Genomic DNA, 72,089 nt, shown 5'->3' with positions numbered 1-72,089 from the left:
CCTCTCAAAACCATTCCCAGACATCGCTGTCTGCTGCCTCTGCTTGCCCTCTCCAAAATCCTCCACAAAAGGCCCTCTTTTCTTCTAAAGCTTGGCTCCTACTGATATCTTCCAAGATAACTTCGGGTCTTACTCTCATGCCTCCATGCATATCATACACTGGAAGGAAGGAAACCTAAAGATTGCGCAAAGCCCCTAAGCAGCTAGTCATACAAATCCAATTCACCGGAAAGGTACTTATGGACCACTGGACATGTCTACATGTGCATTTACACTGGCTTAAATTTACTGCGCAGTAAATTACTGTGCAGTAAGTGGGAATATGCCAGCATCTATATGTGCAGGCATTAAAGCACATTAGCGCTGTGGATGGACTGACTTGAGACTAAAGTTAGTGCTAAATCAGTCCACACACAGTGTTACTGCACAGTAAAGTGTCTACACATGCATTACTGCACAGTAACTAAATGGGTGTAAATTTGATACCTGAATGATGCAAGTATCAAAGTTACACTCAAGTCATCATAAGTCACCCTATTTACTGCACAGTATGGGTGTAGACATGCACCTGTATTATGCCGTAATTTTGGTTACTGCGCAGCAAATGTGCAGTGTAGACATGCCCACTGAGGAACATCAGTACATAATCCTAAAATAGTAGATCTCCCATCACAGTATGTGGGATTGTAGTCCACTTTACAGAGAGCTGTCCAATAAAAAAGACAGCAGTAACTTATCCATACCAGTGAACGTTGTTCTACATACCTTGAGGTCTAGTTTTGTCTCCCTTGTTTGCCAAGGACCACCCTGATTCTGGCCCCATCTAGCACATGAAACCATCCAGTAGCTGAATAAATATTCTGCGAGGTGACATCATCACAGTCGTGTCATTAGTTACTCCAGGAAAAACACAAAACCAAGAATACGCGTCATGTTGGATACCGGCCTCCCCGGTTTGGTCTGAAGAATTCCCACACGCTGACAAATTCTGGTCTCTGTGAAGCAGAAGGTAACACAGCCATTGGGTGCAATGGGACCCAAATTTACCAAAAACAGTTGCCAATCAGATAAGAGTCCTCCGGTTCTTTGTGGCTCAAATCACGGCCTTACAATGAAATTGCTAATAGACTACCTTGTCCACCACTGGAAGCAATCAGACTTAGTGCCCGCCGCCTCCTCCCATTGAAGTCCCTGGCAAATCTCTCACGGGTTTCAGGAGGAGGGTGCAAGCTTTTAATAGCTGCAAAATGGTGATTTGCACATGTTGTTTTCAAATCCTTTTGCTCCAAAACACAACATTTGCCCAGTGGACTTACAGGATCAATACCTGTGGGCTTATGACACACCTGAGCAGCAATAATTGTATCCAGTAAGGGCAGAAGAACATGAGCAGATCTGCACACATGCATGTCCATGCACACACACACACACACACACACACACACACACACACACACACACACATAGATTGGCTTTACTGATAGTGAAGTCATTATTCACCATAGCATTTATGTCAGTGTCTAATCAACCAGACAGGGACCCATGGTGCTTGGCCAGCACAGTATAAATAATATTGGTCCTTTCCCCACAAGGACAGCTAAGAGTTTGCTATATAACCAGTGCTAAGCATACTTATTAGCATAGTGGACTTGTACAATCTCCTATTATCTGTGTTAAAATAGTGCCTGGAAGCCTCAGTTGAAATCACGCACATCCTGAGACTCCGAAATGCTATTTTAACCATGTGCCCATGGCTCCTCCCCGATCTTCACCCTCTGCAATTTTACAATCAAGGAAGTCCATAGCAATAGGGCCTCTCACAGCTTTTATTTCCTAAATGGCCAATGATCAGGAAGCCTGTTTTCTCCAGTCGGGGGCCCTCCGAGGCCCCACACAAGCTGTGCTGCGAATGTCAGAAGTGTGGGGAGGGAGGGAGGAGGGGGACTGATGAAAGTCGTACTCCTTCAAATGTATGACAGACGGAGGGGAAGACATGTAGCAATTATGCCAGATATGAAAATGACAGAGGCGGTGGTAATAATGCCTTCCTAATCCTGCACTTCATGATGAGTGTCTAAGCTTTCTGGAGGTCTCTGGAAGCTAGGCCCTGGGGTTGCTGGAGTGTACACACCTCTTGCATTTGCTAATCCCTCCAGAGGCTGAAATAGGAAACCCAAAGGCACAGGAATTTGGTTCAGAAAACTCCATGGTGAGAAACACAAGGCAAAAGAGTACGGGAGAAAACACGCTTTGCTCACTCGCATAGAAATCTGAATGCCCACGGTCCTTTTCATTGAGGTATCCCCAAAAGCTGGACATGGTCATCCGCTGGGGTCAAAGGAAATTAAATGATTGCTAAGACCCTGAAGCAGGTCCATGACACACCTGGGACCAGAAGCAGGTCCTTTATGTAGCTCACCACACTGCAAGCAACTAACTCATCAAGACCCAACTTGTGCCCGGTCCATTGTATCCAGCAGCACACGCTCGCTGAGCTCTGCTTATCAAGCTTTTAAAACGCTGACTAGGTTCAATCATAGTCAGTGAGGTGGGTTCAAGAAGACACACCATACTTTCTCATGCACAAGACCCAAAATAAAATATGCATCTTGTTTTTGGAAGGCAGAACAAAGTAAAAAAGATCTTTCCTGATAGTAACTGAATAGCAGCAGCGATGTTCACTGGGCACATCTACATGAGACACTTAAAAGTGCATTAGCCTGAATTTAAGGTGCATTAGGGTGCACTTCTATATGCACCCACCCTTAATGTGCTTTAAAAATGGTGATTTGAATTGTACCTAAATTCGAAACCTTCATTTGCAGGTATCAGATTTAGGCGCGAATAGTTAAAGTGCATTAACGTACGTGCAGATGCATTAAAGCACATTAACGCTGTGCGTGGGGACTGATTTGGGACTAACTTTAGTCCAAGTCAGTCCATACACAGTGTTAATGTGCTTTAATGCCTGCACGTGTAGATGCCTGCCTAAACCTGCTTAATGTGCATTAAGCTAATGCACATTAAATTCAGGTGCACTTAAAAGCACTTACATGCACATGTAGCCTGCTGTTCTGCTCCCTGTGAGTTGGGTGCAGATTTTATTTTTACTTTTGCCTGATAACCAACAGAAACTGCTATTACCGCATTCCTCGCATGAAATGCACACACAAATTTGCTGAACACACAAATCTGCTGCAAATGGTTCACCCATCTTTGTGATTCACCAAACTAAAACCAGATGTTGGGGTCTGGTCTTGTACCTCTTGACATATCTTCACAATGATGCCAGTGATGGAGTGAAGCAGAATTATCTTCTTCTTCCAGATGAGGAGCAAAGAAGCTAAGCAAATGTCTCTGCCGCTGCTTTGGGACGAGCTGAAGGCCCATGCACTTTACCTTGTTGGGACACCGGGTGGGAAGCACAGGAGGAGAGACAGGCAAAATGGGCAGACTAATTTCTAGGAGAAAGTTTCCTGTGTGAGCCAGGAGCCCTTCTAGCAATCCTGCTGCTACTTGTTGCTTTTGGGGGGGGGGGGGGGTCTAATTATGGGCAGTCGAGACAGGAAGGCTGGTGAGAGACTTCTTGTGATACACCATACTGCTTTCAGGTGGGTTGTGAGTCTGCTGGGGTGGATGGGAGTGAGCAAGGGGCAGGTTTATCCTTGGGCTTTGATGCTCAGGAGAGCTTCTTGGGGCAGGCTGGACTGCTGCAAGTCTCATTTCCCTACTAAAATTAATAGGATCTTTCTCTTGCTCTGTCCATGCTTGGCATGAGGAGATACAACTCTGACCACATTACTGGCCCAGGTAGCAGGCTGCAAATGATTGGACTCACCAAGCATGATCCACTGAATCCAGCTGTTCTTGTTTAATTCATTCCAGGCATGTATCGAGCACCTACAACATGCTGTCAAGGATCCTCAAGACAAAATGTGCCATTCCTGCCTAGAAGAGCATTGCTCTCTCCCATCCTCCCTGCAAAAACCACTGGCCACCTCTGAGTTGTCATGAAAGCAGTGCAAACGCATGGGCATCTCGCCTCTGGGCTGAAAGAGGAGCTCTGCAAAGCTGGGCCAGTGCAGGAAAGCAAACCCCAAAGGAGCCTGAGCCCAGAGTTATGGGTTTGATGGATGACAGGGCTCAGAGCTGTTTCTACCTGCTACAAATCATTCATGAGACCAGTTCATCCATCCTCCAACGGGGGAACATCCCTGGCTTAGATGGCTGGGCTGGTGCAACAAAGGAGCGGCGTGCAGAAGACAGCCTTTGTGTGCAGCACGATGCTCCCCCTCCCTGATCCTGCATCCCAGCGGCTATGTAAGCCTTCCTATAACAGGGTGGCCTGGCCCTGCAAGCAGACAGTCCTATGGTAGAAGCTCAGCTACAGGTGATTAGTTTGCAGTTAAAAACCCAGGGGAAAGAGCAGGGAAGCTCAAGGTCGTGGGAAGAAGCAGGTGACAAGCAGAAGGAGTGAAGCCCAGATAAACTTGATACCAGGAAGGGGCCGTATAGCCAGAGGGCCTCGCCTACTGGCAGGAGAGGGGCTACTTGAGGTCCCTGCCCAGGCTCCCAGCTCACATCCCACCAGGCAGACTTCAGAGACACCTGAGCTATCTCTGCCCGCACTTGTGCTGGGATGGAAAGAGTGCAGCCACGTTGGCATGGCACGGAAACTGGGCTAATTAGCCCAAAGGCTCAGCGCAGCTAATTAGCTTGCCCACAGCCCCATGCTAATGCAGGTCTGTTGCCTCCCGTAGCACAGCTACCATACACGGAGAACCTGGCCCTGGAAATGTTGAATGGGGGAGGCAGGTTAACCTCTCCTTTATCTGCCCCTTCGTGCCACCCACACTGATGATGATCAGTAATCTGACAGGAGCACTTGCACCAGATGTAGGGTAAGTCTCTCTTCCTTTCCCAGGTATGTCATTAGTAAATAGCAGCATCCATCCAGCCCCTCAGCAGGAGCTTGCGGCCAGTTGCTCCGTTGACGTGTGATGGATTGAGTCCATCACAGAATATGCAAGCAGTAGGAGCTCAGCCACACAAAAGGCACCATTTGGCAAGAGGTAACGGCGTAGGGAAATGCATGGCTGCGGGAATAGGTGGGAGAAGCAAGGCTGCAGCGTCAAATGCAGGTGGAATCACTTCTGGAGGCAGAGATGTGCTGGCGTTTTGCCCCTCTGTTTCAAGACTTTCCACCACCTCTAGGATTGCCAGCCACATTGTGATCCCTGCTGCCCTGTGATTGCTGTGCTCCAGGAACAGACTTGAGAGTGGACGTGGGTGCCTAGAGCGAGGGAGCTGGAAAGGGCTTTCGAATACCTCAGCCTTCTCCGACCCCTTTCACCTGCCCATCTTTGCAGCCAAGAGGCAGGTCAGTGGTAGCATCTCCGTTTTGCAAGCAGGCTGGATCACAGCAAGATGGCGTGACTTACCCAAGGTCAGAGAGTGAGTCAGTGGCAGGGTAGGCTGCACCTGATTTCATCTCCAAAGCCTCAGATACAAAAGATTCAAATCCCGCAGTCAAATTCCTTCCTCTCCATGCACCCGAGTGGTTTGAATTTCAGTGACAGGAGTACTGAGGATCCCCTGCATTTGGTAACAGCAGTATAGGACATGCAACACATTGCTCAGTGCTATGGCATCAGTGCAGCGGTACCCTGCTATCTCATCTGCAGACGCTCAGTCCCTCATACTTTCTCTCAATCCACTTCCTCTGCTTCAAACACTTTCACAGCACCTCCACAGCCACCCTCCGACCCACTAAACTGCCATAACTTTAATCCCCAGTGAAACAGGTTTAAAGTCATAATGGTTTTGCTTCACTTGCCCCACCCATGCAGATGTAAGCATTACATCAGACCGTCTCACTTTTACATCTATCCCTTCCCTTGTGGTTTGTTTTTTAAATTTAATTAAGAAAAAAACAAAACATTGGAACATTGTATAGTCATTGTGTAGCCCTGGAGCTGTAAGAGGAAGCACCAAAGATTATAAGATTTATAGTAAAATCATGAGACTGGACAACATTATTTTATTGATCAAGAAGGCAAGAGGCAGATGGGACTATATTATATATCACAGAGCAAAGGGAATATTGTAACCTAAATATATCTGTGCCTGATGATGCTGCTGATGATGATGGCAATGATGATGAAAGCACACATCGGCCTCATGGCCCTTTGAGCTAAAGTGGCAAAGGTGCACCAGTTTCTGTAGCCAGGGGCACAAGGAGCGACAGGTGGATACGCATCCAAACCAAAGACACAAGCCATGTACTGGGTGAAACAGGGGTCCACGAACCTTTCCATGAACAACGCCACATGGAGAATAAATCCTTAAGGACCTGTGTGCAAATAACTGCTTAACAAAATAGAAGGGCTGAGATTTGGCGGATCACTCTCTGCCGAGAGCCATGCCCGGCTCTCTCAATGGGCTTTTATAGCCCGTTCCAGGAAATTTCCCCACCATACTTGCCATCATGTATTATGCTCACCCAGGGGCAGTTCCTACATGTTCAGCCCCAACAGGACAGGTTGCCTGAGTCAGGACGACTCCGGTTAGTGTTGCATTTGAAGGGGCTGATCAGACGGAGGACTGCAGACAGGGGCCTTTCCTGCTGGACTTGCCACTTAAGGGACTTGCTCACCAGTAGCAACTGATGCCAATGTGGTTAGCAAACAAGACCATGAAAATGGACCTTTCCCATTTACCTTGTCTTGGCATTTCATCCAGTTCCCAAGCTTAGGTTGCCCCCTTCCCCTCCAGTATCTAATCCAACTAAATAGCCGTGCTTACAGCGTACCGTCCTCAGTATCACTATGGCATCCACGCCAGTCACCGCCAGGGCTGTAAGACTATCCCATGGCAATGCAGAGTCCCAAACAGCAAAAGGGAGGCAGGCTTGGGGGTGTCATCGAAAGCAGGAGAGGTCATGGAAGATGACAAGCTCTGAAAGTTTCCTTCTCTCAATGACCCTCCTTTCACTCTTGCCAGGGTTCAGTTCTCCTCAAGGCTGATCTCGCATAGGCAGTGAGAGGATGCAGGGTGACCCAGGGTATGCTGCAAAGGGGTCCCGCGGGGGGAGTATGGATGGATGCACGCCCCTTCCCTATGAACAGGAACCGTTCACACCTGGGGCAACAAGGCTGATCCCTGTGCTTTGTCTTGAAACTTGGATGAGAAGGATCCAGGATATAAGAAGGGGTGGATCCAAAGGGGGTGCAGTGGCCCAGATGCTCAGTTGTGTTTTCGTGTTTCCTTTAGCAAGCACTAAATGACTGCACGGTAACAACTGCGCGGTTGGGGGCACGTGTAGATGTGCCCTGTGAACGTGATCTTGCGCAGACACTGTCCTGTAGGGAGTCAAAACTTGCTTCGTGTTTGGGGTCTTTGGATCATCAGAGGAGCCTTTGACTGCTTCTTTGGGGTCCAATGCAGTGATATTTTCATTGCCTCAGCATGGAAATCAAATATTGAACCACATGATGGAGACAGACATTTTGCCTGGGCCTTCATAGGGAATCCAGACCGAGGAGGCTTGGGGCACTGAGAGTAGGGATTGTCCAACCGCCTGCCCATATTGCCCTTTTCTCTCGAGGAGAAAGAGCCGGTCACTTGGTCTATCAAAACAGGCACAAAAGCCCAGGCAGCATTAAAAAAACACCTAAATCAGACATATCCCTCCTCCTAGCTGGCCTGGACACCCCCATCCTGCGCCCCCCGGTCTGAATCGTTCCAACCTTTCTGATTGAACTGGGCTGGGGCCTAAAAACACCAGTAAGCTTCCCCTGTACAAAAGCCAAGTGGAAAAGCCAGCTTGGATGGGACCCCCCATTTGTGACAAGGAAAATGTCTGGTTCAGGTCTCAGGGGTGTAGGTTGTACACCTCTGGTCCAGGTCTCTGCATTAAGCAGCGTGCTGCTGGTTGGGCAATAAAGGCAGGAGATCTGTTGGTAACACCAGGCACACCGTCCTTGCAGCCAAAAAGCCCCGGGGGCTGACGGGGACCCACCCCACTCACTAACATGACCCAGTTATGTTGTCATGAGGTTTGAGCAAAGCAAGTTTAAGCGAGGGGTGGGTGGGATATCCTGTTGAGGGGGCTCTTGCAATGGTATGGTGAGTCTCCACACACCCTCCTTCCTACCATAGTGGCTAACACTTTATTATACTGCAAGGCAGGTCTTCATCTGGTTCAAATCAACACAAGCTCCACTGAGGATTTACACTAGACACAGACCCAGCCTTGTGTCACACGACCTCTGGGGCTGGCCTGTAAAAAGGGTGCCAAAGACCGGTAGATATGAAGAGCATTGGTGTTGAATGTTTTCTTCCCCGTCCATGCGAATGCCGTCACAAAAGAGCCGTGGTCGTGGGTCATTATCCTTCTGCAAGAAGCAGGGAAGCGGCCAAGACCTCCGTGCCCTGTTGCTTTCCAGCCTGGGGTTCTGCACCTGGACCCCAAAAAAGAGCTTGTATTCTTGGGGTGTCGGGATCAAGGTACACGGGATAGACAACGTGGATGCCCTCAAAGCATTAACCAACCATTCATATCAGTGTAAGAAAGACAGAGTTGGCCAACAAGACTCATCGCTCGTGACTTGAAAGTCTATGTCTCTAGGAAAGAAAGGGGGAAAGGGCTGAAACGGTTCCTTTCTTTCCTTTCCTCCCCCTTAGATAGGTGTATAGCAGTAGAAACGTATGCTTTGGTCATAATATATTATTCTTCTTATGATACAAGCCCTGCATGTTACGCAGAATGATCAGCCGGATTTCAGAAGAATTAGACGCTTCTATCAAATGGTTATTAACCCTTTCTTAATGTAGACACAACACCCCAGCGGCAAGCGGGGCTGTGCTTCTCCCCTGCTTTTCTGGCGGCCCTCGCTGGTAAGGGATTCAATTGCTGCCTTTGCATCCCAACTGAAAAGAAGGGTTTTACTGATAACAGATGCCCCTCTGGCCAACTGGCGAGAGAAAGGCGAATGTCTTGGGGTATATAAATCTGTTTGGGAGGATGGCCAAAAAAATGGGAGAGAGAGGAGGAAGGGGGGGGGAGGGGAGAAAGAAGAAGAAGAAGAAGAAAAAAAAAAACCTTAAAGGATTAGAAATTAAAAAGGAGGTATTTTGTGCTAAGCTAAATATTATTTTGTTTCTATTGAAAGGGTTAAGAAAACAAAGACCGGGTTGACAATTTCTCCCTACTGGAAGCTGGGAATGGCCCACAGTGGCACAATGCTATCATTCTTGCATGGGTCCATTCTCACTGGATTTTCCACAAAATCTTTAATAATTTGATTCTTTTCAGCCTCAGCAGCCAGCTGAGCTCTTTAAGAAACAGTAACAAAACCCAGAGAAAAACCCACTACTGAGAGGGGAGCTTTGGCTCAGAGTGGAGCTGAAGCAGATTAGGGTTGGCCTGAATAGGCTCTGCAAGGTCCTAGAGTTCTTGCTCAGCCTGAAGTCCTCTGTTTCATTCATCCCAGTACAATATCACCACCAGAGTCCAGGCCTAGACACTAAATTACACTATTATAGAACTAGATTGATACACAACTTTCCCTCCCAGGCGGAGTGGGGACTTTTAAACAATGTTTTTTGGCGCTCTGTCTCTATTCAGGCCATTTTGAAGTATCCCATTCATATTAAGCATATCAATTCTTAATTGTGCCACACACACAACTTACAAACATGGGGACACAATCAACTGAATTCCTCTGGGAGTGGGGGGGAAGGGTTGTAAGAGTTCGTTAGAAACTTGTACGGTTTTGGGGAAGTTATTTCCCAGAAGCCTCAGCAGGGCGAAGCTCTTTCATAAACTCGCCGCGTCTCGGCTTGTCCTCCGATGATGCCTTTCGGAGCAACGGCGGGTTTCATGTATTAAGTGTGATACACGGACATTTGACCCTCCTCTGAGGTTTCTGCCAGGCACCCCACATTGTCTCATCTCTGAATAAGACCCTCCATTTCTTTCTTCCACGTGAAAGGCACAGACCGACTTGCAACCTTATTTTTCTGTGAAAGTGTTAAAAAAAACCCAACTAAAAGGTTGCCAAAGATTTCAATTGCTGAAGAAACTTGTCTTTAGAGCTTTGCTTTTCAAGGCTTTTTTTAAATTATTTTTTTATGAATGATCATTCTCTTCGTTCCCCCCCCCCAAAAAAGCCTACTCCCTTTCAAAAGGATCGGCTCCTGAGATAAGCACTGCAAACCTGGTTTCAAACCATACCAGGGCAGGGGGGTTGTGTGTCTTCTAAAAACTTCCCAAGATATCACAGAGAAACTAGCTCTGTTTGGTCATTCAGCACATACCCTTGCCCAGACAGGATTATTTCCTGCTGCATAGGAAACAGCACGACACACGGGGGGGTGTATTTGTGCATGTGTGTACATGTATATTTGACTTGTGTGGATGAGGATATGTGCAAGGTATAGGTTGTGTGTCTTTGTATGTGCTATAAACCCGAATATCTGTGTCTATGTCTGGACAGTCATCTGCCTTTTTTGTTGTGCCCAGTTTAACTCTTCTCCTTAAAGCAGGCTGGCGGATAAAAGAAGAGAGAAAGGCGATTCACGCATTTTGCTGTAGAGAAATATAGTCAAAAACCAACCCCTTCCCTGACAGCGCTCACAATCATATCATTTGCATCTTCATCCACTTCATCCCTTTACAATAGGCAACATTCATCAGGAAAACAGCCTTTTCCCATTGCAGCCCAGCCCCCAAATTCCTCCAAACCATCAGAAAATACCCAGCACGGCACAAAGCATCTACATATACAACATGCCAATGCCAGAGTCAATCAGGCCCCCACGAAAGGGCAATTAAAAAGGCAGGGAAGTAGCTTGTCTTTATCTGAACATGAGAAAGCAAGAAAGGTTTCACACTAAATTAGAAACCTGAGCTGTTTTCAGTATGTTTTAGGAATGGATGTGAGTTTGCAAATTATTGCACGGGTTAATGCTTTTATTGGGAAATTTCTCCAGGGACTGGAAGTTCTTTATTAAATGGTTTATTTCATAGGGATGCCATTGAGTAATTTCTGCTTAATGTATTTTTAATTTTTCTGCTTGATTGTAAACCTCTTCCATAACCTAACAAGCCTCATGCTGATGCTTAGGGGTCAAATCCCATCCTTCCTTGCTCCCCATTTGCCCCAGTGCAATGCCTTTAATGACAATGGGACATCTCCAGATCGACACAAGTCAACCGAGCTTTGGCCTCGAGCGACTGTGAGCCCACCTTAAATGGGTGTAGCACGGGGATATAGATGTCAGTGGGCTTTGCCAACCTGCGTGCACAACCTTTGGTGCGGACGTGTACGTGGCGTTTGTGCGTGCGCAGCCCGGATGCAGTATTGCATTAAGCAGAGCTGAAGAAATCATTCGTGCTTCAGCGCATGGAGAGGTGACCCCGAGACATCTGAAAGCCAGGATTGCTTGCAGAGAAAAACAAAAGCACCGGGAGGAGAAGAAAGCAGCAATTAGAAAGGAGAGAATGAGCTCCGCTGTTGAGTCACAGATCTGTAAGCATGCACAACCGGCTCTGATGCTGGTTTCCTTTAAGAGATGGTGATTCAAGGAAAAGCCAAATTACGATTCTATTATCTTTACTTAATGAGGGCCTGATCCTGATTCACATTGTTTCCTGTGTAGGTTCACCGAGGCCAATGGAGTGAACTCCTCATTTCCATCAGATTCGAGCCCAATAGCTCATCAGCTGTAGTTACGCATAGCTTCATATTTTTTAACACATCACAGTGGCAGAATGCCTCTTTTAAAGCAAAATGAAAATGTCCTGATTGATAGTGGAATCAATTATGGGTAAAAATGCATTAATAGAAAAACAAATGATTGGAAAGCAGCTCCTTTGGGGTTTGGTGGAGCCAGCAGCCGCGTCCAAATGAGCAGAGGCATGTGGTTTGTGGGGCCACGAACCACACGCATGGCACAAACAGAAGGTGAGGGCAAAAACTTCTGCCAGGATAAAAAGCAGCTGTGTGCACCAGAACAAACAGGGGCTTGGTCCTCCGGTAAGACGCTCTGGCTGCCGGCCAGAGCATCTCTGTGCTCCATTCGTGCCCTGGCTGCTCCAGCATGCTGGAGTCCAGGAGGAGATGGGCAAGGGCAGTTTGCCCACAGTGGGACAATGTGTCCCCCAACAAAGTGCACATGCCAGGGCACGTGCTGCAGCACCGAGTTGTGGCGCAGATTTGTGCCGCTACTATTTGAATCTCTGCAAGCACATGTCCCTGCTCATCTGGACGTGGCCAGAAAGTAAAAAAGGAAGGAGAGGTTAATTAACCTTAATTAGTGCAAAAAGCAACGTCACTTGTTATATGGGAATGAACACGGAGGTCAAAAGAAGTGCATGGGCTCTATGCTCCATTTGTGCCCCGGCTGCTCCAGCGTGCTGGGAGCCGGGAGGAGATGGGAAACATATAGTAACACATATATTTCAAATAGACAATCTTTACTGAATATCTTACATGGCAATAGCATAGAGCCCCAAGCAGTCCATGGATCCAAATAAAGATCTACCGTGATCTTCTGAGAGCCCCAAAACAGGATTTACATCTGGTGGGGGTTATTTTTCATGAGCATCCTGACTCTGAGGGCGGGAATGAGAGATGCCTCGGCACAGCAAGGAAACACGTTCTTTTTGGCATCCCCTAGCACACAAGAAAATGCAGGAAATCTCACCAAAAACCCAATCTTGTGCAATCTCCAGACCAGAGAAGATCTTATCAGCTTCCTACTTGTTACGGACACACATCACACTCAGACTGGTTTAAATGCGATGGTTGTAACCCAGTTCTCAAGCAGCGACGTTTTGGAAGGGCTGAGTTGTTGTGTGTGCCCATACCCATCGTGAAAGCAGAGAAATCCTCCCCCCACCTGCACAGACAGTGGAAACAGATGTCACCTTTCATTGCTTTGTGCCTCCATCAACATTTTTATGGAGTCACAAGGGCCAGGCAAATAGACATCCGTGCCCCTTGTTGTGCCACTAATGCCCAACGTGCATGGCTGCGATGAAGGTGGTGTCAGTTTTGCTGCTATATAATGGGGGATGTCTGCTTACTTTATGGTGGGAGAGTGCAGGCCGGCCAGCCTGGAGCTGCTCGTGCTCTCCAGCTGCGCCAGGCAGGTGCTTTTGGGGGCTTGAGAGGACAAATCCTGCACCCTCCAGAAATACTTACATAGGACCAGGCCCTTCAAGCCCTGGATAACACATCGCCCGTTGTGATCAACATGCAGGACAACATGTGTTTTGCCCAATGAACTGGACAGGACACACTCCCAGCACAATTGATCCACTTGGTTGGGTGACATCTATTGCTAGCCAGGCACGTCCATCAAAATGCGGACCAGCAGGCTCTTCAAATGTGAGTGCTCGGGTGGACTTTCACAGGAAGAGCCTGATCTAATGTGCAGTGATGAGTTGTAGGGTCCCAGCAGGGATGTGGAGAGATAGGAGGAAGATACGGCAGAAGACAACCATAACGTTAATGGTTGGACTCTCAGAAGACAGAGAGACAGTACTGCCGGTCCTTTTACAGGCCTCGCAGCATCTCGGTAGGATCCAGCTTGAGCACAGAGGCCGGCAAAAATGGTACATCCACAACTGGCTCAGCGCCTTCTTTTCTTTCAGAAGCTCATCCGAGCGATTCAGGTTCCCTGCAGTTTCCAAGTACCCAGGTTGTAACCATATCAGTTTAGAGGCAAAAATAATCAGGATTCATGGCAGGGGTGACATCTTTTATTAGACCAAGTAGATTGTTGCAGATTCCAGAAATTCTTCATGGAGGGGAAGGATGGCCCTTCGCGGTAAGGCTGCTTTTGAGGGAGGGAGGCAGGTTCATTCCCCCACCTGGACGTGGACTCCCTCTCTGACTTTTGGTAATGCACTGAGTCATCTATGCCTCAGTTCCCAGTCTGGAAAACAAGGACAATGACCTCTTTGGGGCGTGTTATGAGGTTAATATATTCAAACTGCCTAGATGTTCAGGGATTAAAGCAATGGGGGACTTTGGACAGCAGCAGATAGCTTCCTGACTGCAAAAACCAGTCATAGGAGGATGAGCAAGGCTGGAATTTCCTCCCTGACTCCTGGCTAGGGATCACCTAATACTCTTCACCATGAGGATTCATATGTGGTTTTGCTCTTCACATACCCACAGATGCAAATCATAGCCATATCAATGTCTAATCTTTTTTTCAAGTCCAGTTCAGCTATTCAACTCAATGAGACACTGCAGCAACAAGTTCCACAGATTAATTGTATGTTGTATTCAAATATACTGTGGGCATGCTATGCAGATTCCTTGACTTTTAATGTTAGCATTCTTCCACTCTTGTATTTAGAAAAGGGTTATTATAAGCCCAGCAGATTAATTATTACTCAGCATGCAGTATCAAACCCCTCTTTCTGGTGCAAAAAAGAGGTTGTAACCTCTCCTTTTATGGTACTCCAGCACAGTTAGTGACTGAGAGATTTGTGAACTGGGTGATGGAATTGAGTGTATGTGTGCTATGTTGGCAGTGACACCACGCTGGGTGGCGTTGCATGTACATTAGGGGACAGGGCTGGGATTCAGAATGACCTTAACAATATTGAAAAACCAGTCTGAAGTAAAGACAGTGAGATTCAACCAGGATAACTGCAAGGTAGGACATTTGGTGAGATGCAACCAGGACAAATGCAAGGTAGGACATTTATTGAGATGAAACCAGGATAAATGCAAGGTAGTCCATTTGGTGAGATTCGACCAGAATAACTGCAAGGTAGGACATTTGGTGAGATGCAACCAGGACAAATGCAAGGTAGGACATTTGGTGAGATGCAACCAGGATAACCGCAAGGTAGGACATTTGGTGAGATGCAACCAGGATGAATGTAGGAGATTTAGAAAGGAACAGTGGCATGCACAAATGCAAAATGGGGAACAAGTGGCTAGGAAGCAGCACAGCAGAAAAAGCCCTAAAATGTCTGAAAGTCACAAATACAACAGGAGACAAGTGTGATATGGCAAAAAAAAATAGCCAAAAGCATATTGAAAAGTATGAAGAAGAGTATTGTATACAAGTCACGTGGAGTGGTATTTCCCCTCTCTTCAGCACTGCTGAGACCTCACCTTGGGTACGGCGTCCAGTTTTGGGTGCCCCACCTCAGGAAAGATGTGAACAACTTGGAGAAAATCCAGAGAGCACCAGACAGGTCTAGAAAAGATGATGTGTGCAGGAAGGTTGGAAGAACTGGGATCATTTAGCTCAGAGAAGGGAAGACTGAAAGGAAAGATTTGCTCATCATATGTTACTTTTAAGGATGCATTCGCTGCATTTAAAATGCGAGCGTCCAAGCATTCAAGCAGTAAAACCCATGCAAAGTGCCAGCGTAGCGTAGCAGAGTTGAGACATTTCTGGCAAGTACTATCTCCAGATCATATTATCTGATATGTGCTGAGCTAACATCCGCCTGCTCCATGGAGGTAATATGAGAGGCTGGGACCCACAAACGGCACACAGAAGCACACCAGCGTCTTTATTGGCTCGAGTGTTAGCACCTGGTTTATCTAGATTGATGGAAGCATTACTTCTCACTACTCAGAAAACTTTCCAACTTATAGTAATGCTGCCTACGATCAAAATCAGGGGTGCCAAACCGATCCAATCCATGGCACCGTTTCATCTGAAGTGCCAGCAGGCTGGTGGGTCACCAGAACTTGGGGGGCATTGCTTGCCACCGAATTTGGGCTCCCTGGACTCCACTAGATATGGCCATCATTGGCAGCCCACTGGCTCCATGCTTCCACATGCCCCAAAACCTGTGCTGCCACACAAAAGTGGCGCTGTTGCAGCCCCTATGCTGCCGCCTGGCCAGAGCTCCATGCCACCGCTCCCCCAAAAAGGATCCCTGTGCTGCGGCAGCCTGCATAACACAGCCCTACGCTGCCGTGTGGCCTCACCTTCATGTTGCCCCTCAGCCCGAGCTCTGCACTGCTGCCCAAATGCAGCTCCACGCTGCTAGCCAGGCCAAGCCACTGTCCGCCCCTGGCCCCATGCTACCACCTAGCCCTGCACTGCCATCCAAGGGCAGCCCCAATCCAGGTGCTGCTGGCCCTGCGGAGGAGCTGCTGTGATCCAAATCCAGCCCAAGGGCCCAGGGTGAGTTTGACATCCTGATCTAAATGAAATGCATCTAAAGTATGCCCTTGTTGCCAAGAAGGCTAATAGTATCCTGGGCTGTATTGGTAGGGTCACTGTCAGCAGGTTGAGGAAAGTGATTCTTCCCCTCTATTCAGCACTGGAGAGGCCACATCTGGAGTCCTGTGTCCAGTTTTGGGACCCTACTACAGAAAGGATGTGGACAAGTTGGAGAGTCCAGTGGAGAGTAATGGAAATGGGTGGGGGACTCGGGGACATGACTTGTGAGGACAGGCTGAGGAAACTGGGCTCATTCAGTCTGGAGAAGAGAAGACCGAGGGGGATTGAATAGCAGCCTTCAGCTCCCTGCAGGGGGTTGCAAAGAGGATGGAGCTGGGCTGGTCTCAGTGGGGGCAGATAACAGGACAAGGAGCAATGGGCTCCAATTGCAGCAAGGGAAGTTGAGGTTAGATATTGGGAAAAAACTTTCTTACAAGGAAGGTAGTAAAGCACTGGAACAGGCTCCCCAGAGAGGTGGTGCAATCTCCATCCTTGGAGGTGTTGAAGACCCGGCTCAACAAAGCCTTGTCTGGGATGATGTAGTTGGGGCTGGTCCTGCTTGGAGCATGGGGTTGGACTAGATGTGAGGTCCCTTCCACCCTCCTTGTCTGTGATTCCCAGTGTGACATGAGACGAGGCCCAGTGTCCAAACACAGAAAGGGTGCTGTAAAGAGGAGGGTGAGCAATTGCTCTGTGTCCACAGGAGACAGGAGAAAAAGGAACGGCTCGAAGTGCAACAAGGAAGATATTAGGAAGGACACACTGACTCGGAGGGTACTTACGGACTGGGCCAGGCTATGTAGGGAGGCCGTGGAGTCTCCACTGGGCAAACATTTGTCTAAATAGAGATGAGGCAGGTGCTGGGCTAGGTGGCTTCTCAAGGTCCTTATTTTTGGATCATTTTAACAGCAGGCCAAATCCTGCCTGGAGTTGCACCCAGAAGCAGAAATAAGCAGCTTTGCACCCTGGGTTGGTGGTGCCCAGGCTAGCAGCATGGTAGCTACTATGCTTGCAAACCCCCACAACCAGGAGCTGAGATGGGTGCCCTGCTCACCCCCCACCCCCTTAGTTATGGCACCGGTAATACCCTATGCAACTCCGCATGGCTCAGCGGGGTTGCGGGACTCTTACACAGGACAGAATAGGGCCCCACGTTGGCCACCCATCCAGCCGGAGCCCAGTTTAGAAACGCCTCCTGCATACTCCAAGCCAGCTTGTCCAGGGCTGGGTCCCCATGCAGGTACCAGACTGTCTCTGTCCTGGTTGGGTTTTTTTTAATTGCTTTTTCGCTGCATTTTTCTGACATTTCTTAACGTGTTTTTTCTTGCGTTACATTTCTGGAGGAAGGCTGCCTGATGAGCAGCAAATCATTATTAATTCCTCTGGCATTCGTTCTAATAGCATTAACCCCATGCGTGCCACACCCCAGACCCCGCCTCCTTTAAAACAAAGGCACTTCCCTTACCCCCCCCACCACTACCCCGATAATGACTGCAGCGAGGAGGCAGCGTGTGTACCTCCAAAGAGCCGGTGGAGGCTGGAGGGAAATCCTGCTGTGATTTGTAAGGGCTGACTATTAGCATTTGTAATACTCCCATGTCTAGCAGGCCAAATGGAGATCAGGACCCTGCTGCCTTAGGCTCTGTGCATGCCATCCTCTTACCTTTTAGGAGTGAGTTGCAAAAAGCACTGCGAGGAAAAGCACACACCGACTTTTCAGGTGGGATATGATCTAATTGAGGTGCTTAATTGCACTTAGGTGCCCAATAGGTGAAATGGGTCTAGGTTGTAGCCCTGTTGGTCTAAGGACATAAGCAGACAAGGTTATTTGGGTAGATGTGATAACTTCGATTAGACCAAGAGATCAGATTTACCCAAATAACTTTGTCTGCCAAAAGTGAAATAGCACCTGACCCTAATGTGCCCAAAGTCACACAAGACATGCATATATGTCCTGAAGCCCAAACTGGTGCCTGGCTCAGTAGATTACTCTTCCTCTTATAGCAGAAAAGATGTTAATTAGAAAGGGTTCAACCACCTTTTAATGTAATTAGAATCACTGTACAATATTATTTAGGGGACTTTTTGTTGTCTTCCCAGGCGAAGTGATGCCCATCAGATCCAGGTTTGAATAATTATAGGATTGTTGCTAATTGATATAGAGATGGAAAATTCACTTACCCTCAATTAATAGAAAGCAATATTCAAATTGCAATATGAGAACCAGAAGAACATATTAGCACTAGGGAGAAAATAGAGTTATTTTCTGTGGAAATTTTCATTCCCCTCCCCCCCCAAATCCTGCTAGCTAATATTATACTTATTTCTCATGAAAGAAAACTGCTTAAAAAAAAATCTGGGCTTGTTCCTCTTTCAGACCAAACTCTCAGGTTTTGCTTTTCCAAATAAAAGCTGTACGTTTTTCAGGAAGCCTGATCCTTTCTGTAACAACGGCCATCTAAACTCTTTTTTTGTTTTCCATTAGACACAAAAAAAGAGTTTAGATGGAAAACTGCCCACCGGCCCTTCAGAGACCACCACGCTCATGGCTCTTCAGACGCCGCAGCGATGATATCGCCCACCCGACCGAACACGACCAAACGAACTTGCGTGGCAAACACCACCCAATGAACGTGCATAAGAAGAAGAAAGGAAAATAGACTCACAATGTGACCCACTAGGAAAGAAAAGGAGCAGGGCTGAATAACCCCGGTCCCAGTTGTGGGGTCACAAACAACGCAACGTTACAAAGACTTAAGGATATTAATTACATTTGACCTTAGCCCCAGAGGCCGAGAAGCGATTAATAAACAGCAGGGCCTGGCTCTACGGGAGGAGTGACTCTCCTGACATCCATGTATGCAAAAAAAAAACTTGACCCCATTCTCTGCTGATTATCCTTAAATGCAGAGTTCGGTGCATTTTCATACGTGTGTGTTAGTCCCTCCAATTGGAGTTAAATATCATTGCCACCATTTTAGAGACAGGGAAACTGAGGCACGGAGAGTTGCCCACAGGTACAGAGGGAACAGATCACGGTCCCCACTGGACTGATGGTCACCTCACGGTCTCACAGAAGGTAGACACGGTTCTTTGGGTAGATGCGATAGCTTTTATTAGACCCACTAAATCATTGGAAGAACTACTCCTTGCAAGCTTTCGGGCACAAACGCCCTCCTTCCGGTATAGGAAGAGTCTCTTGGTGTGTTGTGTGCTCTCCTGGGTAGGATAGAAACCCATCATTTCTTCCAGCAAACCCAGGATGGCATGTTTACATGCCGGTACCTTTTTGCTATGGTCGGATGCTTCGGATTATAAACCAGGCTGTCCCCCATGTGCGTTCCTCGGAGGCTGGAAATGGGAGCTGCCCACTGCAGGGCTTCTTGCTCTGAAGCGGCTAGTACTTGTCCATGGTAGACGGCCCTCGGGCCTGGTCCAGTGTGTCGGTGCCTACGTACTTTCCGCCTATTCACTACACAAGTTTAAGGAACGTACTAAATATTATATGTGGCATGCTTCAGAGATTAAGGTTTGGCTGGTGCCTTTCATTCTTCCAAAACCTGTCAAACAAAAAATAACACTTTAGAAGAGCTGATGAAAGACATCCTATGCAATGACTAATGCTCTGATATTTTGGAGTTCAGAGAGACTCGGGAGGGAGGGGAAAAAAAGGTAGGTATCTCTTTTTCTTAAACATGTTTTGGGGTCTCTTTTCCTCTGCAGGTCTCTTCTCCTCTGCAGTTTAAATAGGGTCATATTTTGTGCTGCAAATACCAGGTGTCTGTTTGCTTCTTTTAACTCCTCACATAGCAAAGCTCGCTGCAGGGATTGCCACAGCAAAAGCAAAGTTCACTTAAATGTTGTAGAGGGAAAAAAAGGGGAGAGAAATGTTTGCCAAAGTGCAAGTGAGTCACTTCAAAGCTGCTGAGAAGGTTATTCCAGGCTGGGTTTGAACCTCATCAACAGCACTGCCAAATCTCGTGATTTTTATCATGCGTTTCTCCACAAAGGCCAAACTCCGAGACTCAGGTCTAGCTTTCATGCAATATAAAAAGGACATTTCTTGCCCTTTTCAAGAGAAAAGCATGAAAATGCAAGGCCTAAGAAATGGAAAACTAGAAGGCAAATAAATAAAAGATCCTCGCCAGTATTTCTCTGACAGTCTCATGATTTTGAGAGGCTTTGACTCACGATATGGTGTCACCGATTACAAATGGATGGTTTCGAAGTTGCAGCATGTAGTCCCCTTCTTCAGGCTCAGGAAGAGTTGCCTGCCAGACCTCCCCTTCCCACCACCCAGAGACATGAAGGAAAAGCGCGGGAGCCTGTTATTTTGCTGCACACACACCTGTGTCGCACGGCGTGGTAGCAGGGCACTTCCACTTTGCACAGGTATAAACGAGCACGGGGAGGGCGCAGAGCCAGTCCCAGCAGAGGCTGAGCTATCAGCTCCCCGCCTCGCCCCCTTGGCTTCGGTGATGTTACCCTGAGAAGACCCTGGGGTGCATCAGAGCAAGTCAGGCTACGGAGCGGGTCTTGCCCTTGATTACTGGGCCGGCTCCTCTTCATCCCAGTGGCTTCGGTGGAGTGGCCTGGATGTACCTGGGGCAAGACGCCGAGTCTGGATACCCAGTTTCTGCTTTCAACCCTTCGTGGGTTTACTCCTGACTTGTACCGGTGGAAGTGGGAAGAAAAGGAGGGCCATCCAACACATTGGGCCAAATCCTAATCTAAACCACTGTTGAGATGGAGAATTTGCCTCTCCATATACAGTTCAGCACCTGACTCGGGATGCAGACTCAGCAAGCCCACGATTGAAATCGGAGCATGATAGCAACGTCCCCGCTCGGTCCATCTCACCCACTATTTCATCTCTCCCGATGCCTGGAACAACACCAAATTTGCTGCGGAGCCCCTCCATGTCACATGGAGAAGGATTAGGCCCAGTTTCGAGGGAAGGACAAGACGGATAGCCTTGTAGCCTGGGCCTTAATAACACCTGGGGGGGTGGGGGGATGAATTTTACAGCCTGGGTTGAAAAGAGAATGAGAAAGAGAGAAATTCTCCACCCTTCTTCTCCCTATTAACCTAGGAAATGGTGCCCGACCACCGATGAGACCTGACACTGTGACCAAAGGGAAACCGGATTGTTAGCAGGTACTTGAGAGAGAGGGGGCTGCCCGGTGGATGGCTTGGAGGCGTGAGAATTGTTCTCAGCCTCCTCTATTCAGGTCAGCTAATGACCATATAAAAGAGCAGGGGCGGGTTTTAATTGCAATCAACTCCCCCAGCCACATACGCACAAACACACACCAAAAAACCCCCCACCACAATCACTCCACTCTATTTAACCTCTCCGCCACTCCCCCTGACAAGAGACCTAATCATCCAGGCGCTCCCCTTGCAAGAGAAGGGCCTTAGGGCAAGACTTGCCTGCATATCTATAAGCCCCCACTGCTGCGGCCAGCACCGTTTGAACTGCGTTCCCAGGCTGGAGCCCTTTCTTGGGAAATGTCACACTACGGGTCAAATGAGGTGGCTGTTGTCTCCCGTTGGCCTTTCATGTCGACAATGATGGGATCTGGGGACTTTGGAGAAGGGTGCATATGGACCACCAGGTGTTTATACTGTACCTGGTCTCCCCATCCCCAGAGGAAACAATTCAAGGTGTGTTGAAAAAGGTTCAGGGCCCATATCCCCCTCCCCTCCCCAACAGACAGCCTGTATTTAGTCACAGAAGTTTAGAGACCAGAAAAGCCCTGCAGCTAAAACTGAGGGTTGGGTGAAATCTTGCAGCTGAAACCTTTTTCCACCCCGTCCCCTGCATAAAATGTAAATGCAGCAACAGCAGAAGATTTTCACAAAGTCATCCGTGTCAATTGGACCGCATTGCTTATTGTCAGATAAAATCTAAAATAAAGTCGGGGAGGGGGGAACGGGATATTAAAAGTTTCCTTTTGCCATTCTCAAAATCAAACGTTCAGATTCTTCCCTTTGAAAGGGACTTTTATTGGTTCTGCAACTTCCTTTCATGTATTAAAAAAAATAGAAACCCTTAAAATTGCTGAAAAATCAACTTCTAGTCAGCCGTTCTTTGTTTTATTTCGCCCGCCACCACAAAGATCGCTTTCAGATGAACTCAGAAGGATTGTTTCAAACCTGTCAATAAATTACAATTCTATTATTTTCACCCTCTCGCTAGAAAACAACTGATTCGCAGTGGGACTGCTCCCTCTAGCATGATTTCTGCAGCTCCCACAGCCTGAGCCCGGGGATGGCAGGGATTTGAGCGTTCACAGCAACTCACTTGGGGAATCAGTGTCCTGCGATGCCGTGTATTGCACACGCCAGATTAAAAAAAGCAAGTCACCCCAAATAAGGTACTGAGCAAGCTCAGGGCTGTTCTACAAATCACAAACCTGGCAAACCTATCCAGGTCAAATGGGGATTTTAAGCGAAAGCAAAGAAAGAGACTTGTTAGCTGTTTATTCATGTCCCTCTCCAGCAGTGGTAGTAGAGGGACAGGAAACAATTTTACACGCTTACGTGCACACACCCCCATTCAAACATGCTTTTTTACACACTCACACACTCCACAACTGTGCTACATACTCCAAAAGAACAAGTCTCCATCTCTTCTGGCAGGTGGAGTCCTGCATATGGCATCTGATGAAGTGAGCTCCAGCTCATGAAAGCTTATGCTAAGTATGTACCGTGGTTCATCTATCAGATGCAAATCTACCCTGCCTTCATCCTGCATACCCTCAGCTTTCTGATCACCCCAAACATCGTTTGAATCCTGAAGCCTTGCTCTGACACAGAAGGCCCCGGGACCTGCAAGCTGCAGACAGCCTTGGTAACAAAACGGGCAATAGCTTACAATTGCACTGCTGTTTTCCTTGTTCAGTGGGGATTTTTTGCCCCGGCATGGCTACACTATAGTCACTGCCCACCAGCAAACCTCTAAGGTGGACAAGTGGCCTTGGTGCCAACATGATGTGAGCCAATGCAGCTGGTGCCAGCTTGAAAGTCACTTTGCACCAGTGCAACATCTCTGAAGCCCTCTGCCCCTCTGTCTGATCAGGGGAGCTTCAGTGGGAATCTGCTGTTTTATTTCCCAGCTGAGCATCTAAGCAGAAGTGAGCACCATTGCAGTTACATCGGCACCAAAGCCCGGTAAGGATAATCCCAATGAAAACATGGAAGCACAGGGGTTGAAAGAGACCCCCCCGGACCACATAGCTCGGGATGCACTATTCCTAAACCTTGCCAGCCAGCCTCTCCTTGAATGCATCCCCTGTGATCTCAGTGGGATCCACATGAACTCTGAAACAGGACCTGTGCATGCAGCTTTCTATTTCCCCATCGCAGTAAATTCCCACTGGGGCTCCAGTGAAGAGGTACGAGTAGAAAACAGGGCATTTTGGAGCCACCCAGAGATGCTACATGAAGGTTCGGGTGGTGCAAACCCCCTTAAAGAAAGCAACATCCCAGGCCCTCTATTTGGAGAGCAAGAAACAGAATAAGCTGGGCTCTTCTCTGCTGAAATCCTCTGGCCTGATAATCATTTTGCAGGGTGGGGAAATAGAAAAGTGGAATTAAATGATTTCAAGAGGTTTCAAGTAAAAGGGGGGAATGAGCAGCTTGGATAATCCAATTACCCTCCTCTCTGTCTCCCAACCGGGAGCCAAGCTCAGCTGCTTTGCTTTTCTGGCATGAGTAATAGAAACTCCAGTTCACTAATAGCGAGAGCGGCACTTCCGCCGGCCCGTACCTCCTGAGCCTGTCTGATGGCAGTGGGGGAGCTGCAGCCGCCCAGCACCGGCTCGTAGCGGGGAGCAGGGGCATCAGACAAGTGAGGACACACGACAATTCAGAGACTAATGGCTCGGGTTCGAGGGGTCCTGCTGGGTCCTTGGACCTCCCACCCCGCTTCCCGCAGGAGAGCATCGTCTCCCCTTCAGGAAGGCTGTGGGTATGCGCCTGAGTTGTGTCCAGACTGACCTGAATGTTTCTGGGTGGATTTGTGGGTCAGATCACCGGACTGTGATATACGGTATCTTTCCCCCCTCCATTAGAAAAGAACATGCTTATGCCAAGAAAGGACAACGTCTCTTCGTTCAAGGATCAGAAGTTGCCTGAATCAACCCCACCTCACCCCAGCGCTTGCAGAAGTTAGGAGCCACCACTGAGAAATCTGGACCTGGTTCTCAGCTGGGGCAAAACTCGCCCAGCTCCATCGACTTCCACCGAAGGACCCAGTCCTCAATCTTGAGCTGATCTTTCTCCCCCTGCTGCCACCAATCTTTTATTTTCTCAACTATTTCACTAACACAGGCCATTTAGTCCCCATTCAACCACACACTGGTTTCATAGCCCCCCCACACAGGTCCTCAGCAGAGCTCCAGGCACCTGCTAGAACGGCTCAAATGCTTACATTGAAACATGGCCATTGAGGCTTGTTTGCATGGAGGAATTAATCAGAATAATTGATTTGATGAAACCCATTCTGGAATGATGTCTCTCCATGTGGACACTCAAACTTGGGAGTGATTTGGCTTAATCCATTTTGGATTCCTGAATACCTTCCCTATCGAGACGACCTTTAAATGTTGAAAGGATCAGTGCTTTGGGGACATAAGCAAAATATTAAAGAAGCAGTAAACTTGCCAGACCTAAACCCTCACGAAAGACACCCAGGAATATTTAAGGGAATGTCTGCTAAGCAGCTAGACAAACCAGGCAGCAGTAAGTCTATGGGGCAGAGCTTCAGCTGGCATTAGCTGATCCAGCTCTAAATGCAACTGAGGTATGCCAAAAGGTTGTCAGCTCCAACGATGGTAGGCTGATTTGGGTCTGACTTGTAATGTCTAACCAGGGCGCTATACACGATTCACAAGATAAACCCAGAGATGTCACATAGCAATGCAGTGTGTCAAAGACGTCCTGCCCTACTGTGGTCTTGCTGAGGTCTTTGCAGCAGAAGAATTGCTCTATTATTTTTTTTTTATAATCAAAAAACTAGTGAAAAATAAGAGCTGGCATTTTCCAAAGGGTGCCCTGAGTCTGATGAGGGCTGCCTTGGAGTCTGAAAAAAATAGGCTATTGCCTTCAAAAGCTTATGCATTTCTGAATGAGTTAGCCTGGAAAATGTCAGCTTGCCCTGCCTTCTGTGTGACACATGGTGTCTTGAGTCTAAAGAAATTGAGAACCATTGGTCTAACAGAACAAATATCAAGAACAAACTAATGTAATGAAAAATATCCATAAAAACAGCTTCAGTTGTGGCATTGGTTAGAAATTCAGCATCACAGTCCCCATTTTCATTGTTGAATTCTCAGTAAGCAACATTTTGACATCTTTGTATGAAAAACAAAGGCTTATTTCATCTTATCAGTTACAGCATACAGGAACCAAGGTTGAACCTGTAATTTCAGAAGATGCCAATTCAACTCTTCAGTCCTATTTTCAGCCAGGGTTGCTTTAGCAATACCCGGGCAGGCTCAGGGCAGAGTCGGATCGGGCTGGGTGCTGCCTCTGAGCTAGGGCAGCAATCAACCCGCTAGCAATTTGCCCAAGCGGCCCTGGGGGCACCGCTACCTTGGAGGGAAGGACCAGGGATCCCCGCAGCTCAGGGGCTGCTCAGCCCGCCAGCAGCTCGCGCCCTAGCTGAGGACAGGCTCCAGCTCCAAAAATTAAAAAAATAATGGGTCCCTGTCCAGAACAATAAAGTTATAGGGCCAGATAGTTGTGTTTTGCTCTCTTCCCTGGGCTAGTCTCAACCCCACCACCCTGGAGGCACACAATATCACACCATGGATGGCCTGGCAGTGGGGAGTGAGGTGATGCATAGGCGTTATATCACATAGATGTCTATAGAGGGATGATGTGCAGAAGAGCATTAACACTGATGACTGCCTCAGCACTGGCACAGGGGCAGTTTAGGTCCAGTTGTAGATATCACGTTACAAGAAGGATGGAAAAAAGTTAGAGAGGAGATAGAGGAAAGCAATCACGGTGATAAAGGGGTTAGAGTGCAAGACGTATGAGGAAAGGTTGAGAGAACTAGGTAGGTTTAGTTTGGAGAGAAAAAAAGATGAAGGGGTAGATTTGATACCAGTGTTCAGTATTCAAAAGGCTGCCAGAAAGAAGATGAAGAAAAATTGCCCTTCCTTGCTACAGAGGGCAAAACATAAGGCAATGGATTAAATTGGCCACGAAGCAGATTTGCACAAATCTCAGGAAAAAAACAACAACTTTAGAAATACGGCACAGTGGAACGAGTGGTCAGGGAAGTTGAATAATCTCCTTTCCTGGTTCTCAATAAGAGGCACAACTGCAGTTTATATCAATTAGATTTGAAGCACCCAGACAGGTGTTTGATGTCTTAAGCCCCCTTTTTGGATGTGGTCCTTAAAGCAGAAGAGAAATTAAAAGATGCCCAAAAGGGTGGGTATTTTTTAAATCTTATGATTTTTTAGACTGATTCATGATTTGGGCACATTGGATTTGGCACTACGATTTTCATAGTCCTCATTGCTCAGTGGAGCAGCGCCCTGCCTTACATCACGGCACCTGTAACGCTCTAGTCCAGACGCAGCGTGGCGTGGAGCAGACGTGCACTCTTCTGTGGAGCCTGCCCCATTCTCAGACCATGAAAGTCACCTGCTGAAGTCAGTAGAAAAATATTTAGTCACTTCATTGGCTTCAGGACCATCTTCTAAGGGAGGTGTATAGAGCATGTGAGCAGAGGAGCCACATGGGCCTGTAAGTTCACTGCATGGACACACATTTGGCCTGACAAGGGGGTGCAATTCTGACCTACCCTTATGACTTGTGCACACATCTAGTCCATGCTAAAACAGTGTGTTTCATTATGAATGCATTCTGCCTGCCTCTGGTAAACCCACCTGTTATATCTGGTTGTATAGGGCACTGCTCAGCAAAGCCCATGAGTGCAAGCTGAACCTCGAGTGTGTGCTTATGCCCTGATGATTTCCACAGGGGTTGCTCACGCTTACGTGCTTTGCTGGATCGAGACCTTAGCTCAGAAGTGCTTTGAGGCACAGGACAGGACATAATAGTTTTAAAATAATAATCCTGAGCTGAATCCTAGCTTTCGGTGAAAATCTCCATAGGCATTTGCTAATGAGCGCCATCTATCATGGGGAGCTTGACGCTCACAAGGGGACCAGAGAAACTAAGATGCAAACCCCAGGACCCCCAGCTGCCCTATTGACTGCAAGCAACTCCTTCCCATGCTCCCCACAGCCAGGGCCTTAAGCTGGCCTCAACTCCTGCACTTTCCCTGAGCATCTCTCAGTGTTTTTACACATGCTCCAGGGAGGGCAGGGGGAGGCTGCTCTAATTAAAACACCTGGAGCAACTTGTGTATCAGCGTCCCTGCACTTCAAAACAGTGGTGGAGGGGCTTTATCCAAGGCTTGTCAGGCATGAGATGTGGAGGCTGGGTGGAGAGCACTAATTACTGCACTCCAGTAGACTTGATTGAGTCTTCTCTGATGGAGCAGAGCATCTGAACAGCCTCCTGGTTCGTATATAGGCATCCTCTGATTCCCATTGCTTGGAGGTGCAGCTCTACGTTGGTGCCTGGGGCTCCTGCTCCAATCAACCACCCCTAATAATGCCACTGAATAGAAATACAGCCATTTTCCATCCAATTTCACTTGGAACTTGTGCTTAAAACCAGGATGGTCTAAACCTAGGTCAGCACCAAGGGGAATGTCCTCAGAAAGTCTTGCAAAAAGAGGCAGCCAACTTGCATGCACCTCTAGCATTTTCTTAGTTCTGGAAGACAACTAACAGGACCAAACATGCTCATTCAAAATGCTCCATGCTCCATTAAAGGGAGGTGAGTGTCCAAAATCCTCAGACAGCCTTGAGATAGCCCATCCACTTGGTTTTCATCTTAATATCTAGTGTTAGAATATATCAGACAGAGCAGTCGTTCTCAACATTTTTTGTACAGGGACCCATTTGTAATATCAATGGCCAGTCCCAACCCAGTGCCCCTCACTCCTGACCCACTGTCCCCTGCCCTCGGGGCCCTGACCCCCAGAGTGAGCGCAGCAGGTGGAGGTGTAGGGCATGGGGATCCCCAAGCAGCTCCTTGCAGGCTGGAGCTCTGCCAGCCTGCAAGGGAAAAACCATGGTTTCCTACATTTTTCTCCTTTAAAGGATAATCCATTTTTAAAGTCGGTTTGTGATCCTTTCATATAGTCTTGCATCCCACTTTCAGGTCGCAACACACAAGTTGAGAAATGGTGAAACAGGGGCTTTGACAAATGAAAACACAACAGCCCAGTTGCTCTTTCTCTTCCCAGGCTTCCTCTTCAATACAGTTCTTATTTTCTCTCTACCAGATGACTTTACCCTCGGACTGACTCCCTTCCCCAGCCCCCAACACCTCTAACACTCATGAAAAAGAGCCGAGCCCTGCTCTACACAGGTACATAAACAACCTTCACTGCCATTGCTTTGATGTTGCTCTCTCTTGAAGAACAGCTGGGACTTCAAAGCATCTATCTAAATCCATGGCAGTTGCATTGCAAGGGAGATGTGTGTGTGTGTGTGTGTGTGTGTGTGTGTGTGCGCGCGCGCGTGCACGTGCATAAATATGTACAGGCAGTCCTCTGACTTATGACACAAATGGTTCCTCAAAACCGCATCTTAAGTTGAAATATTGTAACTCGGACCCGATTTTCCCATGGGAAACAATATTATAATGGGCTATTGGTTCCTGAACCAAGGCACGATATGCTATTTTCACCAAAAATAATGCAGAATTTTGTACTCAATCAAGTATAGGTGAGTAATATAGCTATATTAGTGTATTTATACTGTAAATAGCAATCATATTGATTTGGAAGGCCTTCTTTGAGGTGACTTTGCTGGACTTTTTGAAGAGCTCTTGGTTGGACTTTTTGAAGGGTTCTTGGCTGGAGTCTTCTCAGGAGTCTTGGCTGCAGGGTTTTCTGGAGTCTTGTCTGCTTTCTGAAAGAAAGAGTCCAAGGAAGTTTAGACAGATGTTCTCCAGGGAGTTGGGTGGCACAGTGAACTTGTTCGCTGGTGTTGTGTTGGATCAAGTGTTGCAAAGTCAAAACTGATGTTCTAAAGTTGCAACAAAGTGTTAATTTATAAATGTTGTAAGAGCAAAATGTAGTAACTCGAAACTTTGTAAGTCGAGGACTGTCTGTATATAAATATATACATTTATATATTGTACAATAAATATATCAATAAATATATAAATATAAATAAGTGTGTGTGTTTGTGTGTATATATATATACACACACACACACACACTTATTTAAACTAAGACTTTAAGGGGAAGACTTCTCTAGGTTTTAGAGAATCCCCCAGCACAGAAAGTACCCAGCTAGTAACATGGCAAAAGGAGGAACTTAGTAGATCCAATTCTTTCCGTGGAAATAACTTTTACCTGATTTTAGCATTGGGCTCACCACTTCGTGCCAGTGCAGCCATTCAGCAGACAGGTTGTGCAAATTCAACACCTCAGGAATATTCCCTTGTATTTGTGTTTGGAAAGGTCTGCGCTAGCCATCAGCCACATCCCTGCACAAAATATTACCATGGATTGCATGCTTAGTTAAAGATATGTTTCCCTTTAAATATAGTTGATTATCCGCATCCCATTTATAAATATTCCAGCCATCCAATCAGGAGCAGCAACTAAGCTACGTGACACAGGTAGGTGACCAATCACAGAAGATGAAATTCACCCATTTGCAGAGGATGAGCACTGAAGAACTTCTTAGTACTCCTAAGAAACTTGGAAGACCTCCGAATGAAGCTTAAGTGATGTCAGATTAGTGCACAGATCTTAAACTAGGCCCTTGTGCTTTTACCCCAAGTGGGAGGAGTGGATGCTTAAAGCAAGAGTGAAACAAAATAGTGTACAAGCTGCCCATAGACTGAAACATGTTACTATGCTTATTTATTTCTACTGTAGTAGCACCAAAAGTCCCCAGACAGGATCTGGATGTGCTAGATCCAGTCCAAACCCACACAGAGACACATTCCCAGATCCACAAAAGGATGTAGGCACCTCGCTTTTACTGTAATCTAATCCCAGCAAAACTCATACAACAATAAGAGTTAGGGGCCTAAATACCTTTGTGGGCCTAGGCCATGGTTCCTACCCCAAAGAGGTTGCAGTTAAAAGGAGTTTACAGGTAAGAAATGGGGGAGTGGAAAATAAAATGCAAGCAGAACACTGGAGGTGATTCATGTTGTCTGATTTGTTAGCTCTAGCTCTACTCAGTTTTTTATATTCGTTTATCACGGGGCTAGAAGAGTTGGCGTGGAATTGAAGATTCATCGATGGCCAGAAAGGACAATTGGATCATCTCTGCTGACCTCCTGCATCGCGCAGACCAGAGAAGCTCATCCAGGAATTCTGTCTTGAACTCCATGGGCACGTGTACATGTGACAAAATTGGCCTTTAAAGTGGCATCACTCATGTTTGACTAAATCCCCTTCCAGGAAGGCCTCCAGTCTTCATGTGAAGAGATCAAGAGATGGAGAACCTACTCCTTCTGTTGGTGGCTTGCTCCCATGGTTAACTACCCTTGCTGTTAAAAATCTGTGCCAGATTCCTAATTTGAATCAATTCAGATTTGACTTTCCAGCCATTGGTTCCTCTCACAACAGGACATTCCAGCCATTAGCCACAAAATTAAAGAGCCTTCCAGTACCTGTATCTACTCCTCACTGCCTTTGAGTCCCTTTATCTTCTTTTGGGTAAGACTGAACTCTTTAAACAGAGGTTCCCTGAAGGAAGAAAAGTAAGATAGGTCACTGAGGAGAAAAAAGAAGAGGAGTCAGAGACATGTACAGTGAGGCTGGCAATGCAAGGCCTGGAAGTTAGGGGAAAATACCCTGTCAACCAACAGGAAAAACCCTCCGGCATTGACAGTAGAGATGTAAAGAGTGCTGACACCCCAATGATCCATGAATTACAAGGGATAAGAGGCCTCTCCAAGTATTGCTACAAGGTAAAACCCTAGTGCTGCCTCAAGCAGTGTTCACCCAGGGCCCGTGAGAGAAATTTGGGCACCCCCTGGTACATCCTGGAAGAGGGGAAACCTCCCATTTTGGAAACAGGAAATAGAAAATGATCTGACTGTGGGGGAGGCCTGAGCTCAGAGGACCACTACAACTATACGGCCATTCCCCCACTTCACAGCCTCGGCTCCACTAATAAGAGGGTCTGCTTTGCATCCATGATGACTCTTGAACACGTACAGGCCATCTGGGCTGAACGGGGTAGTTATGCTCAGTCCTCAGACCATGGGTTCAGAGAGGAAGTCAGGGACTCTAGTAGAGCCGCCTCTGCATTTTAGCACAGAGCTTCTTGGGTGTTTTTCAAATTCAGTTGCATTTTTTTGTCCAAACATCTCGTTTCTGGCACCCCCTACTCCAAATTTATAGGATAATCACATAGCTTTTGTTCAGGAGGGTGAGTGAGAGAGGTTGCAGCTGTAAGGAATTGCTCCTCAAACAAATCTGAACAAAGGGCAAATCTGCAGAAGTCAAAGCCAGTTCTTCTATCATCTTGCAGATTAAAATAAGATAAAAGGCAATGTTTCTCCACAAACTTATTTGCACCTAAAATTTCAGTCACCTCTGCTGACCAGGTAGATGATTCGGAGTATTTCCAGCCCTTCAGACAAAAGACTGATCTTACATGGACACGAGCTGCATTGTTTAGGTCACTGTTAAAATGTAATACCCTCCAGCAGCCCTCAGGGAATTTAAAAATTTGCAGACTTCCAGGTGAATTCCCCTCACCGGAGTTCAGCACCTTTCAACCTTTCAAAATCTCTTACAGGAACAAAGCCCATGGTGGTGACTAGGAAATTCATTTCATGACTCTGGGCAAGTCTAGAGATTGTGGTAAGTTTTTAAGGCTGCTCTTTGTACTGGTGGGAAGTAAAGGGCATGCTGTCTGATTGGCCAGCTTGTGGCGTTTTGCTTCTTCCCGCTGCCAATCACAGAATGGAAGTCTGCACCTGAAAGCCCTGTAAATGCAACTTTAATTCAACGGTAATCCCCGTGTAATTAAAAGATAAAGTCAATAGTGATTGCAGTGCCGTCACAGGATAATGGTGTCCCAATTTAAAAAACAAGAATAAAGGTGGTAAAAAGAAGCCATTCATCCAGTCATGATCTAGTCATATCCTTTTCCATCTGATTCATTCCTCCAGGCATGCCTAATTCAGTTTAGTGTAGTCCAGCGATTATGGTGCTGGTTTACCAATGAGAAGCCTGGGGTGGGGGGGCTCATGCCTTTGCCACTGACCTGCTCTGCACTCTTGAACAGGTCACTTGATTTTTTGAGAGAGAAAACCTGGTAGATCATGCAGGCTGACCAGAGACAGGCCTAGTGTGGGGAATGAGACTTTGAGACACCACAGCAGCACTTTCCAGCTGAAATATTTTCTTGGTGTAACAAGTGGGCATCTTGGGGCTGGTCAACTCATTGGCCCGCCCACTTGTTTCAGGACTAACCACCCACCTACCTTGTCTGCCATGCCTTTGATGGAATAATTGGAAGTCGTTACCCAGGTGAGAGGCTGCCCATTTACTTGCCCTGATGCTGAGGGCATGTCCATGGCTCCAAACCTTCCCTGCCCCATGCCTCACAGATAGCACCCATAGTGTAACACCCAGCCCAAAACTTATTTGGCCTAACACCAGGCCTATAGTATATTTGGCCTAACACCCGCCTATAGCGTACACCTCACACTGGGCTCACAATCACTCCTACTTGGGGCTCCTAGCCCCTCCCTTTGTCATGGGCCCCCTGCCTGGCTCAGGATCCTCTTGGTCCCCTGCCCCATACTGGGCTCTCATCTCCTGCCCGAAACTGGACCTCAATCCCCTTGCCCAACCCTGGGCTTGTAATTCCCTTGCCCTGGGAGCTTGGCACCCAGCTCCCTCTTGGGGGTCAGGATCCCACCCACCTTGGAGCATCTCACCCTGTTCCCTTTGTGAACCAGTGGGCCTGGGCTCTGTCTCTGGCCCCTTCACATGACCAGAACCTTGCCTCAGGCTCCACACCACAAACCTGAGCTCTTGCTTTGTCTTTGGGGTTCACTCCCCTAGCCTTTCCCCTCCATAGGGTCGCCCGCAAGGCAGCAGGGCCTGAGGCTTTCTGGTGCCCCATACTCACCCTTTACTAGGGAAGCACAGATGTGGCATTTCCTGGATGCTGCTTTGCCAGAAGGAGCCTCACCACACCTTCCAAACCCAGCAGGGTGTAGTTTTAGGTCATACCCAAGGACCAGGAGCCACCACCTTCCCCATAGCTCCTGTCCTGTACCTCCCAGATATTTCATGAACAGCAACTCCAGCTGTGTGATGCTGCTTGCAGCAAACTGCTGGCTCCACTGCTCAGGCCTGTTCTTATGACCAACAACCGGGCCATGTTCCCAATCAAGCTGTTGTGTCTGACTGGGAGTGCAGCCACCTGCAGGCTGCTCTGTTGCTTGCCCATGCTCCTGTGAGTAACAGAGCACAACTTGTGGTCTGTTACACTCGGCCACAGTGTTTTGGATATTCAAATTCCTGACAAACCCATCACCATCCTTCAAATTTACATACGGTTTTGTTTTTTTTGGTTGGTTGTTTTTTTTTTTAAACTGACCTATTCTACTATCTAAATAACTCACTTGGAACAAGTGGTCCATTCTAGGCATATCATCACTAGAAAGTATTAACAAGCTGAAGAGTACTCAGAGATTAGCAACTAAACTGACCTCAGGATCCAATTTAGGAGGTGAGTTTAAGAGAGTCATGTATATTCATGGTTTGGCTAATGAATGATTAACAAAGGAAATTATAGCACTATTGATACGTTAAAGGTATACACATGAAGGAGAAACAGAGACAAGGGTAAGGACATAACAAGGGGACATGAGATGAAATGATCAAGGAAATAAAAGTTCCAGACAACAAGATATGTTGGGCTCCAGAGAGAAAGCTGTCGAATCCCCATCATTTGTGATATTTAAATCATAAAATCATAAACAATGAGGGTTGGAAGGGAACTCAGGAGGTCACATCAAATCCAACCCCCTGCTCAAAGCAGGACTGTCCCCAACTATGTCATCCAGCCAAGGCTTTGTCTACTCAAATTTTAAACACCCCTAAGAATGGATATTCCCCAACCTCCCTGGGTAGCCTGTTCCAGTGCTTTACTACCCTCCTACTGAGAAAGTTTTTCATAATATCTAACTTAAACTTCCCTTGCTGCAACTTGAGACCATTGCTCCTTGTTCTGTGATTTAGCCTGGACAACAGCAGACTGGACAACACACTATGCTACACACCATGCAAAACAATCTTTCACTGGACAGTCGAATGGTTCTTTTCATTCTTTATGATCCCAAGCTGCTTAGGGGTCTTCGGGAGGTAGCAGCAGATTCTGGCAAGGTCATAGAGATGGCCAAAAGAGAGGAGACAAGAATGGAAGCTGTAGCAATGAAGGCAATGAACCCGTGGCAGAATATCCAGCAGCCTGCAGAAGGAAGCTAGTACTCAGGAGCATAACTGTTGGGCAAGTGGGGCAGCACCTGGGGCTATCTTTGTTGGTGGGGAGGGGCACAAAAGCAGTTACTGCCACAACAGCAGATGACCATGCCATCGCTATCATCACAGCAGGTGCTCGTGCTGCCCCTGGTGCTGTGCAAAGCTGTGCTGCTAGGCCTCTGCTAATATTGAAGGGCCTGTTAGAGCAGACAGACAGAGGCAGAGATGTGACTTGGAGCTAGAGGTGTGTAGCAGGAATAGGGTGTGTGAGCAAGTCATAAAATAGAAAAGTAACAAAGGCAATAGTGAGAGTAGAGTGCCTTTACCCCATCTGTCTCCTTCTCTTTCTGTAGTGCCTATCTGTTCTCAGTCCAAACTTTGGAAAGCTTATCTACACTGAACCGCCAAACTTTTTGAAGCTCTCCAGTCATGCCTGGTGGATCATGCAGCAAACTGTCCCCAAGTTACACCTCTCGTCACTCAGATTTCACAAGGGTTAGCTCTTAACCAGAACTCTCCTGAGCCAGGTATCTTCCTGTAGTGCCTATCTGTTCTGCCCATCTCTCTGTCTGCTTTTGGTACCTCCCAAGCACCCAAGACCATGGGATATTAGCACCCAAGACCATGGGACTTTAGCACCCAAGACCATGGGACATTAGCACCCATGACCATGGGACATTAGCACCCAAGACCATGGGACTTTAGCACCCATGACCATGGTCCTTTAGCACCCAAGACCATGGGACATTAGCACATAAGGCCATAGGACTTTAGCACCCATGACCATGGGACATTAGCACCCAAGACCATGGGACTTTAGCACCCATGACCATGGGACATTAGCACCCAAGACCATGCGAAATTAGCACCCAAGACCATGGGACTTTAGCACCCATGACCATGGTCCTTTAGCACCCAAGACCATGGGACATTAGCACCTAAGGCCATAGGACTTTAGCACCCATGACCATGGGACATTAGCACCCATGACCATGGGACTTTAGCACTCAAGACCATGGGACATTAGCACCCATGACCATGGTCCTTTAGCACCCAAGACCATGCGAAATTAGCACCCAAGACCATGGGACTTTAGCACCCATGACCATGGAACATTAGCACCCAAGACCATGGGACATTAGCATCCATGACCATGGTCCTTTAGCACCCATGACCATGGGACATTAGCACCCAAGACCATAGGACTTTAGCACTCATGACCATGGGACATTAGCACCCAAGACCATGGGACATTAGCACCCATGACCATGGGACATTAGCACCCAAGATCATGGGACTTTAGCACCCAAGACCATGGGACATTAGCACCCAAGACCATGGTCCTTTAGCACCCAAGACCATGGGACAGTAGCACTTAATCATTCCTGTTTCTATGTAGTTAGAAAGAGAAAAGGGCTGAGGTTCATGAAGATAAAAAAGCCCATGTGAAAACTAAGTCAGAATTTCACTAGAAACAAGTTTCACGCTGTGTAAAATGGACTAAGGTTCACGAGTTCGGGGAAGAGTGGATGCCTAAGGTTTCTTCACAAATCACTGCACCCATCCCTAATTAATCATATGGTGCCACAGACACAGAAGTCCCATTTAGGTATCATCCATTCCACTTCCTATATCCCTGTGTCCATCCCCGTCGCTACTCACTTCTGTTGCCAGAAGGCCGGTCCTACTCCCTTTGAAACCCAGGGGAATTCTCCCCTCCAAGTTGACTTCAGTGCGATCAGGGCTTTCCAGCCAACTGCGGTGAATGAAAAGCCCTCAGCTGACCTCAGCGGGCCTCAAATTGGGCCGCGTGTGCACAAAAGCAACCTAGGATGCATTCGAAAATAGCAGCATTGAAGAAAAACAAGCAATTAAGGATTTCTCTCCCAGCCCCCGCCCCACCTCATCCCAACCTATCTGCCAAATATAAAAGAGCATTCGTAATCTAATTAATCTAACGATTGCCTGTCACGGCTGGAAGGCAATTTGAAAGACTATCTCCTTCTGTTTTACTTCGTCTCGAAAGTTAATCTCCTCAAAGCGAAGGGGCTTCCCACTCCCCCGAGCCCCAGCATCCTTAATCTTTCCTCTTAACTAGTTGTGGGTGAACGTGCCTCAGTCACTAGACAGAAGAATGTGGACGAGGGTGGCGTCCCCTCCTCCTTCCCTACAAAAGGAGATTTGTGAAAGGAAATGCCACTCTGCAGACGCTGCTGAACACACAGAAAGGCCTCGGAGAGAACCGCAGCTATCCGGCCTTGCTTTGTGGTTAACCAATTACCCACTCTCTTCCATCAGCCTGCTTTTTTTTTTTCTCTCTCTCTTTAGATTAAAAAAAAAATCGCAGACTCCAGGAGAAGAAAGAGGACCCGGTCCATCACAATTATAAGCCGTGGTTGGGTGGGGGGCAGTAAGGGACTCAAACTATTATTGACTTAAACAACACTTTGGAAAGGTCATCTTCGAGGTCCGGGCCTTCCCTTTTGCAGTCACTAGCTCACCTGGGCCTATTAAGGAGGAATTTCGGAGGCCCCCTGTATTTCGCTATGGGCCCGCTGGCGCTTTTGAGGAGTAATAGGCAAGGTGGTGTTGGAGGGGGTTGGGGGGCACAGGGGAGAAAATGAAGAAGGGGGAAAGAAAAGTCATTAAGAGACTTCAAAGTAGAACAAAGGCTCATCCAGATGTGAATAATTGCTAGGTCAGCGCATTAATCACAGACAAAAAGCCAGACCACAAACTATACCTGTTCGCTTCACAGGGGTAGAAAGAGGAAAAGGGACAGAAAAAAAAGAAGAAGAAAAAGAGGGCAGTGAGGAGAAACAAGGCTTTGATACAGTGAAGGGCGAGCCTGAGAAATGTATTTTCCATATTATTATGTGTATAATGAGTCAATCTCTCTTTTATTAAGGGCACACAAGGCCTATAATTGCAAATGAACTTCAATTTAGAGGGGCAGGGAGAGAGGCTTTGGTCTTCATGCGTGATAACATGGTCTACACACTCACACACGCACACAACACACGCGGACTTCAGTTCATTCCTAAAGTCACCAGGAAGCTCCATCAAATCCATTTAACCCTCTCTGACAAAGAGGTTTTTGCGGCATCCCCCACTGTCATATCCAAGCCCTCAGATCACTCCCCCGTGCACACTGAGAAGATGTGATTAGGGTTTTTTTCCTGTGCCTTTCAGATGAATGATGTCTTGCCGGCCAAGTATCTTCAGCTGAGGATCGAGAAGATGCTAGCTTGTCCCCTCTTTTTTTTTAAATCTCTGTAAGCATATGGCTCACCATCAGCTGCGTTGGCTTTGGTAACACCCTTCCTCACATCACTCCAGAAATTACAAACAGAAAACCTTCCCACACGACTTTATGCTGTGCCAACAGGCAGCATCTAACGAGCCACGGACAACGATGCTTTGCTGATGTTGCCATGTAGGTTTATACAGAGGAGATGCCGATTTGCAGTCGTGAGACTGCAGCGTCATTGCAGGGCCAAGTTCCACTCATTCCCAAACCTTTTGGATCAATGGGGAACACTGTAAACCCTCAAGATTTCTCATAGACCCTTGTCATAAAAAAATGAACTATAAAAGGGATGATGAGGTTTAATCTTGTTGTGGACCTTTTATCAACATAGTCGGAAACCAAAGCATTATTATATTCATTATTATATTCTTTATACCCTCCTCACCATATTAGCAGCATGAAGATCTTCCAGCAGTGCTGTAAATAATGTGACTGTCAACTGGCATGTGTAGTGTTTTCTCCTCCGTCATCTGCTGCCCAGAAGAAGAGTTGTGTGAGCAGTCAAGTGGCTTTGTTTAGTTATTAAATGCACACCCTCCTCTGTGCTGGAGTAGAGAAGGCAGGTCAGAGAAGCGCTCATGATTTTAGGAGTGGAAAGTTGTGACGTTTGCAATGAGCCCCTTGTAAGTTCACTCAACAGCATCATCAAATTGACCCCTGAGATTGCTTTGCCTCCTGTAGAGAGAAATGTCATCCATGGTGCTGGAAGAGCAAATGTATCGATGACTGGTTTAATCATGGAAATGTAGGTGATCTTACAGATCCTCTAGGTCTAGGCCAGCCCATTAAGCACCTAGAAGACAAAAGTCAAGACTCCTTGACCTTGACCCAACATCATTTTCCACTCAAAGAGAAAGATCCTTAATAAGTAATTATGAGCATTTCCATGCATGTTTAGTTCAAACATCTCAAGTACTTAAGATATGGGGAAGATTGTTCCTCAGTAAGTAATAATGGGCATTTCCATAGCATGTTTAGTTTAAGTATCTCAAGTATTTAAGACATGGCAGCAGCAGTTCCTTGATATGAGGAGGATAGTCTTCCGGTAAATAGGAGCATCATTGTTGAATGATGTAGACAAGAAATGTAGTTTGAGTCCTGATGTCATGATCATCAAAGGCATGATTTCAGAGGTGTCCAAAGGCAGGACTGGCAGGCCACATCCAGTTGAGCAAGCACATGCCTGTTGCAGCATCTAAGAGCAGTTTGAGATGTCACACAAGGCACAATGGGAATGAAAAAATGGTCCCTGCGCTGCATATTTGCAAAACAGGCTCTAATTTTGATACCAGGAAATCCCAGTATAAAAAAAAACACCCTGGGAAAAATCGGTTTCCCCCCACACCCCTTCCCCCTTGAGGCAACCAGAGGCAACCCGATCAGGCAACCAAAGGCTGGTCCTCCAAAGAGGTATAATAAAAGATATCATCTCTACTATGAGTCCTGATTGCCTAATATTCCCCAGTCTTTTCTGTTTCTCCTCATACATGAATTTTCTTATGCTTGGAATCAGCCTTATTTTCTGAAGCAACTCTGTGTCTCTATATCTTTCCTGAGACGTGGTGGTCAGAAGTGAATATGCTATTTTAGTTGAGGGCATCTCTCTGATTTCTGTAACATTACTGCCTTTTCAGGATTAGGCTCAATCCCATTTATTATCATATATTTGATTTGCTTTTTTGGGCCATAGCTTTAAAAGGGGCAGAAGTGTTCACTGGGTTGTCATAAATGATGTGCATGTGTTTCTTTTGAGCAGTTGTAGCTAACAGGGAACAAGAAGGAGGAGGAAACATTAAATTGTTTATTCCTATGTGGACACATTTGCATTTATCAGCAATTTATTGCAATCATCTGCTGTAATATTGGTCCACAGTGGTCTCAGTGAGACCTCGTGGCCACCAGTGAAGGTCAGTGATCCAAGCCCACTGGCCCCCTGGGCTAGCATGGCTAGTACAAACCAGTTTCTGTAGTCAATCACACAGCAATACGGTGAGCATCACAGTTGGCCAACTGTGGCCTCTGCCCAAATGAGCAGATAGCCATTTACAGAGGTCAGCTAGTGTCCATTTTAGCAGGGCTGTGCGAAACGGCACCATTCGTTTCGCCTTGAGTTTCGAAGTTTTGACGGAACAGCGTTTCGTATCAAATCTCATTTCGATTCAGCAACATTACAGCAAATATAAAAGCAGGCTTTTGGAAGGAACATGAGCCATCACATCATAGGCCTAAGACAACTTTTTGATTAACTGGAGTTTGAAGCAAAATATCTTTAGGATGCATTATCCATACCTGTCCCTTGGAGAATTTCTTGCTCTTTCGTCTAAAGCAATAATACTGCCTGGTGTTGGAGATAAGATATAGTAATACATAAGAATAGAGGTTATGAAACAAAGGGGAAATTTCTCTGTGAACTTGAAATATAAGGGCACCTGGCTTCAGCAGTTAATTATGTTTCTTCATAATTTTATTTCTTCATATCTTCATTGATGACCTGGATTTGGGCAGCAGATGCAGACTGACAAAGCTCACGGACAATACTAAACTACAGGGGCAGGCAGCCATGCTGGAGGACAGGCTGGGGATACAGACCAACCTGGACATGCTTGCAAAGTGGGCAAACCAAAACCTGATGGCCTTCAACGTAGAGAAATGCAAGGTACTCCACCTTGAGAGAAAAAACCAGCATCGTACTTATAGGCTCGGCAGTGCTATGCTTGCTAGCACCATGACTGAAAGGGACTTGGCGGTCTTCACTGACCACAAGATGAACATGAGCCCCTGATGTGATACCGTGGCTGGCAGAGCAAACCAAACTCTGGGATGCATCCACCGATGCATATCAAACAAAACCAGGGACGTCATCCTCCAGCTTTACTCGGCCTTAGTGAGGCCGCACCTGGAGTACTGCATCCAGTTTTGGGCCCCCCACGTCAGGAGGGATGTGGGTAAGCTCAAGAGAGTCCAGAGGCGTATGATCAAAGGCCAAGAGAGCAAGCCTTATGAGGAGAGGCTGAGGGACATGGGACTCTTCAGCCTGGAGAAGAGAAGGCTTAGGGGAGACTTGGTGGCTGCCTATGTGTATATCAGGGGGTGCACCAGGATCTGGGAGAACAGTTGTTCACCAGGTCTCCCCAAGGGACAACTCGGTCTAACGGCCACAAACTTCTAGAAGGTCGATTCAGACTCAATATAAGGAAACACTTTTTTATAGTCCAAGTGTCCAAGGTCTGGAACAGACTGCCCGCAGAGGTGGTGCAAGCACCTATTTTGGACTCCTTCAAAAGGCGTTTGCATGTTTATCTTGCTGGGATCATCGGATCCTTGCAGACTGCCTGCCTCTGGCAGCGGGGCTGGACTCGATGATCTCACGAGGCCCTAATGTCTATGAAATCCATGAAATCTATGAAGTTTGGTCTCTTCTGTTTTGGCACAAAATTGGATGCTCTTTTAGGCAAGTTGCACAGCTCTGGCCTTTTGTTGGTGGAACCTAAAGAAGAATAGGTTGGCTTTACTTTCGGATCCATCCTCCCACTCTTGTTGTTGCAAAGTGCTGTGCCAGTGTAATCAGTACCGAGGTATTGGGCTGAGCCCAGCAGAGATGGTGCAGTGCCAGTCACTGCTTGGAGCTGATCTTTGACTTCAGCATTACTGGCACTTTGTAAATAGCTATTTGGCTTTGAGCTGGTTTCCAAATTAGTGTTTACAGCCACATGGAAAGCAAGCTGCTTGCATAAGTAATCCCTAAGCCAAACTTGCTTTCCCAGCAAAAAAAACCCAACAAAAAACTCAGGGGGTTATAGCTAATCATTTGCCAGCTATATACAAACACCACAGTTGCCAACTAAGTTACACGCGTGCATCTTTGGAGCATGCAGCACAAGAGGATCTTCTGCTCCCAGGAAACAGGCCTTTGACTGCCCAAGTTAAAGGATGTGGTTCATCAATTTGGAGCAGGGATCTTCTTCTATCCTCTATAGCCTCCAGCTACTAGAAGATGGTATGACTGGATCTGAGTATGCAAGATAGTCTACCTAGTAGAGGGCACGGTTACATAGGTATTACTTCAATATAAGGCCCAGCAGCTACATTTTTCAAAGGCAGGAGCTTATGTTTAAATGCCAAAGTCAACATTTACAGTTCAAGATATGCAGCAAGATTTCCAAAGTCCAAAGTTCAAGTTCCTTCACTGGGAACCAGGAAGAGTGAACACTTTTGAAGAAAGAATTATGTGAAAATATGGCACATAAGTTTAAGGTTTTTCTACCAACTTTATATAACGTTTCTTTTAAAACCTTCCAGTATCTTTCCTGCCTCATTCTCAACATTTTTTACCCAAAGCCTAAGCCTTGGGTACTTTTAGTTTAGGCATTATACTGCCACAATGCTTTGTACCTATGCTAAGGTCACCTCTGGAAATGAAGTCAAACAATTGGGTTCCTTGCATTGCTTGCTGTGATGTGTCCTGTGATTGCTGTGACAGCTGAACATCTCCGAAAGGACAGAAAGGGCACATCTACACTAGATGCTTAATATGCAGAAGACTAATTCTACTGCGCATTAGCATGGTGGGCAAAACCCATGCTAATGCGCTAATGTACAGTTGATTTAATCTAATGTGCATTAATGTCACTGAAAAACCGTTCATCTGCACTGTAGCACTGATTACGGCACGTTAAATTAATCTCTCTCATTACAGGTACTGAACTTAATGCACCGTAATTACAGAGCATTAATGAACATGTAGACGCGCCCACGGAGAGTATATAGGCATTAGTGAAGTATGTCCAATATAAGTTACGTCCTGTATTTTATCACATACAACATATACCTTTTTTTCCAAAATTCAGCTGCTGGAAGTTGGGTGCATATTGTGATTGAAGAAGTATGGTAAAGCAGTTTTTCTGGCCTAAGCCTCCACCAGGGGATACGGAAAGTAAAGCTACACATGCTGCACACAATGCTCCCTAGCTGGTAGTTGTGGACATTTCCTCCCCTTCCTCCTCCCACCCCATCTCCGTCCCTGTCCCAGTCATCAGTCTCCTGACACGGGTTCCCATGGAAAGAGTTTTTTCCCCTTCATTCTGCCTTCCTAAAACAAGGTGCATATTGTATTCAGAGGTGTGTTGTACATGAGAAAATACAGCAAATTGTGTGGGTGGCCTCAGAGCCTGCCCACTGCTTGGAACGATGGACCAGATATGGAAAAAGTGCAGAGCTTATATGGAAAAAGTGCAAAAGGAGGCACCAATTGTAGTAAACGATTGGGGTATGTTAAAGTACATGTTGCATTTACACCACTCTTTCATCTCCCTGCAGCCTTGTAACAGACCTCTGCTTTGGCTTGATAAAGTATAACTTATGTTTTGCTGATCGGCTACGGTCTTTGAAGTCCTAATCCATAAACTTAGTAAGATGAGTTAGGTTCCCAAGCCCTCCTTAAAAACAAGAAATAGTCAGCCCCACACTCTAGAGTCCAGTCTATGTTTAATCATAAAAGGTAGCACCTGGACGACTGTCTGATGCATATAATGAACTGCACTTCTGGATACCCACAGCAATAATTTGAATTTCCCAGAATTGACTAATGCTAATACTCTCAATCTTTGAAAACATGCAACCAATCATTGTATCAGCACAAAGAAACATCCATAGAGACATTTTCTGTCAAATAAGCCATTGTCTGATATAGAAGATGGGCAATAGTTCTGGAGCAGTGACCATTTTGAACCTTGTTATAGACAGGGGTGGGCAAAATGTGGCCCGTGGGCCAGATGCGGCCCACCAGGCCATTCTGTCTGGCCCGTGGGGCCCCTAAAAAAATTAGAAAATTAATATTTATCTGCCCTTGGCTGCCTGTCATGCAGCCTTTGATGGCTTGCCAAAACTCAGTCAACTCTGCCCAAAATAATTGCCCGCCCCGATACAGATTCACAGAAAGGTAGAGCTGGAAGGGACCTCCAGAGATCATCTAGCTCAACCCCCTGCCTGAGGCAGGATCATCCCTATCCAAATTATCCTATCCGAATCCATTGTCTCGCCTATTTGCAAAACTACATGGTCAACCCTAAAACAACCACAAAACATAATACCCTAACTTGCCACAGATAAAGGAGGGGGACCACAGTGGCCAACCACCAAACCACTTAGAGTTAAATACTGTCTATTAGTAAAATGAAAAACATAGCATCTGCTTGAGGTCACTCAAGAGTAAGGAGTGTTTTTATAAACCCAAAGGTAGACAGATTGGGGCAAGGTACAAATAAGGTGGTCAGCAAGGTGTGATAAATCCCTACACCATAGAGAGGGGAAGATAAAATAGATAAATGTAGAAATGTGCATGTGTATGTACACATATAGGGCTTGATCCAGAGCACCTGAAGTCGGTGGCAAGACTCACAATGTCTATCAAATCATACCCACAAATGACAAAATGTGTACAAATACAGGCTTTGGATCAGAACAACAAACAGGGTTTGTTAAGGCTTAGACCACCTCTTGCTGTTTATCACTATTCAGATACCGGGTTTGAAAAACCCCAGTTCCCTTAAGGTCATATAAATAGTGATTATTCAGAGGTGACCATAAAAGCAGAGTTCCTGCTCATGCTACACAAAATGGAAAGCTCCCAGAGTGCTTTTTGTAGGCGCTGGGAGGATAACTGATGTATGAATGCAAATAATTCATTGTTAATTATCACGATTTCCTTTCCGTAGTGTTCATTCTCTGCCTGGTCATTCTCCAAACATTTAGCATCTCCCTCCACCCTGGAATGGGCCATTGTGCTGCAACTAAATATTTAACCAATGGGAAGCCCACGGAAGATGCACACTCTAGAAGCAGGTATCTTTTGCCTTCATTGGCCTATGTCAAAGTTTCTAATTTCATGCAAGCCCATGAACACCAGGTGTAATAGTCAGAGTCAATGGAGAGACCCTAGAGTAAGATCAAAGTAAATGAGAAAGGAATACAGCTCTGTATCCCAACCCTGGTGATGCCTGTGAATGAGTGAAAGTGAGCCTCTAGTGCAGAACGCTCAAAAATGATGGAGGGGCCATTTGGTGCAAAGGCTCTTTTAAACTGCATGGTGCTCTCCTTCGCCCTGTTTGCAAGTTGCAGCAGGTAGACAGGGACCCAAGGTGACTTCATTTGCAGGTGTTACCCAAACAATGCATCATGCAGGCAAAAAAAATGTGTTTAACCAAAATGTATATAGAGTAGGGAGAAAAGTTTCCATCTCCAAAAACCCATGGGCTCATGAGCAAAGCTTCCCAAAGGCGCTGCTTGATCTGCCCTGTAAGGTAGACTGTGCAAAATCCAATTAATCCAGTTCACTGAAGGTACAAACCACATTTGCTAGAAAAAGGACCTGTTCCTCTCCCTCAGCCAAAGACTGGAGAAGCCAGAGTGGGGAAAAAGGCTTTTGCTGGCCATACATTAGGGGAACAAAGCTTTTACATAGACTCCCTTTATGACACCTAGAGCATGCAGTATGGAAGTAAAATAGATGGGGAAGTAGCAGCAGGAAAAAATGGTGGTCCAGTGTGTGGGCACTAACCATGGATTTGGGAGAGGTTTGTTCAATTCCTGGTTCAACCAAAGACCCCATGTGACTGTGCTTTACCTAATCACAAACTCATCACTACCTTAGATGCTAAAATCCAAAATTTAGATCTTCAAAGGGTGCCTGTGCTCACCACAGAGTTTAATACTCATTAAATTAAATAGATTTATAAAATTTAAACTTGTTTATTTTGGAGGGTTGCATCAGTGTTTGCACACTCACATTTTCTAGAGGTCCATCCTCTCCATTCATTCCAGTCTCCAGAAATCTGGTGTTCAAATATTCACCAAGGCATCTGTCTGTCAGGGAGTTTTCTTGATATTGCTTCTAACTTCTCCCTTTCTTTGCTTCATCTCAACATTTCTAGTTATACCCAGGTACCAGAGTAAGGAATTTCCCCATCATTATGAAATCCATATATTAATATGCTGTTATCCAACTCACATTTTGTCATTGTTCAGCCTAATCTCACTGTTTATTTTAATAACACCCATGGTACAGGGACTACATTCTGTCACCTCTTTCTAATCTTCCTTCATAAATAAGCCTCAGTACCTCTGGTTCATTTTCACTGATCTTCTCAAAGCTCCTTCTCTTTAGGCTGAGTCTGTTTGCTAAATTTTGCAAATCTGGGAGAAAGATTTTAACTCAGAAGGGGGCAGGGGCAGAATAAATCAGATGTCCCCACTTGGACATCTTACCCCCAGCCCCACCTAGTTGTGTGATGTCCACATTTGACCCCGAGAAAACAGCATCTATCCTGGGCCCCCCAACACTTTCCATTTCCATAATACCAAGAGTCTCAAAGCACTTTCTAAACCCTTATTGGAGCCTGTGAGGAACATAAGTATCATCATTCCTACCACATGGGAGATATAACAATGCTGAGGTCACACAAGGCATGTCTACACTGATATTTAGAATGGACTCTGAGGGTTGTCCTCCACCAGTCCAAGCCACAAAAAATGCCCCTTCCCATCTTCATTTTATATTACAGCTGCTTCATACTGTGCTTCTTGTCCCTTGATCCCTTCTAGGAATCAGTCTGCCCATTACTTGTCTCGTTTGGGTTTTTTTTTTCTAATTATAGGCAATGGAGATAGAAAATGGGGTGCAGAATGGCTGGGAGTCAGGAAGAGGGAGCTATGGGGTGGCTATTGCTGGATTCTTTGTGCTTACAGTGCCCAGGTGAGTTTTGAACACACTTTAGGGTGGGGTAGGCTAGGAGGAGGTTCAGTCTCCTACCCTGAAGGCCAGCAGAGCTCCCAGAGACAGGCTGGACTGCTGCCTGGAGTTGTTTCTAAGGGCTTGAGGGGGTCTATGTAGATGGTCAACTGATATGGGATGGAGAACAGCCTCTGGTTTGAGTCTGAATAGCAGCACAGACATACCCATGAGATGCTTGTAAACCCATGAATGTGGCCCAGATCTTCTGATTAGCAGTGCTGGACTTTAACAAGACAGCCCTTTGTCTGACCTGCTATTAGATATGAAGACCAAAGTTGGATGGGCTTGATGTGACTTGTTCTTGACAAATCCAACTTGGCTGGGTTTTTATCACCTTATTATCTTCTTCTTATCAAAAAGGATCACTCCCTAGATTACGTTTCTTAAGAACTTGCTTCTACTCTTGCCTCGGCTACAGATTTGTTTTGAGACTATCTCCCTGTTCCCAAGGAAGTAATAATACCTCTTTGGCTATTGAGAGTAATAATATGTCCTTGGCTTCTTTGGGACATGAGATCTCTCTTCTCAAGAGTCCATACAGAGGTTGGAACGAACAGGGTCTCTCAGTAAAATTGTAACGAAAATACAGTAATGAGTAATAATAAAGCACATTGGATACCAGAGAGGGGAAATCTGCATTCATTTATATGCGAGCACGATACACAGTGTCATGATATCCTCATAGAGGCAGACAAGGTTCTTTGGGTCAATCTGATATCTTGTATTAGACCAACTCAAATAGTTGGAAAAATTCTCCTTAGCAAGCTTTTGGGCAGAAACGCCGTTCGTCAGGCTGATGATAATATCCTCGTGGTTCTTGATACATCTGAATCCTTCCATATTAAAAGGGCAGGCACACCTATGTTTGGTCTAAGAGGCTAATTCTAGTTTTTGAAGACATCAAACAGCTGCTTTCCGTTTTTTTCTTTTTCTTTTTCCCCTGGCAAGTGCACATGTTATAAGCACATCTGAAATTACCAGGTTCACAAGTTGAGTTTTCATGTAGAGAAATGTTTGCTTTGATGCTAGAGAACTTGGCTGCCTTCCACGTACAGTAAATGGGAAAAAAAATTGATTCGCAGCAGCAGGAGGGGTGTTGTACTTTTATTTCTGTTCAGAACATGCAGGCGTTGCTAACCAGGGGAGAAAATTAACCTTAATTAACCTTTTGCACTGGAGTGAGTCATCATGTAGGGGGGCAGAGCAGGTGGAGGGAAGAGGGCATGAAGCAGAGTATGGGCTTAGATAGCTGTAAGGCCTTGAAGTTTCCAAAGTTTATGATGATGGGCATAGGGAGCAACTAGAATATATATTTTTTTTCCCAGGGAAAATTCCTAGGATGGATTTTTTCCCTCTTTGGAGGAAAAAAACCCAACAGTTTATGATCTTAATTAGGGCTGACTTGTGCCAGGCCTTACCCACCCCTGCTCTGAATACCCCAGACTTGTATCTGAGGAGACAAGGACTCTGGGAGCAGCCACCCCTTTCCAGATCTCAGTCTTTCAACACCTTGAAAGAGACAGTGGCAGGTGCACCCAGAGCACTCCTGGTGCTGTATCTCTAGGCACAGAGCGGGTTCGGAGGAGGATTAGTCTTCTGTGGAAAACAATGTAGAGCCAATGTAGACATACCCTCAGTACATCTAGACTGCAGTCACCACACCTGGCATAAGTACTGGTAGCGTAAAGGTAAGCAGCAGGTAATTTCCCCTGCTTCTCAAGTGGCCTATCCCTGGGAGACAATCCCAGCCTGTTTCCAGTACCCGAGCTAGCCCGTGACTCAGACAAGTAGCATAGGGCCAGATTCAGCCACAGAGTGACCCCCACATGGGCTGGATCAGACCCTGCATGCTGGAGTGACCCCCACATGCTCAAGATCTGGCCTTACAAGGCAGCACAACACAGCATGTGGGACTGCATTATCCAACCCATGGGGTTACAGGTCCAGAAATGTAATAACTGGGGAGCAGTAGCAGGATTAATTGCCATAGTTTCCAGAGCCATGGACATTAATACTCTCACCACTTCCCAGGCCAGATGACATGGTACCATGGGCTGGATTTGGCCAGCAGGCCAGAGGTTGAGCATGACTTTCTAGACCAGCAGTCACTTACATTCACATTTGATACACTCACTGGTTCTTTTCCCACCACACACACTGACCTATCTGTGGCTGCCCAATTCTGCTAATTGGGGCAGCAGTTGGAAAGGTCAAGGATTTCCAGAGGCTTCGACAATAATCTCTCACCTGCACATGTTCAAACTATAGACGACTAACTATATACAATGACAACTGACCTAACTATTGACAGGCTGGCTCAAAACAAAACTCAAACCTCTCAGGCAACAGTACAATAGGGAAAATTCACTCCTCTCTCACTGGGGTGGGAGGTTTGATAAATGAAAGTGGATGAGGTGCTCAGACACATGGGACATGGAAGCATTTAGCTATATACTCAACCAACTACTCTTCCGGTAGAGTAGTGCCAGTAGAGATGTGGAAACCCTTAGTTTCCACATATCTAAACATAAACCTCTCTATATGGCCTTTGACCTCACAAAAACCTTCTGCCAACCCAGAAGCCTGTGGAGGATCCTTCTGGAGCACAGACGCACACCAAAATTCATCATCGTTCTTTGGTGATGATGGTATGCGAGTGGTGGTTCTCAATAACGGATCTATCACAGATCCTTTTGATGTTAAGATGGGGTTAAGCAAGGCTGCATCATCACTCCAACACTCTTCTTGATCTTCCTGACCACCGTGCTACATCTGACCACCAACAAGCTTCCAGCTGGAGTGGAGCTAAGCAACCGAATGGATGATAAACTTTTTAATGTTAGCTAACTCCAGGACTACCCCAACCTCAGTCACTGAACTCCAGTATGCTGATGATGCTGTAGTAGCAGTTTAGAAGCAGACCTTCAGGCAATCATTGACATCTTTACTGAGGAATACAAGAAAATGGGGCTGATGCTTAACATTCAGAAGACTACGGTCCTGCATCAACAAGCTCTTAATGAGCAGACCCCAGCTCCTGTAATTCAGGTGAGACTCTGGACAATGTTGAGTATTTCCCATACTTTGGAAGCCATCTTTGTACTGTTGCCTGAGAGTTTTCCTTTGAACCAACCTGTCAATAGTTAGGTCTGTTGTCATTGTATATAGTTTGAACATGGAAAAAGAAATCCAGCATAATTCAAATTAGCAAGTGCAGCCCTTGGACACCTGAGGATATGGGTGTTTGAAGATTGCAACCTCACATCCAAAACCAAGCTCATGGTTTATCCAGCAGTTGAGATCCCCACCTTATTGTATGGATGTGGACAATGTACAGGAGATACCTCAAGTCATTGGAGAAATGCATCAACACTGCCTGTGGAAGATCCTTTGAATCCAGTGAGAAAATAAATGCACCAACAGTAGTGTCCTCTTGCAAGCAAACACCATGAGCATCGAGGAGAGAATCATCAGACATCAACTTCTCTGGGTCAGCCACATCATGTGAATGTCCAACTGCAGACTCCCAAAGCAAGTCTTATTTTCCCAGCTCAGTCAAGGTGTACGCTCAAAAGAAGGGCCAAGAAAGTGCTTCAAGGACATCCTCAAGGCCAATTTGAAAAAAATGCAAAATCTACATCGACTCATGGGAAACTATTACCCAGGACCACCCTAAATGGGGGAAGAGTCTGCTGCAAGTATCTCAGTACTTTGAAACGTTATGATGACAATAGGAGACAGAAAAGCGGAAGCAGCAGAAATAGCATGTTGTGGAGCAAATCAGGAACCCAGAGCCAACCACACTACACGGAAACACATGCCTGACTTGCAACAAAGACTGTTGATCCCAGATCAGCCTCATCCACCATATTCAGACCCACATTTAGGGCAATCATGGAAGACAACCAATCTTGGCTGTGAGGGACTGCCGAAGAAAATAGAGGATGTAAATACCAGTCACAAGTGGGCAAAGATTTGTCAGGGTAGATTTGCACCTTAGAGACTATCTATCTATCTATCTATCTATCTATCTATCTATCTATCTATCTATCTATCTATCTATCTCACAGCTTTCATGGTCTTCATTGTGCACATCCTTTCACAGTACATGATGTAGTGAACTTCAGGCCACAAAAGTTTGTGCTACACACATGCACACACACACACACACACACACACTTTGGTTAGTCTATAAAGTGAAAATCAACCCTGTCTTCTACTTGACTTCAGACTAATGCTGCTAAATATATCTAAAAAATTTGCTTCTAGAAAAGGCTGCTTCAAGAAACAAACCAAACTATTTTGCCAATTTGCATTCATTTGGAGAAACCGGTCAAGACAAAAAAAAAAAATCTGAAGAAGTTCAAGCTTCTGCAGAAGACAGTGTTGTGATGATTTTTTTCCCTTTGAGATTGTCTTTTTTCTAAGTGTGGAGAAGGAGATATTCTAAGTATGGAGAAGGAAAGCTTTAAAAAAATTAAAGAAAACACTCAATTATGGAGTCAAGTGAAAAACAAGATTGAGTAAAAAAACAACAAAAAAATAAAATTTTCAACTTGCTGAAAAATTTCAGAAGCCCACGTGCCAAAAATCTGCTCAGCTATTTCCTGGACCATTGTGGCTGTGACTCTCCAAACTTGCTTCAAAAGCACTCTGAGACAGATAGATGAAAGGTATGATTTAAGAGCGAGAGGCTTGTCTCATGTGCGTGACAGGCCTTTCAAGCCCCTTTGGGACCAGGGTCTGTGGGAGGAAGGGTGCAGAACAGGAGGCTCCTTGCTCCTTTAGTCCAGTCCTTACTGGATAGCAAAGGCAGAGCTGATTGATGGACCGGTATATCCAGGACTCCTTAACCAAAATACCTCTGCAGCCAACACCAGCCCCGCACCCCCAATGGGATTCCTTTTGAAGTCTTCATGACTTTTCCCAGGACAATAAAGTCCTGCAATTTCCCAGTGAGAAGGTAACAGTGGTAAAGGACCTACCAGGCACCTCCCTGTGAACTGCAATTAGCAGCTGGGTGAGAGGACAGGATAATGAGATAAAAGTGGAGTAACCTGGAGAGAGAGGGGGCCTGATGGGACTGCTATTAACCTCATGAGAGAAGAGAAACAGCCAGGAGCCCTAATGGCAGGTCTGAGGGATTCCCTACTGTGCCTTGCATGAGCCTCTATTGAGAGGAGAAGGCCATGCAGCCAGGCACACCTATTCTCTGCCGCCCTGTGATTTCCACTTTAGAGCTGTCTTTCCTAACTGCTAGGCTGTCTCCAAGCAGATGTGGGGTTTATTCCAGGTCTGACTGCCCCACGTTTGGACTCGCATCAAAACAGGCACAAGGCCTGCCTTTACACACACAGATTGACTGCTAATTGACTGGAATTAGCCCTGATTGCCCCAGGAAAAAGTGATGAAGAGCGATGTAGTTTGCCAGGTTAGTCCAAAGTCACAAAGAAGGCAGGGTAGATCTGCATCTTATCATCAAATCATAAAAAACAAGAGTTGGAAGGGGCCTCAGGGGTCACATCTGATCCAACCCCCTACTCAAAGCAGGACCAACCCCAACTACATCATCCCAGCCAGGACTTTGTCTAGCTGGGCCTTAAAAACCGTAATCTGGGTAACCTATTCCAGTGCTTTACTACCCTCCTCTTGAGAGTTTTTCCTAATATCCAAACTCAACCGCCCTTGCTGCAACTTGAGCCCATTGCTCCTTGTCCTGTCATCTGCCCCGACTGAGAACAGCCCAGCTCCATCCTCTTTGCAACCCCCTGCAGGGAGTTGAAGGCTGCTATTAAATCCCCTCTCAGTTTTCTCTTCTCTAGACTAAATCAGCCCAATTCCCTCAGCCTCTCCTTACAAATCATGTCCCCCAGGCCCCCAACCATTTCCATTGCCCTCCACTAGACTCTCTCCAACTTGTCCACATCCTTTCTGTAGTGGAAGCCCCAAAACTGGACACAGAACTCCAGATGTGGCCTCATACTTATATAGTCTATGTAGGCTTATAGATTAACCAAAGCAGATAGATATAGATATAGATATACAGGTACATACAGAAGCATATCCATATAGCCTAACCTTCTGTGTAAACAAGTGTTATCTTGATACGTGATACTTCACAGACACTTGAAGTGGGACAATGGGTGTATACCTCTGTAGGATCCCACAATAAAATGCTTCCTCCTTGGGGGAAATCCAACATCTTTCTTTAGCCCAAAAGTTTAGGGCTTGTCTACACAGGCATAGCTATTGTGCTCACTTATTCTATTGCAGAATACCAGGTCTATAAACAGGAGCTATTCCAGCCTAGCCATAGTGACAAGGTAATTCTGCTATAGCTTGTACCAATCACATTTACTGCATAGTCGGGCACATGGAGCAGGGCACAGGGCAGGGGAATGGGTCTGTTATGGTACATGTGGCTTCCTCTAGCCAGCACTGGCAGCATGCTAGTGAATCTCAGAATCCCAAAAAGTAGGGCTGGAAGGGACCTCCAGAGGTCATCTGGGCCAGCTCCTGCCTGAGGCAGGATAATCTCTATCCAAACCATCCCACACAAATGCATTGTCCAACCTCTTGGCAAAACCACACAGTCAACCCTGACACAACACAAGACATAGCACCCTAGCCTGCCACAGGTAAACCAGGGGGACCATGGTGGCCAATGTCCTACTGCACAGGAAGATAGAGCAGCCTGGGTTTTGCAGGTGCTGACAACCACAGTGCTCCCTGGATGGGCCCATGCAGCTTTCTAGTACAAGATAAACCTTCACCCCATCCCTGTTAGTTGAACTGAACTAGCACTAGACTGCAGGTACCCCACTTTGATTTTGCTGTGTAGACAAACCCTTCAGTGCCCCAACATAGTGATGGCAGAACATTTCTGTGGCAGACTAGTAGGGGGTACTCCTGCACTGAGCCACCCCCCTCACTGCGCCCATCCACCTACCAGGCTCCAAGGGCCTCCCTAGGGTGCCTCATGTCCATCTGACCTCTTCCTGGACCATACCCACGAGCCTGGGGACAGTGCTGCCACCACCCTGGGTCTGGATGGTTCTTGATCCCATGCGCCCTTGGAAGCACAGGCCTTGAAGTCAAGTGAATCAATGGGAGAAACCCTGGCTCCATTGGTGTCCATGAATATTTTCCTATTGATAACATTAAAGTCAGGATTTCACCATATGAATTGCACCAACTACCTCTAGACTCAAATCCATGAAGCAGAGCCTGCTTTGTGCTTTATGTGTTTCTACTGTGTGTGGCACAATGCAGCTGTGGCCCTTACTGTGGCTTTTTTGCTAAATATACTAATAATATTCAATTAGGTTTTTTTCCAGTGAGGATCTGGAAAAGCCAACCAAAGCCCAGGCAGTAGAGAGAGTGTGGGACCCTTTGCTTAGTAACCTGTAGGCAAAGAAGGAGTTAATCTGGAAAAACCCAGCTTCCCCTGTTTTCTTAGGCACCTTCAGGCCTTCCACTTTGGGTAGGTCTTCCAGAAGCAATTATTAATACAAGTCATGGTAATGGCTGGTGGGTCCTGCATGATGGGTTAAATGCAATCAGACTTCAAGGTAGTCTTATCTTTCAAGTATCTCTTTCTGCACCTGACAAAATGAGATCCAGCCTTCAACAGGACCTATTCTCAAGGAAGCAGCTGTCCTTTTCAGGGCTTACAGGGATCAAACCTGCAAGAGTTTTGTGCATTGACTTCTAGCTACAGAAATTAGATGCTGTAGATGCATAAGATATCATGGCAACGTGATTGGCAACCCCAATAGGGTTTGTAAAACAGAAGGACCTGATAAAAATAACTAATATATTTGCAGGCAACTGTTTTCATTTATAAAAGAAGCACCTGCAATGGTTAGCAAAAACATTTCTAGGTGGTAAGAGGGTTGAGCATGTCATTGCTGCTAATATTATTTTCTCAGAGGGGTAAGTTAGGTGCCTTAATTGCAAGGGAATCACCAGAGTTATTCCAGTAATGGGATGATTGATAAAAGCAAAATAGTTCTTCAGATCTTCTTTAGTCTGCTAACCTATGAAACCAAAGCTTATGTGTACTAAAAATTGAACATCAAGGTGAAACATGTCTTCTGCAGCCAGGTACCATGTATCAAGGAAAATTTACCTGCTGCAGCCTGTTGAAGTCTTGACAGAATATGGGGTAACTCATCTAAAACCCCTACAGCCAGATCCTCAGTGGGTGTAACCAGCAAGGCTCCAACTGACTTCAATGGAAAAATGTTATTTTATGCCAGCTCAGCCTGTGGTCCTTGGATGCTGGTTAGGACTCTAATTCATTACTTCTTCATTTCTGGCTGAATCCCAGAGTCCTGAGGTGCAACATTAAAGCATGGCATGCAAAGAATAAAGCATCCTACAGAAAGGGCGAGTGCAAAGCGTGGCAGATGTGCTCCTCCGGCAGGAAGCATCAAATGGAGACTGGCTGGAAATGAGGCCCCAGGTTCTGGGCTGTCACTATACAAGACTTTTTCATTTTTTAAAATCAGAGGCGTAAACAAGAACTCTGTCAAATTTGGCAAAATATGGCAGATTACCTACTGATAAGCGCCCAATGGAAAGATTCCCAGTGCCTGCAGTGGGGTTTGGAACAAGCGTTAACAAATCACCTCCGCAAACAACACGGCATGGGAAATATGGGGGCTAATCCTGCCTCACACACGCAGTTCGCTGAAGGCAGAGAGTAGATCCACTGAACCGAAGATGAAGATTTCCAGTTTTGTGGCACTGGGCCAGTGCAATACTCCCGGCAGCGGCCAGGTGGCAGCCGCGGCAGATAGATCTGCTTGTCCTGTGCATTGAAAGGTACGGCACTTCGATCCTGGAGAAACATTTTGTGCCCTCTGTGATGTGGTTTCTTTTTAAAAGCTGAGCCCAACCCCAACCAAAGCTAACTCAGAGGTGCAAGGGTTGCTTCTGGTTACACCCAGGCACGTGAACCAGACAAGACACTGTGCTGAAACCCAGCTGGAAGGAGTTTGGGGACATGGCTTCCAGGAGGAGCCATGGCCTGGCTTCCACCTCAGCCTTTTCAGCTGCTTTGGGGCAATTCCCCACACCTCTGACCGAATGAAGGGAGCAGTCCCTGGTAGTTCTCGGGCCTCTATAGGATGAGCATGGCACAAAAGGCTTATGCTCCATGACCAGCCCAGCACAAGGACACTAATCCCATTGGAGAGAGGTCTCCCATTGAGTCCAGAGGGCATGGATCATCCCCCTGCCCCTGCTTCCTCTTACACAAATTGAGCCGTTTTCCCCCCAGGAAGATGGAGTGATGCTGCTGGTCGCATTTTACAGCACAATTTGCTTGCTTGCCAAATGTTACCAGCAATAAAACTGTTTACCAGGAAGGTGAAGAAAGGAATAGGCTTGGTTCAAACTGGCACCCAAGACTTGGAAGGCTTATTCTGAACTTCTCAGCTCAGCTAAGCTGGCGTGGGAAACACGAGCTGGGGAAAGACCTGAGATACTTCCAGCTTCGCAGTCAACACTTTGGAAACCGCTTCTCCTGCAGCATATGGGCAAGCCTGCCCCAAATCAGGACCACCAAGAGCAATAATCCATGGGGTTGGAGAGGGAACTGCCTGAACTTTTCTGAACATCCCCCTCACCATGAAAAAGATTTGGATTCAGTTTCCAATGCAAGTTCAGTTCAGGGTCTGGTTTGTGTTTTGTTCTCCTGTCATTCAATAAACCCTCACCTAACAATGCTCTCGATGATTTAGTTATAGTTAAGTCACTGGGACAGCTACAGGTCCCCCATCACAATCACTGTAGTAGGAAAGTCACCTGGGAAGACACTGAAGACTGTAGGCCCAGATTCTGAATGGTGCACAAGCACCTGGCCCACACTGATTGCATTAGGGGTGAAGCATCGCACCACTTTCAAGTTGCAGCAAGGGACATTTAGGGTAGATATTTGGAAGAACTTTCTCACTAGGAGGGTAGTAAAGCACCACAATAGAGAGGTGGTGGAGTCTCCATCCTTGGAGGTTTTGAAGACCTGGCTCAACAAAGCCTCGGCTGGGATGATGTAGTTGGGGCTGATCCTGCTTTGAGCAGGGAGGTGGACTAGATGTGACCTCCTGAGGAACCTCCCAACCCTCATTGTCTATGATTGTATATTGTGGAGTCTCCATCCTTGGAGGTCACCCAGAGAGGTGGTGGACTCTCCATCCTTGGAGGTGTTTAAGACCCAGGTAGACAAAGCCCTGGCTGGGATGATGTAGTTGGGGCTGGTCCTGCTTTGAGCAGGGGGTTGGACTAGATGAGACCTCCCAAGGTACCTTCCAACCCTCATTGTCTATGATTGTGTATTGTGGAGTCTCCACCCTTGGAGGTGTTTAAGACCCAGATAGACAAAGCCTTGGCTGGGATGATGTATTTGGGGATGGTCCTGATTTGGGCAGGGGGTTGGACTAGATGTGACCTCCTGAGGTCCCTTCAACCCTCATTTTCTCTGATTCTACCTGTGAGAAGCAGGAATTGCTATTTAAGTATCACTGGGCTTAAATCTGGGCACTCTCCATGCTGGAAGAAGCTGGACCACGGCGTAGCCAAGACTGCAGGATTCATGGGGCCAGAAGAGGAGCAGGACTACATGCAGTAATGTGTGCTCTCTCATGGGAGAGGGAAGGGTGGGACTGGGATCTGGTCCATGCAGCCAAGGGTTTCTTAACCAATGATTGCCTAATGGAAAATGCTTAAATGATCCTGGCAACATGGAAAACATCTCCCAAAACACCTCCCTTTCTGGGCCACAGTCAGGCTCTTGTTTCATTCCTCTCCTCATCCCATGGCTCCCCAACCCTTGGTGGTCTAATGGGGCTAGGGTCTATAAGGGGAGGATGCCCCAAGCCAGCCTACTCTATAGCTTGGTGATTAAGACACTGTCTCTAATCAGAAAGCTGGACACCATCAAACCACAAAGCCAGGTGATTAAGACATTGTGCTCTAACCACAAAGCTGGACACCATCACTACCCTTGCCACATTTTCAAGGGATGGTGGCTATGGGTGCTGCGCTTTGTGTAGGACTTGACACCAATTATTTAATGGCAGGGAGGGGTTGGGATTGAATATTGGAGCCATGTAGCTAGGAGTGCTTTGGATTCTCCTGTCTTTAAGTCCACACTAGCTGTCTTCTTAAAACAGATGTGTTAGCTCCACTATAAGTATCGACTCGATGTGGGAAACTCTAGGTGAGGTCCCTTGTCCTGTACGAGCCTGGAGACTGGATCAAAGGATCATGATGTTACCTTCTGGCCATAAAAATTAGCAATGCTGTTATTTCTTTGGCTTATTCTCTAATTAGGCATGGCTTGGAGGTTTCAGGAAATGATAACTCAGGTTGCTAGAGATTTGCAAAGACCTCTTTGCAAGAATCACCTCAATGTTTCTAGTAGGCTTGAATCAAAGCTTAGGCCAACAGGTCTTCAACTTCACATAGAGTAGATGCGAGGGACTGGTTTGCAGGCAGTCTGGTAATGGTTAGGCCACTAAGAGGTAGTTAGGGGCCAGGGACTGGGTCATCATTCAGGAGCTAAAGTACCAGATCTAGAGGAAAATCCAGGGGCAGGGTGCCCAAGACAGGACAGGCACCAGATCTAGGAATCAGATGCCGAATTATTAAATTAGCGGGACAATCCACAGGGCGAAGTCTGAAGGCAGAGCCAAGCCAGGCTCAGAAACCAGGAGACAGATCCACAGGGGTTAAATCCAAAGCCAAAGTCCAGAAACAAGCCAAAACCAGGATCAGGAACCAAGAAAACCGGAGAGTGCAAGAACCACGAGGCTTTCCATAGCAGACTGGCTGGCCTGGAGGCTGGCATGCCAGAAGGAGCAACACGGGGGCAGAGCCCAAGGTTGGCACAAAGGTGGTGTAGACAAGCCCGCTGACTTCCAGCCCATTGGATCAGGCATATAAATCCCTTCAAAATGAACCCAATGCACTTTCAAACCCAGAATTCCCCATTCACCTCTGTCAGTGGCAGCTTCTTGCAATCACTTGGCACCCGGGTGAATGACCACAGAAAGGAATGGAGAATAGGACCCTTCAAGGTGGGTGTGCCTAAGTGACCCAAGCCTCGGGGTTATTAGCACGTACTGAAAAATGGCTGGGAAGTCACCCGCTGTTACTAGAGTTTAATTATTACTAGCTGAGTCAGGCAGGCAAGGCTATGAAACTGATACACCGATGCAAAGCTCTGAGGTAGCTGGATGCCAAAGTCCCTAATTAAACATGGCCTCCTATGGCCTGAGGACACGGCTTTGTGGAGTGAGGCATTCAGAAAGGACCCTCTGCAGGATTTTGGGCTGTGGAATGAACACCTCCCCTATCCAAGCTCTTACCTCTCAAACTCGAGCTGGAAGCTGGGCACACAATGCCATCTTTCAGGGCAGCCCGACACACAAGTAGGTTTAAGTCCCAGTAAAATGAGTTGTACAGTCAAATAAGAGCCAGGAGGGTTTTCAATTATACCTGCTGTCATTACTAACTTCATTAGACTCAAATCATGGCACAGACTTGGAGAGTTCATCACCTGTTTATATTCCATACCCATCACCTGTCCCTGATGACCTTGGAAAGCCAGTGTGCGCTGGTCAAAGGTTGACTAAAGGAGACTGGAGAACTACTGTGGGACATGATAAAATATTAGAGAGATGGGCTCATTGGGAATACTCAGGGATTTTTGCGTGCTTGTGTAAGCGCACACAAACACGTGCAAGGCTGCATGCTATAGCAGAGTGCTACAGGGTTCGATTGGCATTCAAGAAAGCGAAGTGCTTCTTATTGCAACAAGAAAAAGCATATAAAAATGGATGAAAGAGGATATAATATTCGTGACTATTGATCAAAAGCTAGAAACTGTAGCAATTAAGGGAAGGAAAACGGCAGAAGGAGAAATCTATCTTTTGCTAAGTGAAGGACAATGAAGAGATGTATAATAAAGCATTACAAGACCAAAGGGAATCCTCCTTGTGAAAGACCCAGAGAGCGAAATCCATTTCATTTAATGAAAAGAAGGTCAAAAAGTAGATCACAATTTCTCAGTACCTATGCGGAGAAGAGAAATTTGGTAACAGAGGCCACCCCAGTCCAGCAGCCGCAGTATAACAAGGTCCAATGGCTGGAAGCCAAAGCTGAACCAACAGAGACTATCAGTTTACCAAAGGTTGCACTGGATTCCCTTTGAGATCAAGGTTAGATCTTTTTCTAATTGATAGGCTCTAGTTCAACCAAGAATTAATCCCAGGTAGTCCTATGGATTGAATATAAATGAGTTCAAACAAGACATTCACACCAGTCTCCCTCAGCCTTATCGTATTTAAAACTATCAATGGGAGTTAAGCACAGGAAAAGCCATGCTGAATGAAAGAGGTAAATTCCCCCCAAACAGGAACATTAAAAGACTGTGGGTGTGTCTACACGTTCATTAAGTAATGTAGTTACTGTACATTAAGATGAGTACTTGTAAAACCCAATACTAAATCAATGAGCAGTAACTTGTGCTACTGTGCAGTAGCGCCGGCGCACGGGTTTTTTGGATGCTAACTGCACAGTAGCCTAATATTACTGAGCAGTAGTGTATTAGCATGGGTTTTGCCTGGCTCAGTGTTATTAAGCTACTACGCAGTTAGCATCTCGTGTAGACGCATCCTGTGAGACTGTCCCTTGAAGGAACCGATTGAAGCCTCATTGCTGCAATTAAGTCAAACCAGACTGGACATAGCAATGCCACATATGATAAAGAAAACAATCATGCAGGGACAAGATGACTGAAGGAGTCTAGTTGGTCTAATAAAAGATATCACCTCTTCCATGAGTTTTGAGTCCTTTCGCCTCTAGACCAAAACGGTTACCACCTGGATGCCTCTCTCAACCACACACACTTCAATTCATATCAGTTCATGAAGCTTAAAGAGCTTAATCGCGTAAAGAGCTGGCTTTTTTAGGTACTATCAGTACATTGCGGGTATAATCAGACGTTGTGTTAGGAGTGGGATCAGCTGTGTCAGGATGTGATCTGCTTCACTGGTATCTACAGATGTCGCCAGAGCTGTTGTCTCATGGGGTCTGGCCCCTGCAAGTCCTGGGGCTTCAGGGAGCAGTCCTGTACGACAATGGCTACAGGTGCTGTGAACTTCCTGAGGCACATAGGATCAGTCCCTTGAAGCCCTGGGAGCACCAGCCCCAGGCTGCCCGTGCTCTCCTGCCATAAGTGAACCGAAGTGTGTCACAAAAAGGCAGCACACACCATGACTAGGGATCGTCATGCTCCCAAATGTGGGCATCTGCAGCCCAACAAATGGCTAAGATGTCTGTTCGCTCAGGTTTTGTCCCACCATAAAGACTTTTATGGAGGAACAAAGGCAACATCTGTTTGCAGCCTATGAAGACAGATCTCTCCAGTCTTCAGGAGGGGCAGATGCTGTCAGACATACCTTCGATGACAGGGCTTCACCCTTCACCCTATCGTCCCTTATGAGGCCTTTGATCATTCCCAACTTGTTGGCCTGCTGGTATGTAGCGTGATGCCAGCGTCTCAGATCCTTTCCTTGCTTCCAGGGTTATGCCCAGGTTTAATTTCCCTTATGATCAGTTGAACCCTTCTTCCCCCTACTCTCTCCTATTTAGCACACTGCAATAGAAATTGTCTCTCTTCTTCCATCTCCTCACTGTCTCAAGCAACTACTTTTTGTCGTTAGCAATACGTGCATATATTTGGATTACACATGAATGCAAGCTTAACCCAGACCTTTATTTAAGCCTGAGTTCAGCCATATTTGGGGAAGAGGGAATTTCTGTGGGTTTGAAGGGTAGCCCTCTGTCTGTGTAGCACATGTCATTTGTGCGATTTTTTTCTATCCAACGTACCTGATTGTTCAGATGCAAAGAGAATTAAATCCCATTGACTAAATTAATCACAGGTACAAATCCACCAGCATCAGGGAATGAACCTAGATGGGAGCAAACATCACAGGGTTAGAAGCAACTTCCAGGGTCACCGAGTCCACCCCCCGTGCTACTACAAGCAACCACTTCCTAGTCATCTATTTTGACCCCATATTGCGTAGTCTCTTTGTTGCATGACTTCTTTGCAAGCTGTCCATACAGCACCAGCACAATAAGGCCCTGATCCTCGGGTGGGACCCTTGCTATCAGCAAATAAATGCAACGATCATTTCCAGTGCAATGATGTTGCATTTGCTCTCTGAAAATCAGCCTTATCCCTGTTTACAGTCCTTCTGAGCACCTACTATTCCACTACCTGCAAAGCTAATGTTTCCTCCTTCAAAACAGATGCCAATAATATCCAAGGGTAACCCTAATTATGGCAGAGGAGTTACACCTAATAACAAAGAAGCTGCAGCAATGCATTTTCCTTCGTCTCTCTTGCAGTCTTGCAAGGAGCAAAGGACGCTTCCAAGTCCTGCGAAGCCGAGTGGGGACTTTCACCTCTCCCAGACAGCATGCTCATCTTCCTTGCTCCTGCCTCCCTCTTCATTATCTTCCGTCTACATGGCAGACCTCTCTCCAAATCAATGGCCTCATTGTCAACGTGGCTTTCTTAGCTTATCCATTTTAACCTGGTAGGATGGATCCGAAGCCGTAGCTTGCCTGCTCCGTTCTGTCCAACAGCTTTTCATCCTGTGTGAAACCTGCCTGAGAGAGCTCCTTGTACTAAATCATGCAGGCTATTAAAGCTGGCAGCTCATAAGCCGCCGCCATTATCTCTTCACGTGTCTGTACAGTACACCGATCATTCCAGAGAGAGGTCACGGGACAGACGGCTCGAGACAAACCCTGCCGTCAGTCAGGGCAGCACAAAGCCACGGTGGCTTTGCCAAAGCCAGTTACTCTGCAGAAGTGCCTATAAATCAAGTCAAAATCAAAAAAAAGCAGACATCAACCCTTGCAGATTGAGGTTTCTACCACCCACAGCTGAGAGGGACAGAAGCCTTCACGGATTCAGTCCCAAACATGTAGACAGCTGCTATTACTATTATTATTGTTATTACTATTACTATAGCTATTACTATTACTATTGACTTGCAGTAGTTTCTACAGTCAGAGCCCACACACCATTATGCTGTGGGTCATACCTCCATTTTGCAAGCATTTAGTAAATATTTTGTGCATGGAGCCTGGGATTAATGATGATGTGTGGGAACTGAGCAACGGTACTAGTGTTTGTGCATGGGAGATGTCAAACCAATTCTTGATCCACAAGCTCAGCTGCATAGATCACCCCCCCCCCCCCAAAAAAAAATTACAACCTATACAGGGGCATTGCTGTTACAGCATGTTTGCTTTGCATTTCTCATTTCAAATTCAATTCAAATTCCTGCTCACTGAGGGTCAGATTTGATTCCACCTCTTAATTGGGTTGGTCTAATAAAAGATATCAAATTCACCCAAGGAACCTTGTCTGCCCATTCCACCTCTTAGGCATTTAAGTCCACTTGTATGTCTAATAAGTGGAAGAGAGTCTGGCACATAGGCTACATCTGCTACTACAGGTGTAAATGGTACATAATATATATCTATAGACACATACACATGCTGGGTGATCCATTCAGAGTTGGTCCAGAATACACAGTGGAGTCCAATAGGTGCAACAGTGGTCAGGAAAACCCCACAGAGGATCTTGCCAGCTGTGCCCAATAGGGAGATCTCCTCTGTAGTTTGTGCAGCTGGATGTCTGCCCTTTGCCCTTAGAGATGTTTTAGGTCTTTTAAGTCCTGCTGTCATCCTTGACTGTGACAGACCTGTCATGATTATGATGGCAAAGCCCAGGCATATATATAATATACATTGTCACCGACTGGCTTTCTTGCATGCATACCAGCCCCTGGCTTCTTTACTATTCACTCCATCCAGGAAGAGCGCACACCAAGTGCAGATGCTTCCTCTGCCTGAGCCAGGGTGCTTGCACTCGAAAGTTTGCAAAGAAGAATTTTTCCAACTATTGGAGTTGGTCTAATAAAAGATATCAGATTCACCCAATGAACTTTGTCCACCTATAATATCCATATGCATTACATGTATATAAATATATGAATTTACGTACCCACTTTCTACATTTTGTGTCACTGCTTCTGGTTCCTACTTGGCTGATCTGGTAGAGTGGTTTCATAGATTTTCATAGGCCAACTGCAGGTGCTGGGGCACTTGCTATGGTATTTCATGAGCATGAGGGGAAAAAAACACATTCAGTGCAAAAAAAATGTCCCCTTTCAACTGGTATGCATGAAGCAATCACCTCAATCAATGAGATAACACCTTGTTCAGTTGGGAGCTCAAAGACACACATCTTAGGTCTCAGGAGAAGTGGAGGGCTTGTATATGCTGATTATGATGGGGGAAGTTACCCAATTGCAGAAACCCAAGGAGTAATTATAAGAGAGAGTAACTTGAACCTACAATATGGAAAGAACTACAACCTACTAAGGCTGGGACATTGTCATCGGTGTATGGAATTAGACAAAGAGCACCGTTTTCTTAAGGGTATCGTCAGGAGCCTGAGTACCATAATCAGCTGTGATTTAGGATCCTGCTTTGCCCATGCGCTAATGAAACTTTCACCAAAAAACCAAGGGGAAAAAAAGTGTTGAACATGAAAATAGCTCTGGGTTCCAAAAATTCTTCAAGCATCACAAAAGCATCCCTTTCTCAGCCATGAACAGCATACACATTTCTGATCCTCAGCAATAAAGTGGAATCTAATGCAATGCTTCAGGTTAAGGCTATTACGCTTGAGGTCGTGCCCTCTGCAATGCCATTCACAAATGCAAAGCATTAAGAAAAGCAGTAGGCCTTAGATGCATACATATCTGAACAGACTCAGAGGCAGATGATTACAAACCCTTGTGAGTCTACGTCCAAATGATTAGAAGAGAATTCAGGAAGGCTATTCTGAAATATTGTATTGGCCGATCTATTTGGGAAGAGTCCCAGTCTCTATGCCATCTCAGATGGAAAGCAACCTTTGACTCTTGCACTGACTCCTGAAAAAGCATGATAATTGGGTTTCCCCAGAGGAAAGACCAAAGAACGGCGGTGGACTGTGAAGAGCAGGAGGGTGAGCTGGGCTGGTTTTGTGAGGGTCCTTCTGCATCCTGTTTGGGAAAGAGCACTTTTCATGGGCCTGTGAAATGCCACCACACCGACACATTACAGCATAACAACACAGAGCCAAAAACATCATCACCTCATTGACGAGAAATGCCACAGTATCACACCAACCAAATTTGTCCCACCAGGCCCAGAACAACTGCTTGGGGAGGGGGCCTTGCTTCTGACACCTGGGCCTGACTCAGCTCCACCTTTAGGTGTGAAAGTAGCACTTGGGCAGCTAAATTAGCCATGGAGGTGATATCGCTGGGTCACTTGTATAGCATTTATATCCCGGTGCCCCCAGGGAATTGTGTAACTCTCTGTAAGTTGCTTCTGCTCCCTATGGTGTCTCTGCATTTAACAGACAGGAGCGGGACAGTTTGCACCACACTGGGAATGGGAGCAGGGACCGGAGCCCAGAGTATCCTCCTTCCCAAACAGTGCTCATCAAATTGAGTTATCCTATCTCTAAGATGGTCTCCATTTAACCTCACATACCACTCTTGAGCTTCCAGTGGGCCAGAGTCTCTGGAAGGGTAGAAGGTGCCCTTGACAATGCCTTACTCATGGCCTAGTGTGATTAGTTAAAGTGCATTAACGCATGTGTAGATGCAACCTGGCACTAACATGCTGGGACTGCCCTTTCACTAGGGGCACGTGGCAGAGCTGGAGGGACTTGGCACTAACATTATTGCCAAGTCCCTGCACGTGTAGACACCTGCCAAAAATCACTTAATGTGCAGTTTAATGCACATTAAATTTAGTCGCTCTTATTTGCACGTGTAGATGGGCCCACTTTGTTGGGAAGTGAAATATCCAGTTCCAAATCCCCCCTGAATCTTCTGCTCCCTGGTTAAATGCCCTGACCACGAGGCTGTTGGGATACTCCGAGTTGGACCCTACCATCTTATTGTTTTATAAGCACAACCTGGTTTCAGAGCCCAACACCGCACCTATTGGAGATCCTACCTCCTTGCCATTGCTACTTGAGGCCCTCCTGGGCTACCACTGCAATTCTCCATAGAGTCTGTACAGCTTTGAAGAGCTTTGAGCCTATGGTTTATCTCTGGGATTTTCAAATGAGCTCTTAAACCCTCTATCAGTGACACATTCCAGCACTGGATCAAGGTACCTAAATAAAATTGACATAAGGCAAGGCCTTTTAATTATCCCATTATTGTGTTTCAAGTGACAGCTGGTAAAAGGTAAAAGGCTCAGTGTTCTCCTTTCGTCTTTGTTGACATAAAATCAAGGATCAAAGCTGCTTAATTTTTTTTACTTCGATTTTTCTCTCCTTGATCTAAGGTCCCTTTCATGAGTTCAGTGGCCCTAATGCCTCCCTCTTACTCTTTCTGCTCATTTCATGGTGATTAGGGATTGGTGAAGCACCAAAGGATTGGAGATAGTCACTATTTATTTGACCATAGCATCCAGAGTCCCCCCCAGAATGACTTCAGACCTTACTGTGCTAGATGCTGTACATGGGCTGAATACGGGATGGCTCCTGCACAGAAAAGCCCAACTGTAAAGAGACAAATAGTGAGGTTATGATCCCTCCTTTTACCAGAGGGGGAAATGAAGTGTCAAGGGATTAAATGACTTGCATAAGGCCACAGAGGGAGTCTGTGGCAGAGCTGGGAAGTGAACAAAGGTTTCCTCAATTCTGGCTGATACCAGGTTATCGTTGCTCTAATTCCAACATCCCAGGCTGGAAGGGAGATTTTCAGAACTCCTGGTTGCACATTTTCCCATTCACATAGAAAAAAACAGATTTTCAATCTGAATTACCTTTGTTTTGACTAAGGATAATGCAAATGCCTTAATGGATGCAAGGAAAGGTCAACACGGCTGTTGTTCAGACCCCAGTCAGCTCAACAGAACAAGAGGGTCATGATCAACCCATCTGCTTCCAGCCAGATGCCTTGGGACAGTGATCTAACTACAAAACCTAGGATCAATGCTTCAGTCCTCTCATCTGTCCTCACTTCCTCCCAAAAGAAACACATGCCTTCTCATCGGTGGCTGTGCTCTCTTCAGCAATATCAGCTGAGAGGGTAAAATAATGCCATGATTTCTGCCTTTATTACATATTTACATTGATGTAAGCAGCGGTATTACAGTGTGTGTGGGTGTCTGTACACTCCTATGTGGGGACTGCAAATACACCTGAGCATGAGTGGGCACATCTACACGTGCAAATAAAAGCAACTAAATTTAATGTGCATTAAGCTGCACATTAAGCGATTTTTGGCAGGTGTCTACACACGCAGGGACTCGGCAATAGCGTTAGTGCCAAGTCCCTCCAGCTCTGCCACGTCCCCCTAGCATAAGGGCAGTCCCCGCACGCTAGTGCCAGGTTGCATCTACACATGCGTTAATGCACTTTAACTAATCACACTCTTGCAGGTATCAAATCACGCACTTGCAGGTATCAAATTTAGGTGCGATTAGCCTAATTTCACCATTTTTAATGTGCATTAAATTAGACTAATGCACATTAACTCATCTCATGTAGACGTGCCCAATGTGTATGAACACTAACGCTATATTTGAATGTATATGAGAGAGGGTTTGTGTGTATGTGTGTGCATGTGTTTTGGAGCAGGAGTGTGTTTGAGTGCTAACATATACCACTGGGTACGTCTACACATTCATTAATGCACTTTTGGTAAAGCGCAGTAAATTTAGTACCTCCATTGTGAGGTCCTAGAAAAAAGGTGCATTAGCCTATTTTAATGTGCATTAGCAAAATAGCACAGATTTTGGGGATGCTTTAATGCACTTTAAAATAGACTAATGCGCATTAAAGTACATGTGGAGATGTACCCAGTGCATACCAGAAAGGATGTATGTTTTATGAACACAGTGCAAGTATGGCGGTGTAGGCAAGGGTTAGCATGGGGCAGTTCACGTGTGCGGTTGGATGAACAAGGGTGGTAAGGCCTTCAAGGTGTGCAGGCCTTCAAGGATCTCAGTGTGTGCAGGCCTAAATCTCAAGGTGTACAGGCCTTCAAGCATCTTTGGCCATATGATAGCATATGAAGGGTTTGTGCATAGGTGTCAAATGGGTATGACCTTTCTTAGCATGCAACATCACCTTAGCCAGGAACCTAAAGAGGTAGTTTGGTCCTTGAAAGTCACTTGCAGGCCTGCCGTAAAAACATGTTGTACCTGAAAGCAGCCTTCTTTAGAGAAGGGGCATGGGAAAGAGGTACTTTCTCACGCTGATGTTAATGTAGTCTTTTGTTGCCATCACAGAGATGGATCTTGTAGTCCCTGACGATCCATCCCCGTCACACAGCTTTTTGGGGGCCTTTGAAAATGGATGACAGGTTCTAAATCAAGTCATTTGATCAGCGAGGCCACGTATTCATGCTAACGTCCTGCCTCTCCCCCACCTGTATAAAATCCTGGAGGGCTCCATGCTGCTTTTATGAGGGGGGTTTGCTTAGAATATGGGATCTCTCTGCGACAGGAAAAGTTCCTGTCTGCAAAGCTGTGGGAGCATTTGGTTGCTTTCCTGGCTGTGAAACGTGCCATCTTGAAGCAGAAAATAAAACCATCCCATCCAGGGGGAAGCATCCTGCCAAGGACTTCAGCTCTGCAGCTGCTGATCTCAGTGAGATTTTGGTCTTTCTTGGGAGCAGCTTAATTCATGTCCTGTCTTTGATTTTTACTCTGTCTTGCACCCGTCACTTAACCTCAGTGTATCACTTTTGTACCTCGTATATGGGACATCTCAGGTGCCGGAAGTGATGCCAGCTGCATTGGTCCTTTGGGTGTAGTTCAGTATCAAAACCAAAGAGTGAGGACATTCAGATGTGGGTTTGGGTATGGACCATTTCTGACCAAGATGTCTAGTAAAACTCTGACCTAGATGTGTTTTTTAAAGACTTTCATCACATCCCCTGTCCCTCCAAAGACCAGAGATGACCGTAACTGCAATTTCCATTGGGTTCATCTTGAAAGAAGGAAATGGAAAGTTGTATCTTGTTATCAGGGTTTGCATAGAGACACATTTAGAGGAACACATACACTAGGCCCAAGAACCAACCATAATTAACACCTGTGAGCAACTGGAGAGGATTTGGAGGGGAAGAAAAAATATTCATATTTTAAATTACAGAACAGCGTGTCCTCAGGATTATTAATAATAACCTTTCACCTGCTGCTAATTACTTTCCCAGCCACAATAACCAGTTGTTTCAACACGGGGGATGCAGAAGGTGTCAGATGCTGCCTATACATGGTAGAAGTTCCTGCAGAGAAGAGAGCTGCTGCAAAGTCTGCGCCTCAACTTACATGCAGAAGTTGAGCGGTATAAGCTATACTCCAATCGCGTATACAGGGGAATGGTTCACTCACAGTGAAAACAAGTGCCTATAGAGGAGGGATCACGTATACAGCTCCATGGTGCTTTCAATCAGCAGTGTTCTAGGTTGTTACCCACACCAGAGGCAGCTGCATTTCACTTGGTGGTTGAAGCAATTTGCATGTCCCTGTGTGCGTGCAAGTCTGCACGTGTGTGCACATCGGCAGAGAAGACTGGGAGTCTTCAGGCGGGCAGGGCACCGTGAGACACTAATTATTTTTGCAGCAAAACAGCAACGTGAAACTCACATTGTAAAGTAAAATCCTCCAAAGCCAAGTGCCCTTTTCAACCCGTCGGCAGCTCCAGAGAAGGAGCTGGTCCCCTTTTAAACATGACTGCCAGGCAACTTTTCGGTATGGTTCAATATAGCAAGCTGACATTTCTTTGGAGATCTTTACATACAGTAGCTCAAGCCAGCCAAGAACCATACCTCTGGCAGCTATGTGAGTATTTAATTTTGCCCAAAGCTAGACAGGTGTGATCAAGAACAGGGGAAAAAATATATTAGTGAAAGCCTTTCAGTGGCAATACAGGTGTTTGCTGAAGTGAAGTCTTTAAAAAAAAAAAGGGAAAAAAAGGCTTCGAAGGGCAGAATTAAAGACACAGCACATTTATTTTCTGGTAAGATGAGAGGCAAGGAAGCAGTTCACAAAGCAAGCTACGGGGCCAAGCCAGGAGATCTCTAATGCTGAATTTCGAACCTGCTGGAACGGCAGCCCTCAGCGTTTCACAGTCAAACAGGTCTCTTGTCAACAAAGGATCCCAAGAGCCAGCAAAGAGTTAAGCTGGTTTAGAATAGGCAGAACAAGCAAATGCACTTGTTCAAATAGCTACCTGGAGGTCATTCAGGCAAAGTTGCCTGAAGTGAGCATCACAGAGCTTCAAACACAAAGAAACTGCGGGAGAAACTGAAAGTTCAGGGCAAGTTTCTTTGGGACGAGGCGGCCAGGGGTGGATCCAGGATTTGGCAAAGGGGGGCATGGGAGGTGGTCGTACTCCACTCTTGCAGCCTCTTCCTCCCCTATTGGTGCAGGCAGACTGCACTGTGGGGGCCCCTTGGGACTTTTTTTAAGTCCCCAAAGCAGGTAAGAGCCTCCCTTCCCCGCTGTGCTCAGACACACGTCCCAACCTTTTCCCTCCCCATTGCTGCTACTTTCCCCACTGTCCTGGGGCAAGAAAGCTTTGGAGCTGCCCCATGTGGGCTGTGGAAGAGCCGGGCTCAGCTGGGAGAGCAACAGCAGCAGCAGCAATGGGTGGAGGGTGAGTTCCCCCACCTACCTCGTCCCTCCAGGAGCAGAGAGGGGGAGAGGAGCACTCCATGGCTGCTGCCACTATTGCTGTCCCAGATGAGCCCAGGCCCCCAGGCAGGGGAGGTGGGGACCTGGGCTCATCTGGGACAGCAACAGTGACAGCAGGCAGGGGAGATAGGGGAAGAGGAGGAGGGGGAACGTGCCTCTGAGCACTGAGGAGAACGAGTGGGAATTTTTACCCACTTTTGTGGACTTCAAAAAGTCCTTAGAGGCTCCTACGGCCCAGTCCAGTCCAAAAGGGTGACTGCATTTGCTCCACCGCACCCAATCTGAATCTGCCCCTGGATGAAGCAGTTGCTGGCACAGGGCTGGGACTCAGGTGATCTGGGATGTGAACCAGTGGCTGTGCCATTGACTTTCTGGGCAAACTGGAAAGACTTGCGAGTTCTGGAAAACTGCCCCTGGGTAAAAGACTGGAGAATCCTAGTAAAGAGTAAGGTGAGAAGAGATCTCAGAAGTCCTTACATGGGGAGGTAGTTTCTCATAGAAGAGCACTTTCATGCAGCAAAATGCATAAAACAGATTCAAGAGCTGGAAGCTGAAGCTAGACCATATTCAGCCAAGAAATTAAGCACAAATGTGGAAGGATTTGGATAATTAATCATTAGCACAATGTCTTGAGAGGGCGTGGCAAATCCTCCCTCACTTGGCCTCTTAAAATCAGGAGTGATTACATCTAAAAGCAACCTAGCATCGCAACCAGAAGGTACGGGCTGGACACAGGGATTACCGGGTGAGGATCCTGGGCCTGGGCGAGGTGGGAGGTCAGTCTAGTTTATTATTATAAAGGTCTCTTCTGGACCTGAAGAAAATCTATTAACACACACATAGCTAGATCCTGATTTACTGATTCTGGCTGGTACCTTGCAGCAGGAGTAGACAAAACACCAGGGCCTACAACTCAATGGCCTTGAATCTCTTCTCACCACAGTACCCCATCGATAAATGAATGAATATCTGCAAAATGTTTCCACATGAGGGGATGAAAGCTGCAGTCCAGCTGCATCTCCATCTCCAAGTTGTGGAATCTCCATCACGGGAGATGTTCAAAAAAAGGTTGGATAAGCGTCGGTCAGAGATGATTTAGGAGTAGCTATGCCTATGCTACATTATGGGTATTTCCCATGCTTCTGCGCTTTGCTGGCTGCCACATGGGGCTGGCAAGAACTTGTTCCCCCTCCTGTTGCTATACAGGTTGCCTTCCTTAGAAGCTTTTGGTGTTGGCTGGAGCCAAGGCTGGGGATTTTGACTGGGGTGTCCCAATCCTGCCACTGCTAAAACCCCGAGGTTCCTGGCTAGAGGGTCTTGCCCTCCGCTCAGGGTCAGACTGATCACCACATCTGGGGTCAGGAAGGAATTTTACCCCATGGTCA

The sequence above is a fragment of the Alligator mississippiensis genome, chromosome 5 (assembly GCF_030867095.1).
Source record: "Alligator mississippiensis isolate rAllMis1 chromosome 5, rAllMis1, whole genome shotgun sequence".
Taxonomy (NCBI): Eukaryota; Metazoa; Chordata; order Crocodylia; family Alligatoridae; genus Alligator; species Alligator mississippiensis.
This window is presented reverse-complemented; position numbering follows the sequence as displayed.